This window comes from Eubalaena glacialis, chromosome 13 (assembly GCF_028564815.1).
Source record: "Eubalaena glacialis isolate mEubGla1 chromosome 13, mEubGla1.1.hap2.+ XY, whole genome shotgun sequence".
NCBI lineage: Eukaryota > Metazoa > Chordata > Mammalia > Artiodactyla > Balaenidae > Eubalaena > Eubalaena glacialis.
This window is the reverse complement of record NC_083728.1, coordinates 67,623,882-67,695,970: the sequence shown is the minus strand read 5'-3', so window position 1 is coordinate 67,695,970 and position 72,089 is coordinate 67,623,882. Positions and strand designations below refer to the sequence as shown.

The following is a 72,089-nucleotide window of genomic DNA, read 5'->3' as shown; positions in this document are numbered from 1 at the left end:
CACACAGCTGGTAAACTGGGATTGGAAATCAGGCAGTTTAGCTCCAGAGCCTGGTCTCCTGCGGTAGAAATTGAGTGCTTGGAGTAAAATCTGTTGGTTATACCGCCTGGTGCTGGCCTAAGCCCATAACTCCCCATCAACATGGGACCCAGGACAGGCCAATGACAATGAATCTCAGGACTTCTGCTGGGCATGCGAGGATGAAGAGGTGCTGAATTTGCCTCTGGAGGGGAGGGCAGCCTCTGGCAGTCCCATGGCCGTCCCGCTGCACTGGGGGAGCCTGGATGAGAATGAAAACGGCACGGAGCAAAAGCAGAGCTGAAGAACAGAGCCTGCTGACATCATCTGAACCCTGAATCCAGCTGGACCTGACGCCGGAACCTACTCCTCAACTTTGCACTTTCACGAGCCAATATTTTCCCTTTGCCGGGCAGGCCTGTCAGAGTTGATTTTCTCTCACTTGTTGTTGAGAGATCCCACACTGAGAGACGCCGGCCCAGAAGAAAACATCATTTGGGTAAACTAACCTCCCAGTCCCATCCAGAAGTAAGAGCTAATCCTGCACTCCCTTTTCTCACCCTGTTGGTCTCTTCCAGAAACACATACCATCCTGCGACCACGCACGTGCTCAATGGCGCCTTTCTCCGTTTACTGAAATCCCGAATGCTGCTTCCCTGCTGAGGCTTCCTCGGTCGCATCTCTCAGAATTACCTATGGCCTCACTTGGTTGTCATGATACGGAGCTTAGACACTTATTTAGCACTTACGTTATTCTGCCTTGCAATACAGTTAGCTATTTACAAGTCATTTGTTAACATTTATTGAAAGCTTCCTACGTGCCATATCCTCAGCTAAGTGCTGGGGATTCCGGAGGAATAATATCAGCATGTATCTGAAATCTTTCTCAGTGCCGGGCACTGTGCTTAGCACTTCACATGCATCAATTATGCCATCACATCTCCTAAAAAACCCCCGCAAGGTAAGTACAAATAACATCTCCACTTTACATGTAACAGGATGGTTCATTAGGAAGTTATGGAGAGATACAGAGATCAAATAGGTAGGAAATTGCAAAGGGAGTTACCAGATGAAGATATAGATTTTCACAGCAAATACTTCAGAATTAGGTTCACAACTCTAAACTCTCCAATTTCACAGGTCCCTAATCCACGAAGAGGATAAAAAAGAATCGACAGGTATTCAGACAGGATTTTATGATGTTTTTTTGGGGGGTGAATACCATGTTGTCCTTCGCTTCCCAACAAACACACACGCAGAAGGTGGGCGTGTTTAACCCGTTCTTGCACCTCAAGTCTCGTGAGAGCAGCTTCTTCGAGATACTGTGGAGAGTTTGCCAAGAGGTTCCTGTATCTGGGGAGATGGAGGCTATCCCCTGAGCAATCCAGAGGGTGAGAGATGTGGCTAGAAAGCCAAGAAGAGGATGAGTATTTCCTAAAGACTGTCAATGGACCTCACAGGAGCAAGCTGACTGATGGATCATCTTAGATTTTGTCTCACAGGGTGGCTGAGAAGGGCAATGAGTCCTCATCAGAAGAGGCTGGAGATGAATCACCAGATTCTTGGGGGTGTGAAGGGGCTGGTGGTATGAGTTGCATTAAGCCATGCTGGGGACTCTCTAATACCCATGAACATGACCCTCGGCCATGACCCTGTGTGGTACCTAAGCATACCCAGAGGATGCAACATCTTCTTTTGATTCTAATAGTCAAGTAAGTACAGGCATACCTCGTTTTATTATACCTTGCAGATAATTGCATTTTTTACAAATTGAAGGTTTATGGCACTCTATGTCGAGCAAGTCTATCAGCACCATTTTTCCAACATTTGCTCACTTCGTGTCTCGGTGTCACATCTTGGTAATTCTCGCAATAGTTTAAACCCTTCACCAGCAAAAAGATTATGACTTGCTGAAGGCTCAGATGATGGTTAGCATTTTTTAGCAATGAAGTATTTTAAAATTATGTGTGTATGTAAATTATGTATGTACATTTTTTTAGACATAGTGCTATTGCACACTTAATAGACTACAGTATAGTGTACACATAACTTTTATATGCACTGGGAAACCAAAACAATTCATGTGACTCTCTTTAATGCAATATTGACTTTACTGCTGTGGTCTGGAACCGAACCCACAATCTCTCTGAGGTCTGCCTTTACCTTCCTCCCTAACACTTATTTGTCTTGAATTTTCTCTCTTCTACCCCCTTGTGTGTGTTTGTTGGGGGAAGATGGTGAGTGTCTATTTCCCTCTTCCCTGAAGGTCAGTAGCCCATTATGATGGGTGGATGGAGGAAGAGGAAAAACAGGTTTATCTTTAAATATAGTGCGAGGTATTATTAATAATTGGATGGGACATTCTAATTTTGGAAATGAGACTAATCTGTGACTTAGAAATCATAGGACTTAAAAAAAAAACTACGAGTGAAAGGAAAGTCGTGGTTCCCCCCTGAAGTTTCCCTCCAGTGCCAAGATAAGGACTTAACCCACTGAAACTGCAGAGAGATAAGAGGAGGCAAAACTAAAGTTGGCTTCGTGATCTCATCCTCTAAGTTCTCCTAGACAGAAGGCCAGGCAGGTTAAGTGACCTACTCAGGGTCCCAGAGCCAGTGAAAAAGGAAGAACCATGTTCTTAACCACATTATTAAATTATTTCCACCCTCAAGGAAATTACTCTCTCTTCTGTTCCTAACTGGCCTATTCTTATCCTATTCTGTTATTCATCATCTTCTTTTTGAATTCCCTCCCCTTCCTCAACTTATCATAAATGGCCCTGGACCCGTGTTGACAGAGCAGGGCATGGTCAGAGGTAGGTAAGGTCATCCAAGGATGACTTCAATCAAGAATATGATTCACCGCAACAAAGAGTAGCCCCTGCTCGCCGCAACTAGAGAAAAGCCCAGGCGCAGCAACAAAGACCCAATGCAGCCAAAAATAAAATAAATAAAATAAATAAATTTTAAAAAAAGAATATAACTCAATAAACAACAAGGACCTACTGTATAGCACAGGGAACTATATTCAGTATCTTGTAATAAGCTATAATGGAAAAGAATCTGAAAAAGAATATATATATCTATATATCTGAATCACTTTGCTGTACACCTGAAACTAACACAGTATTGTAAATCAACTATAGTTCAATTAAAATTTTTTCCTAAAAAGAATATGATTCAAACGCCAGCAAATCCCTGAGCACCAAATCTGGAGAGTTTCCTATTTCCATCTACCAAGTGCTTTGATGATGATTATGATGATATTGGTATTATTAGCATGATCACTGAGACTCACTAAGTTCCAGGCACCAGGATGAGTGCTTTTTACATGCTTTCTGATTAAATCCTAGCAACCCCAGGCAATGGGTCCTCCTGTGTGTTAGCCCCACTTACACAGGATGGCACTGATGCTTGGAGGAGCACCTCACACAAGGATGCATAGGCAGCTAACAGAACCAGATTTCAAACCAGGCCTGATACTGGAGCTGCACTTCTAGCCAGGGTCCCTGGAACCTCACAGCCACCCTCCCCTCATGGCTGGGAGTTACCTGCAGGGAGTTTCCTGCTGCTATGCCCTATTCACTAAAATGGACCCTCTCACACTGTTTTTGTTGGTTTCCAATTAAAAAGTTTATTTGATCAGACCCAGTCACACAAGGCTGTCAGATCTTGAATTTTTTGAGAGCAAAAACATGGGGCGTGCTTGGGGGATGGGCAGAGGGATATGATTTGTAGTTATGAAGGTGGTGACAGGACTGAGGGTCTTCTCTACTATTCAGGACATGAGTACATGGAACGTAGTCTAAGGCAGAAGCCAACATCCAGTAGAAGTTGGTGACCACGATCTGGATCTCTCTAGACCTGTGATCTACCCCACTATGGGATCAAGCAAAACCAGTGCCAAAGTTTTTCACCTACTCCCACAGTGGGGATGTCTCCAAAAACTATTTATCAACACTATCTAGATGACAACTTTAGTGCAGTAGTTGAGAACACAGCCTTGGGAGTCAGATTGCCTTGGTTCAATTCACTAGCTATGCACCCTCCATCAAAGCACTTAGGTTCTGAACTTTGGTTTCCTAACCTGTAAAATGGTGATGTAGTATCTTCTTCTTGGTATTTATGAAAGTCATTAGTCTATTCACAAATATTCCAACTCCCCTTCCCCTCTAGGTACATGATAAAGTTATTATTATATTTTTCATCCCCTTTGAAGTTAATCATGACCGTGTAATTTGCTGGCCAGCAAAATAAGAATGAAAGTGATTTCTCACTACCGGAGGAAGCTTTAAGAATTGACGTACAGTTTGATTTTTAACTTCAGGTGTTTCCAGTAGCCCCCACCCTGAGGGTCTTTGATGAGCACTGCCCCTCCTCCCAGTTCTAATCACCACTTGATATGTAGCAGGAGGGAGAAATATATCTTTGTTGTCTTAAGCCAATGAAGTTTAAAGATTGTTTCTTACCACAGAATAACCTAGCCTATACTGACTATTACAGGGTTGGTGGGAGGATTAGACATAAAAAAAATGAAGTTTCACTAAGATACCTCTGTACACCCACAAGAATGGCTATAAACTAAAAGAGAGACAATAGCAAGTGCTAGCAATGATGTGGAGAAACTAGAATCCTCATATGTTGTTGGTAGGAATGTAAAATGGCGCAGCCACTTTGGAAAAGTTTGCCAGTTTCTTAAAAATTTAATCATAAGCTTACTGTACAACTCAGCAACTGAACTCTTAAGTATCTTCCCCAAAGAAATGAAAATATATCTCCACACAAAGACTTGTATTTGAATGTTCAGAGCAGCATTATTTTATACCACAATAACTAAGAAGTTGGAACAATCCAAATGTCCGTTATACACAAATGTGGTATATCCATACGATGGACTACTACTCAGCAATAAAAAAGGAACAAAATACAGATGGTCCCCGACATGATGTTTGACTTGTGATTTTTCGATTTTACAGTGGTGCAAAACTGATATGTATTCTGTAGAAACCATACTTCGAATTTTGAACTTTGACCTTTTCCTGGGCTAGTGATATGCAACATGATTCTCTTTCATGATGCTGGGCAGTGGCAGTGACCACAACTCCTGGTCAACCATGCGATCGTGGGGGTGAACAACAAATACACTTACAACTGTTCTGGACCCAGACAACCATTCTGTTTTTCACTTTCAGTACAGTATTCGCTAAATTACATGAGATATTCAACACTTTACTATAAAATAGGCTTGGTGTTAGATTATTTTGCCCAGCTGTTGGTGAATATGTGTTCTGAGCATGTTTAAGCTAGGCCAGGCATGATGGTTGGCAGGTTAGGTGTATTAAATGAACTTTCCGCTTATGAGATTTTCAATTTATGATGGGTTTATTGGGATGTAACCCCACTGTAAAGTCAAGGAAGATCTGTACTGATATATGCTACCACACAGACAAACGTCAAAAACATTGCACTAAGTGAAAGAAGCGAACCAAAGACTACATATTGCATGATTCAATTTCTATAAAATGTACAGAAAAGAGAAATTTGTAGAGAGGCAGAAAGTTCAGTGGTTGCCTGGGGCTGAGAGTGGGAGTGGGAATTAACTGTACACAGGTTTGAGGGAGTGTTGGGAAGGGATGGGATAGTCTAAAACTGGATTGTGATAATGACTGCACAGCCTATGTATTTTCTGAAAATCATTGAATTGTATGCTTACAATGGGTCAATCTTATGGTATGTAAATTCTATCCCACTAAAGCCATTAAGAAAAAACTGAGCACAATATCTGGCACATGGGGAAAGCTCAGGAAATGTTTCTTATTATTCATCATTTTAGGGATGAAATGCTAGGACTGAGCCTCTACAATGAATTAATTAGGTGTAAAGATTTGCACTTAGTGAAGAAGGGAGGTCTGGCGATTGGGGCTTGTCAGAGACCCCCATTCTTATACCCCCCAATTTTGTATGTCCTCTATGCTGACCACCACCTGTAATAGGCCAGTGGATACTTACACTGTCCTGCACCAAGTTCCACCTGGATACCAGGGGTCAGGGTCAGGTATCCTAGCCCCAGACCATTGCTGTCCTCTGCTGACATTCCAGGATGCCTTGAAACTGAGCCTTTTCAAGATGCTACAAGCAGACTTAACCTGGTCTGGCTGAAAAGTGTTTCACTCCCCATTGCACCCTATCCTCAAACCTGTATTGTCAACAACAATTCCCTGGTGGTGCAGTGGTTAAGACTCTGATCTCCCAATGCAGGGGGCCCAGGTTCAATCCCTGGTCAGGGAACTAGACCCCACATGCATGCTGCAACTAAGAGTTCACATGCCACAACTAAAGAGCCAGCAAGCCACGACTAAAGGAGCTGGCAAGCCACAACTAAGGAGCATGCCTGCCGCAACTAAGACCTGGTACAACCAAAAAAAAAAAAAAAAGTTGGAGTGGGAGAAGGGCAGGAAACCTGCCTGGTACACACAGTTGTCTGTCAAGTGCAGCTGTAGCATTTGCAGACCAGCTGATGAAACTCCAAACAATTACGACTTAGGCCTTAGGGCTCCCCAGATAAGACAAAACTGATTCAGAGAGGCCTTGAATCCTAATGGGTTAAAGTTTGAAGGGTCACAGTTACAGTATCACTGATGGAAAGATGGAGTCCAGCCCTTCACTAGTCTGTTCAGGCTGCTATAACAGAATATCACAGATCGGGTGGCTGATAAGTAACAAAAATGTATTGCTCACAATTCTGGAGGCTGGGAAGTCCAAGATCAAAGTGCTGGCAGATTTTGTGTCTGTGAGGACCCACTTTCTAGTTCATAGATTGTCATCTTCTCACTGTAACCTCACATGGTGGAAAGGGTGAGGGAGCTCTCTGGGGCCTCTTTTATAAGGGCACTAATCCCTTTCATGAGGGCTCCACCCTCATGACTAATCACCTCCCCAAGGCCCTGCCTTCTAATACCCTCACAGTTGGGGTTAGTTTTCAAACTATGACTTTTTTTTAAAACTTATTTATTTAATTTATTTATTTTTGGCTGCATTGGGTCTTCGTTGCTGTGCGCTAGCTTTCTGTAGTTGTGGCGAGCAGGGGCTACACTACACTTCGTTGCAGTGCACAGTTTTCTCATTGCAGTGGCCTCTCTCGTTGCAGAGCACGGGCTCTAGGCATGTGGGCTTCAGTAGTTGTGGCTCACAGGCTCTAGAGTGCAGGCTCAGTAGCTGTGGTGCACAGGCTTAGTTGCTCCGTGGCATGTGGGATCTTCCCGGGCCAGGGATTGAACCCATGTCCCCTGCATTGGCAGGTAGATTCTTAACCACTGTGCCTCCAGGGAAGCCCCCAACTATGACTTAAGGGGATATAAACATTTAGTCTCTAGCAACTAGAGACCACCATGGCCCTTTGGTTAGCATTCGGCAGGAAGCAACAGTAGAAAAGAGATAATGTGTATAGTAGCATCATCTGAACAACTGGCATTTTGGACCCATAGCCAGGTCCCCAACAGAGAAATGTGGTTTTGATCTCTTCTATTTCCAGGCCCTCAGTCCTAGCTACGACATTCTTACAGTGCATCCATCTCTCTGGCTACTCACTGGAGAAAAGATAAGGCTTAAGTGGTTTTGTTATTCAATAAAAATGAAAATAAAAAGAGCAATTAACTAAACAACTGAGATAAAAACTAATAAATCTAAGGACGGTAGAAGGAAATAAGGAAAGATAAAAGCAGACATAAGCAAATTAGAAAACAAAAACGATAGGATTGGTAAGATAAATAAAAAAACTAACTCTTTTAAAAGACCAATAAAACAGACAATCCTCTGGCAAGGTTACATGAGAAGAAAAGAAAAAATGCAAGTAAATAGCCCTAGAAATATGAAAGGGATGAGAAACAAAGACATGAAAGAAGATTACAGTTAAAAGCACGCTCTGTTCAAATTTATACTAATAAAATATTAACCAAAATAAGACAATATAATCCACTCAAGAAGAGGTAGAAAAATTCAAGACAAAAAAAATCACAGAAGAAGCTGATAAAGAGCTTTCTGTAACTTTGCTGAAATGCGAACTCAGATGATTTGGGTGGGGGTGGGGGAGTGGGCAAATTCTGTCAAACCTTAAGGGAAGAGAGAATTTCTATATGACTGAGCTGGTTCCAGAGCATAAAAAATGTTTAAAGGTGTCCCAGATGATTTTACAAGCTAACCCAGCTTTGGTAACCAAATCCTGAGAAGAGAGAAAAAGAGACAGAGACAGAAAACAAGAGCCTTAGACCAAACTTATTTAGGGATAGTATACTGGGTTGACTAGTGTCACCCCAAAATCCATATCCGCCTGGAACCTCAGAATGTGACCTTAACTGGAAATAGGGTCTTTGTAGATGTAATTATTAAGATGATATCATACTGGATTAGGGTGCACCCTAAATCCGGTGACTGCTATCCTTCTAAGAAGAGGAGAGGACACACAGAGATACACTCGGAAGGAGAAGGGCATGTGAGGATGAAGGCAGAGACTGGAAGGATGTAGCTACATACAAGTCAACGAATGCAAATGCCAGTAGCCACCAGGAGCTGGAAAGATTCTCCCCTGGAGCCTCTGGAGGGAGCATGGCCCCAATGACACCTGGATTTCAAACTTCTGGAACTGGGAGAGAATAAAGTTCTGTTGTTTTAAGCCACCCAATTTGTGGTGCTTTGTTATGGCAGCTCTCAGAGACTAAGACAGATAGGGATGCAGGTATTTTTCTATTTCTTTGGTCATTTGAGTCATTTTGAAAGGGAAGAGAATATATGGGCTGAATTTACTATCTGGGAAACAAATGAATACAGAAGTCCCTTCATTGCTTCCTCTTGTGGGTCTACCCTGGTGGTCTCATGATCACCTGGAGGACTTAGACTCAGCAATACTTTTTCCCCAAGCAATTATGGGACCTGGAGCAAGAGTTTGAAGGGAGGCCCGTATACCATATGGCCAGAGTGATTAAGAGATATAAGTAAGCTAAATGTGCTTAAAAATTGTTGCACTTCTACCTTGATGGATATACTTTTATAACCACTTGGGAAGCCAAGTTTCAACTGAGAATTCTCCCAGTCTCCTTGGCATTCTAAGATATTATTGAGTGGCATAAGGACAGTTGAACACCCTTTCCTCATGGTCCCCAGCTCCGTCCTACGTCATAATGGGCCTATGGGAATACTGTGGACATTTCAGCCCACTTGTCCAAGCTTTGTCTACCCTCCACACAATCAGCTGTCCCTGGGACTTCCCTGGTGGCGCAGTGGTTGAGAATCCTCCTGCCAATGCAGGGGACATGGGTTCGAGCCCTGGTCTGGGAAGATCCCACATGCCATGAAGCAGCTAAGCCTGTGTGCCACAACTACAGAGCCTGCGCTCTAGAGCCCGCGAGCCACAACTACTGAGCCTGCATGCCACAACTACTGAAGCCCATGTGCCTAGAGCCTGTGCTCCGCAACAATAGAAGCCACTGCAATGAGAAGCCTGCGCACTGCAACAAAGAGTAGCCCCCGTTCGCCACAGCTAGTGAAAGCCCGCGCACAGCAACGCAGCCAAAAATAAATAAATAAATAAATAAATAAATAAATAAATAAATAAATATTTAAAAATTAAAAACAAATGCAAAAAAAAAAAATCAGTCGTCCTTGGTCATTCTTCCAGGCCTGGGAGTGCAAACACCTGCTGTGCTTTCCACCACTGGAAGAACGGACATAGGAAAGAGGCCTGCACAGGCCCTGGGGGCAGGCTCGGGCCATTTAGGTAGAAGGCAGGGAGCACAGGGCCCAGGCATTCAGTAATCCAGAATTCCCAACCCAAAGAGGCCTGCACCCACTTGTAGGACCTTCACCCTGTGGTCTCCTTACCTTTTGGGGAAGAGTGTGGCCAAAAGAGGGACAGAGCAGGGCCCTGTAAAGCAAAGGCAGGAACTGCCCTTGCCTGGGTCTAAGGGTGGTTTTGCTTAATAGTTTGTCACATTGCAAAAAAAGACCCAATTCTACAGTACACTGAAGACAATGGATACTTTATTAATAGCTTTATGAGACATCAGAGAAAGGAACTAAATTACAAACCGCAGCAGACACTGTTAGACATCTCGGTCCCTTTCCCCCAGAGTTCTTTCCCCCTCTTCCTCAAAGAGCCTCTAAAAAAACAAGATTTCTGTACTGAGAAGAATCGAGCTGGAACATTTCTCCCTCAGCAAAACAAAAGCTGAATAATCATCCATCAATCCTCCAGAATGTCTGGGTGGCCATGGTGAAGTTTTACTACCTCTCCCTTCCCTCTAAGTGTCACACTATTTACCCAAGAAAACAAGGTGGGGATAGTGGTGGTCGTGCGATGGAGGCAATAGGTGAGTTCTGCTGCAAAAACAAAACAAAATAGACCTCTTCCCTCCTAGTTTTGTAACTCTTCAATACGACAGAAAATGGAATACAACTGTATAATAAAAGAATAACATAATGTGACTAATTATAGCTTAGTTCCACAAATCACAAAGGCAAGGATGGTTCAATATTAGAAAATGTATGGATTCATCACATTCATCCATCAAAGAAGAAAACCACATCAGCTAATAGAATTCAAAATTCTCTCTTCGTATAATACTCCTGTTAGATTGGAGAGAGACGGAGGCTTCACGTGAAAAAGAATAAATCAGGAGTCTACAAAATAGCTAACTGGTCAAATAGTGGAGGTATTTTTACTAAACCAGGATGAGGCATTCTTGCCTCATATTCCAACTCAATACATTCTTATATTCTGGAAGTTCCAGCCAAAGTGGGGCATACTCTGAGCCTGGGTTGAACCTGACCGTCAGATATTCTGTATGTGACTTGCCTGTTGTTTAAAACATTTGAATTCATTTTCAACACTTAAAAGACTTATAGATTTCACATTTTAAAAAACACCTGATTTTTGGTATATCTTTAAAAAAAAATCTGACCACCTGTCAACACAGGCCTGTTTCTCAAACGGCACAAAATGGCTGGGGCTGAGTAAGAACTTCTTCCTTTAGGTAAGACTTGTGCTCTCCCGTTTGCCAAAGGCCTCACCGGGCCCAGTTCTCTCATTTATGTTACTTGCCTGGGCCCCATAGGCATCTGAATTCCTGAACCCATACTGAAGCCAAGAACTAGAAAAAGAGGTATAAATGTGGAAAGGGAGACAAAATTATCATTTGGGGGGGAATGAGCTACCTGCAACATCTAAAAGAATCAATGAAAAACCCTTAAAATGAATAAGAGTTCTGTAAGATGGCCAGTTACAAAATCCATAAAAATTAATATAGCAGAATGACTCGGGGTTGGGGGAGGGAAGAGAGTTTAGTCACCATGTGCAATAACAACAAATAACTTTGAATTAACTTGGCAAGAAATGTGCAGGATTTGTGTGACTTAAACTGCAAGATACTGCTGAAGAACAGGAAAATGACTTCAACACCAGTAAAGTAAAACACACCATTTTCCTAATAGTGTTGTAAGGATGTCCATTATTACCAAAATAACATAAATTTAATACAATTCCAATAAAAATCTAAACATAACTTTTTTGGGGAAACTTGACCAAGAGAGTCTTAAATGTTTGTCTGGAAGAATAAATGCTTGAGGATAGCCAGCTAGCCAATAAAAATGTCAAAGAGCATAATAATAGGGAAGCATCTGTCCAACAAATAATTAAAATTTATTATAAAATGATAATTAAACTTATAAGATATGACTATAGGAACAATCAACATAACAGGATGAGACTTGAAAGCACAAAAACAGATCCAAATGTGCACATAAATATAGTACAAGTCCTACTTCAAATCAGCAGGTAAAGAAAACATTTTTCATAGAGTTACCATATGATCCAGCAATCCCACTCCTAGGCATATATTGGAAAAAACTCTAATTTGAGAAGATATATGTACCCTAATGTTCATAGCAGCACTATTTACAATCGCCAAGACATGGAAGCAACCTAAATGTCCATCAGCAGATGAATGGATAAAGAAGATGTGGCATATATATATATACACACACACACACACACACACACACACACACAATGGAATATTACTCAGCCATAAAAAGGAATGAAATAATGCCATTTGCAGCAACATGGATGGACCTAGAAATTATCACACTAAGCAAAGTAAGTCAGAAAGAGAAAGACAAATACCATATGATATCACTTATATGTGGAATCTAAAATATGACACAAATGAACATATCTACGAAACAGCAATGGACTCACAGACATAGAGAACAGACCCGTGGTTACCAAGGGGAGGAGGAGTTGGGGAGGGGAGGATTGGGAGTTTGGGATTAGCAGATGCAAACTAGTACATATAGAAAGGATAAACAATAAGGCCTATTGTATAGCACAGGGAACTATATTCAATATCCTGTGATAAACCATAATGGAAAAGAATATGAAAAAGAATATATATATATATATATATATATATATAACTGAATCACTTTGCTGTACAGCAGAAATTAACACAACATTGTAAATCAACTATACTTTAATGAAATTTTAAAAAATGAAAACATTTTTCAAGAAATGATGTCAGGCAACTAGCTAGCCATTTTGAAAAAGTTAGCTCCAGACTTCCCATCATAAACTGACATCAGTTTTTGATGGAACAGAGATTTAAATGTAAAAAATGAAATAAGAATACCTCCCTAAAATTCAGGTGAATTGTACATATCCTCAAATGAAAAGGGAATTTTTAAAATACCAAAACATATCAGGTTAAAAAAATCTGAAATGCAAAAGCATAGAAAAAAAGATAAAAGACAAATTTAGAAAAATGTTTGCAATGTTCACGAAACTGGTTAAAACCCTCAACAGATGTAGTTCTTACAAAGACATAAGAGAAAGAATATTGGGTCGATAAAAGGGGAGATGATACCAATAGACAATTCACACACACACATACACACACACACACACACACACACACACAAAGGGCTGGGGAGGGGGGTGGGGGTTGGAGAGAGAGAAACAAATGGCCAAGAAACAGATGAAAAAATTAATCTCAATAATAATTGAAGAAATACAAGTTCAAATAGTGAAATGACATTGAACTTAAGAGTACTTTGATAGAAGTCACAATGCTGCTATTCTTAGTGAGTTTGTAGGAGAATGGGTTCTCACATCCTGCTGATGTGAATATAAATTGATAAAACCCTTTTGGAGAGCAAGTCCACTGGATATATCAAAAAGTGAAAACACGTTCTTATTCTTTGATTAGGAATTCCCACGTATCAGAATTTATTCTGAGAACATTATCATGGATGCGCACAAAGGCTTAGTGTAAATGAGAAGCATGTCACCATTTCTTCTAATAGGGAACCATTGGAAACGTAAGGGTCGACAGTACAGAACTGGTCTGATAAAGTCTGGGGTTGATACGAGTGTGGGAGAGCAACTTGGATTGGTTGGTGGCGCTGATGCACATTTGATAAATATTTTAATTTCCACCCACACAAGGATATACTCTGTACCGCTCAAATAATGATGTGGAAGAACATTTATCACGTTGAAAAACTATATACAATAGCATCTATGGGAAGATTCCAAAACAGAAAACAGCTAGGATACATGTCAAAATGCCAGAAACGATATCTCTGGCTAGTAAAATTAGATGTAGTTTTTTGCCTACTCTTATTTTCTAATAATTGTACAAGATTCTTAGTTTCTTTAGTAGAAGTCCTTTTTTTTTTTTTTTTTTAAGTCATTGTCAACCCTGGTGGAGGCTACTCCTGGGTCAAGGATGGTCACATCTAGAAAGTGTCCATGGCTAGGGTCAGGGTACTGGCAGTGACATAAAGGGTTACAGCCTTTCAGGAGAAAGAGATATGTATATATCAGGAGATTAACATATGAATATGTATAGAAAAAACCCTAAGTGATGGAATTATGGTTGTTATTTTCTACATTCTTTTTTCTATAGCCCAAATATGATGAGATTATGTGTTGTTTATAATTGGGGGGGAGGGGATGAACACAATACAACTGGTAAATATTATAAAAGTCTACCAGGGCTGGGCTTCCCTGGTGGCGTGCTGGTTAAGAATCCGCCTGCCAGTGCAGGGGACATGGGTTTGACCCCTGGTCTGGGAGGATCCCACATGCTGCAGAGCAACTAAGCCCATGCGCCACAACTAGTGAGCCCGTGTGCCACAACTACTGAAGCCTGCACGCCTAGAGCCTGTGATCCACAACAAGAGAAGCCACCGCACTGAGAAGCCCGCCCACCACAGCGAAGAGTAGCCCCTGCTCCTTGCAACTAGAGAAAGCCCATGCGCAGCAACGAAGACCCAACACAGCCAAAAATAAATAAATAAAATAAAAATAAACTACAAAATGTCATTAAAAAATAAAACAAACCCTCCCAGGGCTATAAATCCTACCAGGACCTGGCCTTGCCACCCCCCATATCCCACCCCCATCCCTCCCTAGGTTGCTGTGCACCAGTGCCTGGGGCTCTATTGCTTCCCTTTTCCCACCTCTGCTTTCCTAGTTTCTTCTGCCAGGAGAGACTTTTCATTTTTTGTATAAAATACAGATAAATATCTTTTAGATATTGCAATAGGAAAAGATTGATTAGACAATTTAAAAAAAGATTTCTTAAATTAAAAGCATTAGTTACATCTTATGGTTACCAGTGGGGAAGGGGGAGAGGGGTAAGTTGGGAGATTGGGATTGACATATACACGCTACTATATATAAAATAGATAATAAGGGCCTACTGTATAGCACAGGAACTCTACTCAATACTCTGTAATGACCTGTATGGCAAAAGAATCTAAAAAAAGAGTGGATATATGTATACGTATAACTGATTCACTTTGCTGTACCGCAGAAACTAACACAACATTGTAAATCAACTATACGCCAATAAAAATTGGAAAAAAAAGAAAATTAAAAAATGCGTTAGCTCAAAAAGAGTCATGTACCACAATGTTCATTGCAGCACTATTTACAGTAGCCAGGACATGGAAGCAACCTAAGTATCTATTGACAAATGAATGGATAAAGAAGATGTGGCACATATATACACTGGAATATTACTTGCCATAAAAAGAAACGAAATTGAGTTATTTGTAGTGAGGTGGATGGACCTAGAGTCTGTCATACAGAGTGAAGTAAGTCAGAAAGAGAAAAACAAATAACGTATGTAACACATATATATGGGATCTAAAAAAAGAAAAAAATGTTCTGAAGAACCTAGGGGCAGGACAGGAATAAAGACACAGACTCAGAGAATGGACTTGAGGACACGGGGAGTGGGGGAAGGGTAAGCTGGGACGAAGTGAGAGAGTGGCATGGACATATATACACTACCAAATGTAAAATAGATAGCTAGTGGGAAGCAGCCGCATAGCACAGGGAGATTAGCTCCGTGCTTTGTGTCCACCTAGAGGGGTGGGATAAGGAGGGTGGGAGGGAGACGCAGGAGGGAGGGGATATGGGGATATATGTATACGTATAGCTGATTCACTTTGTTATACAGCAGCAACTAACACAACTATGTAAAGCAGTTATACTCCAATAAAGATTAAAGAAATGCATTAGCTACAAAAGAAAAGATTGATCTATTTTATTATCTTAAGAACTTTTATCCATCAAAAGGTACCTTAAAGAAAGTGAAAAGAAGTACAGCAAACAAAGGATTAGTATTGAGAACATATTAAGGACCGCTTTTATAAGAAAAGCACCAGCAATTGTAGAAAGATGGGCAAAAAACACGCACAGACACTTTTCAGAAGAAAGGAGATATGTTTGGCCAATCATATTCAAAGGGATGCTCACCATCAAAGGTAAAAATGCGAATCAGAGCCACAGTGAGGTACTGTTTCACACACAATCAGTCGGCAAAAATGAAAAAGCCTGAAAACATCAAGTGTCGGAGAGGGTGTGGATCCATCACTTCTCATACACATTGCTGATGGGGGTGTAAACTGGGGCAACCATTTTGGGAAACAGTTTGGTTTTGTACTCTGAAATCAAGCACATGTGCACGATCCAACTCAACAATTTCACTTCTAGGTACGTGCCCAAGAGAAATGTTTGCATATGTGTAAGACCACGTACGAGAATGTTCATAAAAGTACCGTTTACAATATCAAGAATCTGTGAATGACCCAAATGACCAGTAATGAGAGGGTTGCTGGATAAACTGTGGGACGCTTATATAATAAAATATTATAGAGGAGCCAAAACAAGCGAAAGACAGCAACATGCAACAGTAGATGAATCTTAACAGTGTAAGTCCTAAAAAATTACATATAACATGACGTCTTTTCTATAAAATTAAGAACAACATACATACACACATATAGACACATACACTTTTCTGAATACATATAATATTTATATAAATCCGTGAGACTAGATAAAAAAGAAAGCAAGGGCATACTGAACACATAAATCAGGGTGAGGGTTCGCTTTGGCTTGGGAGAAGCAGGGAAATAGGCTGGGGGTAGATCTGTGTGGTTAGATGTAAGTTATAATCTTATTGTCAAGGTTCTAGCTTTTTTTGGGGGGGCGGGGCGGTAGCTTCATGAGTACTTTCTCATTATTAAAAATAACAAACTAAATAAAGCAGGTCATACATGAATCAATGGCGACATGTTTCATGAACCAAGGATTATTAATTAGTTATGCACTTCTGTGCACCGGAGTCCAATAAGAAATAAAAAACCTATGTTAAATGAAAATTAGAATATGATAAAGAAAACACAATTATTAACCAGAGGAAACATAGGAAGCTTGAATCTGGACGACAGATTAAAGATTCAGTTTGAAGGCATAGATGGAAGGTTTGAAGCACCTACTACAAACCACATGCAAAGGTATCTCCTAAACTGCTCTAAGGAGTAAGTTATACAGACCTACCTGGGGCTTGTCTTTCATTTTATAAAAATTCTCTTCCATTTCAAAACCACCCTCTGACACCATTCAGCGAAACCAGGGAATAGCCCAAAGACCTTCAGCAGCTGAGGACATTGGTTCCTTGACTTTTCAAGACAACTCAGCTCTCTCATCGGCTGGAAAGACTCGTCTCATGCTATCTTATTCCTACAAGGCATTAAATGTGAAAGAAGGCCTTGCTGGGCAGTTTGCCACGAAGTCTACTTTTACAGCCTCTGTAACCTATGCTCATGGCATCCCAGAACTCTGTAATGCATATCACAGTGCTTGGAAGGTTTGGACATTTCCAGGCAATGAGTGTGTGTGTGTTTAATCCAAGTAATATTTACTGTAATTCCATTATTACAAATTCAAAAGCTGGCTCTGCTTTTCAGATTCTCTTAAGATCTGGAAAAAACAACAACCTGTAACTCCAGTCCCTGGGCTGTGTTCTGCTTACCATCTGGCACACAGTAGGTGCTTCATGAGTGTTTGTTAACTGGCATTGTTTTCCAAATAATGATTTTGAAGACCCTGGATTTTGAGAGTAAACACTTGCTGAGTGAGTCGTCCTTTCTACAGATCGTGTTTACACAGGCACACCTCGTTTTACTGTGCTTTGCAGTTACTGCGTTTTTTACAAACCAGTATCAATCATGTCTATTGGCATTTTTCCAACAGCATTTGCTCACATTATGCCTCTGTGTCACATTTTGGTAATTCTGGCAATATTTTGAGATTTTTCATTATTATATTTGTTGTGGTGATCTGTGATCTTTGATGTTACTGCCATGACTCACAGAAGGCTCTGATGATGGTAAGCATATTTTAGCAATAAAGTATTCTTTAACTAAAGTATGTACATTGTGTTTTAGACATAATGATATTGCACACTTAATAGATGACATTACAGTGTAAACATTACTTTTATATGCACTGGGAGCTGCCAAAATCTGTGTGACTTGCTTTACTGTGATATTTGCTTTCTTGAGGTGGTCTGGAACCAAACCTGCGGTATCTCCAAGGTGTGCCTGTATAGCAAAAAACAGTCTAAAAAGAATGAATGCATTTATGGGGGTATGTCAGGTAAATAGATGAAATTTGGGACTGTCTTTGGAAATTAAGGACACAGCTAGTATACGTGAGATCAGCCTCTGTGGCAAGGACATACCTTCAAAGTATATGTAGAATCCAGGGAGTCAGAAAATACACACACACACACACACATACACACAAGCACCTCCCCCCGCCACAGATTTAGTAACAGAGAGATGAGATTAAAACAAAGCCCTCCTATATTAATGACCTTCTTGTAAAGATGACAAATTTTCCAAATCACTTTGTTGTGTCCCTTGAATTTGTTCACCAAAAGACAGCAGCCGACATATGGAACAATGAAAGAAATAATTAAAACCTTACCCACAAGGTTATCAGCCAGAAGCAGGTATTATCGAGAGAATCTCTCTAGGAGGAGGAAGGAAAAGTCACTTTTCCTGTCCACCACGGGCATGTCACCTGAAAGCAGAAAAATATCACATACTTTTCAGAAGAAGATCGTGAGCCAGCCCCTGCCTAAACTCATATTCATATTTTCCCAATTGAGGTCGATCACATCTAAAAACATCTGGGCCGCCCCTCCCTTCATTGTGGCTCTTTCTTGATTAGCCCCACCTGCCAAACCACTTGGTTTTTTTTTGTTTGTTTTTTTTTTGCCATCTAAGCACATATGTGTTCCTTTCCCCCTAAATTAACTTGCTTTCGGGTTTGCTGGCGTCCAAGTGTTAAGTCATTTCACATGTGTGGGATCTGTCGGCACCGCCCATCGGCGAAACTCCTGGGCGCAGTTATGCTGTTGGCTTGCTCTGACTTGTATTTGCTGAAATGGGAAGGCACCCAGGGCATAAACAGACGTCTCCAGTCTCGAGGCTGCCGGGGAGCAGGTGGAGGCAGGTGCATGGCAGGTCCTTCTTTTTGCCTTTGCTACCCAGCATCTACCCCCCTCTCCAAATTTGTTGCCAGTCTATGCTTTACCTATCCCTGCTGTCTTGGATCAGTAAAAATAAATAACTCACCTACCAGCACTACTCTGGGCGTGTGGGATCAGCACACCAGTGTTAGGTGGTATGACATCATCATCCTTTCATGCGTATACATTTCCTCTGTGTTTGCATCCAAATACAAAGCAACAGATGGGTATGGATGGGGTAGTGAGGGCGTATACCGAGAGCTTAAGGATAAATCACCATAAAAATGGGTTGGCCAGGTCTTTTTTTTTTCCCACCAAACTGTTAACTGCGTTTATTTCTTAAAAAACTCTTTGCGGTGTAATTTACATACAATAAACCGCACATAAAGTGTATACTTTGAATGATAACTGGTATATGTATATGTTGTGACACCATCACTGCAATATTCCAGACATTTCCATCAACTCCAGATGAGTTTCCTTGTGGATATGGCCAGTTTTTATCTTCAATTTGGAAGCTTTTTTGGTTTTGAGGGAATCAGATCTCACCTAGGAGCCCTGGGCTTAGCATGGGGTCACTGATATTATTGAAGAAATTAATAGCAAAACACAGCACCCCCCCCCGCCCCTCCACCTCCCCAAATCCACCACTTCCGCAGGGAAAACAATCCCTCTGACCAACAAAAGACTTGGGACTTCCAGTATGACTCACCCTCAGTCCTGGGGCGCATACTCAGGCTCTGATAAGAGGCAGTCAGTCTGTCCTCCGTTTGTTTATGAGTCATGCTGGAAATCAGGCAGCTCCTTTTTTTCTCTCTCCCATGTCACGGTTCTCTCCCATGTCATGGACAAGAATCAGAGGCAGAGATACACCCCATTCAAAGCGCCGTCCTCCTTAAAGTGTCCGGTGACTCAATGGGGACCCCTACCGGTGGAGACAGAGAGGGCCACGTCGTGGAGTGGAGGTCTGCCTTTCTCCCCACACTTCAAGGCCGGATCTTAGCAACTTGCAGATTTGCAAGAGACTTGGGGAAAAAGCAGCTGAGTTTTCTGTGCATCCTGTTCACCGATTATTAGTGACAGAGTGGGGCGTGAGTCACAGCTTGCAGCCGGTGCCCACACTGGAGCGATTAACCACATAATTGCTTCAGTGATGACCCTTCCCCCAGCTGCAACCCGCCTCCCCTGGTAGAGCTTTAGGCTGTGAGCCAACAAGTCTCAGTGGCAGTAGTAGTGAAGGCCGGGGTTTAAAAAGCCCAAGTTGTGATTCCTTTAGCCAGTGCCTTCTTGGCCCCGATTTAAAATTCCTGCACACAGTCCTGATGGGAGCAGTGGGGATGTTTCAACTAGGATTAATGTCATGATCAAGTCAACGTAAAGTAGATTGATCTGCTGTTTCAAGGTATTGCGGCAAAGTGCTCTGTTTGGAGAACAAATCACCATAGCAACTCAGCTGCCCCAGTTACAGTAGGCTCAGGACGACCAAAATAAAAATCCTTACCAAGTCACAGGATTGGCTAGTGAGAGCTGCTGAACAGAATATCAGTTTCCAGACGGCATGAGCCAGCACGTATTTTGGCTTCCTAAATCACTGAAAGGGACACTTTAAATAATAATAAAACTATCCAGCCAGGTTACAAACAGAGGGGTTCTGGGCCATCCCCCCCTCCAGCTTAAACACAAGCAGACTTCACTGCCAAACAGCAGCATTTGTCCTTAAAACAGACTTCGGGAAAGGGCTCATTGCTACTTATTGTGGCTTGCCAGTTCCGTTCCAAGTTGGGAGTAGATGGTACTCTAAATGCTGGTTTTTAAGAAGAGCCAAATCAGTATGAAAACAGGTTTTATGTAGGTGTGAAAAGAAGAAAAGCAAAACCACTCTTTCTTCCCTCCACCCCCTGGACCGCCAGCAGCACCGAGTTCTGGTTCCATTAATTATCTGTTCTCTCTCTAGCATCTTCCTTCTCTCACTTGGCTCTGTTCCTTCCTTCTGATCACCTACAAAATCACCTTGGCCGTGGGGCTTGTCCATTCTTCTCGTCATCCGCACCGTCCAGGGCTTCCTTTGGCCCCTCAGTCTGGTGTGTGTCCCGGGATGCCCAGAGCTCTCTGCCTTGCAGCAAACTGAGGCCACCAGTGTTCGTACTGCTCCACCCCTGACCCTATGGGTCACTCCCTTGACATTCTCTCCTGCTTTTGATTTTGGTTGCTGCATGATTCAGAATCTTCTTTTTATAGTCTGTCTCCTCTATTGTCTCACTTCCTAAATTTAGGCATTTTCTAAAGTCCTGTCTGTTTCATACTTGCTTTAACCATTTATCTGATGTCTTCAATTCTCACTTCTAAGCAGATGTCTACTACAACTTCAGCTGAGACTGTCCACCTGACTATCGGTTATCTCAAAACCAACTTGGTCAAAACTGAGCTTAATCTCCCCAACACAATAGGATCCTTCTCCAGACTCTTTGTTTCTGTTAATGGCTTCATCATTTCCTGAGGCTTAAAGGCTAAGTGTTATTTAGACTCTTCCTAGGCAGATATTTTCTTTGCTACGTTCCATATACTGTCCTTTGATGCTTCTTCCATTTATGTCCTTCTTTCCATTTCCAAAGCTATCATCTGAGTTCTGGCCATCGGCACCTGTTGCTGAGGTTGTTACAACAGCTTCTGAGATGGTGTTTCCACCTCCAGCCCTTCCTTTGAGGCAGCAAGGTATGGTAGAAGGAAAGCAGGCTTTGAGTTGGAGTCCCATCTCTGCCATTTACTTCCACTGTGACTTTAATTTCTTAATCCCTGAGTCTCAGTCTTCTCACCTGTAAAGCAGGTATAATCCATATACTTCGGGGTGTGAGGAATTAAGGGGGTAACATACATAAAATACTTGGTGCACTTTAAGTGCTCAACTGATGTTAGTTCCTTTCCATTTCAAACTCACTACTGCCAGACCGAAATCTTAAAACAAACTTCTTGGTCACGTCCTTCCCTTACTCAAGCATTAGTTTTTCTACTGAAATGAGGACAAACTCCTTGAGCCTAGCACTTGAGAGGCTCCTACGGTATGGCCCCCGTGTCTTGTTCCAACTCTGCTGTTCACGACTCTTTCTTTAAACACCATTCTATTTCCCATCTGCTTCTTTGCTAGTGCTCTGGACTGGGACTTAAGTGCGCTGTCTGCATCTCCGTCTGATGAAATTCTAGCTGTTCTTTAAGACTCATCTTGAATTCTATCTTCTCTCTGAGGCCATCCCTGCTCCCTACCGTTGGATATGACATCTTCCTCTGGCCCCTGGAGCACCCTCTCTTGTGGCATTTTTATTATTCTACTTGCTCATGTTCTTTGTTTGACTTCTCTTTACTGCATGACTGAATGTCCTTGATGGCACGGACTGTTACAGCACTGAACCCAGAGAGAGCCCTCTGCCTTATGCAATAAACGCCTTATGCCAAAAACAAACCTGCCTGGTCACGCTTCCCTTGGTCTACTGAGCTTTCTTCTTCCCTAAGCTTCTGCCGGGTGTCACTTTTCCCAGAAACAAAGTTGCACAGGGAAGCAAATCTCTTACTCAGTGAAAGGCATTCTCTCATTGACACCAAAATTCTGGAGCTTATCATTACAGGAAAAGTGTCCCCAAATATCATCTCAAATATACCGTGTCACCATTTCATCAGACCCAGTTTATTTACTATTTTCATGAACCCCAGGAAATTCCCTTGTTTGAAATCACAAGTTGATTTTGTTTACCTGTCTCCCAGGCCCTCAGGGAGCACTGTTCTTTCCGTGTAGAAATACCTGCTTCATGCAAATGGATCCTTGGGAATATCTGAAACTTCTCTTTTTTCTCATTCATGAATCAAGTCTCTTTAACACGGATAATACGACACAGAGAAGGAATTCAGATTAAAGATTCCATTAAGCTTTTGTAAACAGAATGAGAAAGACAGGGCCACTGAACCAGCATCTTAAAATGTGTCTATAGTTCTTAAATATTTAATCAATTTATAGTTTTTAATATTAATGTCTTAGTTCCAAAGTACAGTTCTTAAATATATATATGTATATATATATGTAATAAAATCCACCTTCTAGTTTACAAGGTTTCATTTTAGGATGAATGAGGCTGGAAATATGGATTCATCATTACATGGGAGCTCATGTTGGCAACACCATTTGCAAAGCACAATTTTCAAAAGGTTAAAAACATGACTCTCATACAAATAGAAAAATAACAGAAGTCAAAGATTTTTTTCAATTCAATTAATGAGGAAACCAGTAAGATGTCAAGGCTGATTCAAGAGAAAATTCAAGGACCTGGAGATTTGTAGTTGGTCAAAGGAATGCTGAATAAATTTGCTAACAAATGCAAAACTGGTTAATGTCCCACTAGGCAATGTTCTTTGTGGTGTTACTGTACAAGCATCATTTGTAATGCTATCAGTTTTCTGCAAATTAACCCCTATTCTTATAAGCTTGCAAAACAGCCTTCCTAATCAGTCAGCAAAAGGTTCCCAGCCCTAGAAAATCAGATAATCCCTGGGCAGCAGAGGCCACTAGGCAACATCCAGGTCTACAGAGAACGGGCACTCAGTACTCTCTTGGACCTCCTTCCAAGTTCTGCATACCTGCTCTTGACGCTTCTCTGACAGGCATGGAAACAAACCAATCTGCTTTTTCTGTATGTGTCATTAGATTTATGAAAGGGGACACAAAGCACAGTCTCCCACTCTCCACCGGCCCTCCTTTGCCCCCCGTTTTTCATCATGGGCTGTGGAGTCAAACTGCTTGAGTTCCAATCATGGTTCCACCATTTACTACTGGGTGACCTTGGAAAAATTACTTAACCTCTCTGTGCCTCAGTTTCATCATTGTAAGAGAGGATTTTAAGTAATAGTACCTTTATGGCTTTACCATGAGGATTAAATGAGATAAAGCACAAATGCTAATAAATGTGAGTTACATTACTACTGAGTAAGGGTTCATCATTCTACCAGAGTATTCGGACATTAAAACATTTTGAGAAATAAACTGTCTGACACCTTATGTTAAAGAGGGTTTCGGTTCTACATTTCAAAGCAGAAGCAAAATACTTAAATCATTGAAATGAGTCAATTAGTAAACTAATGATTAACTTGTTTAAGAGGCTACAGTAAATTCGCAATGTGTTAAAAGAGTAATTTACTTCTTTTAACTTTAAAAGGAACATTTAATGTATGAGTCAGGGGTGGCAGGAAATTAATCTTTGTTGAGCTAAGGTGTCCCAGGCATTCTACTTACCCCATATTCATTACATTGTCAACAAATGAGCATTTTCAGAAGGAGAATGGTTTTCCCCCCTCCTTAAGGACACATGCTACAAAATGAAAAACAGTAAAGGAAAATAACCAAAAGAAAAATACTCTGATGCCTTAGAAACTGGGTTTACCAAGCAAGTCAAATGCCAAAGCAGTGGTTCAAAGCACCTTTCAGCTTTAATCGTTTACTCTGCATTAAAAAAACCAATTAAATATTCTCTGAATTTTAAATTATATTTACCAACACACTGGTAACTATAATGTACTGGGAATATATTCCCTTTCACTATACATGGTTATTTTTATTTTGCGCACAGAATGCTGAGAATACCGAATAAATACACGTTATTAAAACACACACAAACAACTCTGTTACAAATTGATGTAAATGGTTAGGTCTCCCTCCCATACAAATTTTGGCTTATATACCCTTACATCAAAAAAACAACAGTGGTGTAGGCCACCAAATACCCATGGATAAAGATGGTAACTTAAGCACTGAAGTCCAGAATCAGACAGGAAATAGCTATAAACCAAAATAGAAAGCAAAATAATGTAGAAAAGTGACAACTCATGTCAAAGTCTGGGTAAATTTTAATATGCCCAAGCCTGAGAAAAGAATTTTCCTAAAATGTTGGTTCTTAAGGGGACATTCGTAGGTTAAACTGAACACAAAAGAAAAGGGAATTTCCCTAAAGAAGTTTTCTGAGCCAAAAGAAAATCAAATTATGCTTGAAAAACTAAAGCAAAGACTAATAACTCCTGTCTTTCTCTCCTCACCCACTTCTCCAGATTCGCTTCAGTGTAGGTTTTCCTGCTGGAGGCCATTTATTAACTCTGTATTCTGTTATCTCAACACAACTGAATCTAGACTTAACCCTCTGTGTCTCAGTGGGTTGATAAATGAGACAATTATTTTCAGTCCCTCATGAGCTGGGAAACTGCATTCTGGACGTGCCCAAACATATGTAGACATATAGACATACTAAGCCTCAGATTAAAGGAACAGTAACTTACTGCCAAAAGGATATTATTTATGGCCACTATTAAAAATGATTTCTTCTTATATAACTTTAAGAAAGTATCAAGAGAGACACTGTGAGTTAAACAAAACTGAAAATGACTTCTCACAATATTTCATATGCTCAAAGTTTTATGCAAAAAACTTGTAAAATAGAATGTTAGTCTCAAGTTTTTAAAAAAGGTTTTTAAAAAGCTAAGCATGAGTTCATAAGTAAACTGGATGTTCGTGATTTGAAAGAAAAAGGCAAAGTTAATAAAATGCTAGAAAATAAAGTGATATAGTTTTTTGCAACTGCATGCATTTCTAGTCCTTTGCCAAAGATTCTTAGATTGTAAAAATTGTAAAAAAATTTGACAAAAGTAAATACATGATGGTTGTATTGAAGGCTTTCCACAACTGGAGACACTAAAATATATTTATTTAGTTGGGAGAGGAAGTGGCAGTGAGAGCCTTTCAACTATAATGACCATTTTAGAGTTCATTAGACACTATCGTTCATAATTCAAACACACATGAGCTGGTGCACTGTCTTACGATGTCTAGTAGGTACAACAGCAAATAACAGAATTTGGGAGCCAGAAGACACTGGCTCTCTAAATACAACTAAGACTGTTTTCTATGTTGTAGCAGATAACAAGGACTGTTTAAAATGGTAGCTTTGAGAGCTTATTTTTGAAAACTTAACTTGGAGTGAAACCCTTATCAAAGAATGTGCTCTGTTAGGATTTTCCTTTTACGTAATGAAAGAACAATAAAAGGCAGGTGGAATTATACCAAGAGAAAAAACCAGAAATTACATCTCTCAAGCAGAAGTGCTAGGATAGAGTGAAGCAAAACTGTAATAACCATTACTATTTGAGGTGGTATCTATTTTAATGTACTTTCAACTATGACTGAATGCTTAAATAAAGAAATGCATACAAAAGTGAAAGTTAACATATGTGCCTGACATTTTTGTTTTCCTATTCTCAAGGGTATATTTTTAACCCTGGGACAAAATTAGTAGCCCAAATCTTTATACTGCCTTAAACTAATTTTTGTTTCTTGTCTTCTTCTCTCCTCTCCAAGTCACTCTACAGAGTTAGATGATAAGAAATATGGTTCCTGGATACCCCTTAATTCATTCTTGTGGTATCCTTGTATAGAGTTCAAAATCCATACACTTCAACATATGTCGACATACCAAGAAATCAAGATGAAGGGTTCGGTTTGGAGATGACAGTTGAAAGACTTCTGTTAAAGTTGAAGACCATTTTGCGTTACATGGTCCACTGTCGACTCCGAGTCCCAACAGTGTAACAAATAAAAACACGGCCGACAAAACGTGACCCTATGTGATGCAGCCAGCGGAACTGACGTCTACAGCAGCTCTTGAGGTAGAAAACTTACTACTCATCACTAAACATGTGAATAATACCTAAGTTAATGTTTCAATATGAAAGTTTAAAAACTGCACAAAGATGCTGTGAATGTCCTGTACATATACTTCAGTAAGGACCAGAAGGAAGTTTGGAATGAGACTGTTTTCCTTATGGATTTTAAAATATATATGTATTTCTTTAGGATTTTTATATATTCTATGCATTGACCGTCCATCTCCTTAGAAACCTTCTGACTCAAGGAAGGAAAATCAAATCTTAAACGCTGTGGGTCCCTCCTTTGCTTGCATGGCAGTCCCCACACAGAGGCACAGGAGGCTGCTCTGGCACAGGGACGTGGTGGGCGGAGACCCGGGAGAGGACCCGAGCTGGGGGTCCCAGGACAGGTGAGGAGAGGCTGGGAAGGAGGAAGTCTAAGAGACTCTGCTGGGACTTGGGAGGATAAATAGCTATAAAAACTGAGCATTTTCAGGGCTCCTTCACCCACGTCATCCAATTCTGTAAATAGGTAATTCATTTTATGTTTTGAACAATCCAGTTATAGTACGTGCTACACATCTCCAGGTGATCAGAAGACCGACTGGCCGGTTTTAGGGGTGGCTGCCTTTCTTCAATTAGCAGTAGGAAGTCCCCATGAATGTATCCCAGAGGCAGACACGTGGGAGAAGCACGCAGCTGAGGAAAACCTGGAGGGGAGAACAGGTCGGGAATCCAGAGATGTTCCCTTCTCAGTGTCCTGGGAGCCCCTCTGTAGACAGAGTGTAAGAGCACGATGGTACGTTTTCAGTCTGTGGAGGAAATCTAAGTTTTTGCATGTTTCAGAAATGGCCTTCTATAAACACCTGCAGACACTTTCCCTGATCCTGACAACACCTCATGTAAAAATGGAACGTACTAGACCTGGCATGGATGGTGCAGGGAAGGAGGAGAGCAGGCGTGGGAAGTAAAAATGATTCCTGAACGCAAAGTTCAGAGCCCAGCCTTGGCCTCTGGCCCCCTGACCCAGGAAACAGCCTAATCATTCAAAGACTGGCAGAGAATGAGCTACTGGGCTAATAATTAATAAAGACCTGTGAGGGCAGGCAAGGAGCAGCTGAGAAGCACAGTCACGGAATAAGAAAACAGGCACCACCGTTCATTTTTCCATTTTCCCTTTGGAGATGACCTCTGCGTAGGAGGTGTGAATGAAGTCATAGAGCTGCCTGGCATTTGCCACGTTCCCCAGCAGGAGCACCAGCTTGTCGAGGGACAGGCTTGCTAATTCGGCGATGTTCTTAATGTTGGTCATCAGGGAGCGACAGTTTTTGGCATTTACCCCTGGCATTTTTAACAAGAAGTCCTGGGGACCGGGATTATACTTCTCTGCCTCGGGGAGGGTCTCGGAATCGGCTGTCACGGCCATGGCCGTCGCCGCGTCCGGCTGTGGCTTGTTCTGCTTCAGCGCCTCAAACAGCTCCGCGGTGGCGTGCGGGGAGGGGCACCAGAGGACGCGGAGCCTGGGGAAGTGCAGCGTGAGGAGCGTGAGCTTGGAGCTGATGTCGCCGCCGGAGATCTCCTGATGGAAGGCGCCTCGGGACACGAGAGAGAAGGGCTTAGTGGGGTCGAACTCGATCAGAAGCACCGGCCGCTTGTAGTAGCGGGACATGGAGACGCACTGGCTGTAGAGGCGGCCGTTGTTCAAAGAGCCGATCAAATCACTGATGCTCTTGCGCTCCACGCACATTTCTGGAGTCAGCACGTAGTCTCCGACCTCTAAGGTCACTGGCTCAATGTCAATGCCCCGACGGTGGATCAGAGATGGGAGTTCGCTTCGAAACTCGCGCACGTCCACAACGATACTTTGCTGGGTACCATTCTGTTCCTGGCCGCCTATGAAGAAAAAGAAGCACTTTAAGTAACGTCACTGAGGAATAACTCTCAAAGATGGAAGAGCACAAAGTTAAAAATCTATGTTTCTGCTGTTAATCTCTGATGCCTGGTTACACAGTATGACATGTTATTCCACACTTTTCCATATTATAAAAAGGTTTATTTACAGTTTAAGGCAATTTCCCTTAAACTAAATAGAGCTGGTAGGAAATTGGGGTCTCTTGGTACTTCCTTACTTAGAATTCACAAATACCAGCACTTGCCATCATCTTCCCTCTGTGGTTCCTCTATGGCAGCAGTCCTCAACCTTTCTGGCACCAGGGACTGGTTTCGTGGAAGACAGTTTTTCCACGGACGGGGGTGGGGTGTGTGGGTGTGCGGGGGGATGGCTCAGGCGGTGATGTGAGCCACGGGGAGCCATGGGGAGCGGCAGATGAAGCTCCACTCACCTGCTGCTCACCTCCTGCTGGACGGCCCGGTTCCTAACAGGCTGCAGACCAGTATCGGTCCGTGGCCCAGGGGTTGGGGACCCCTGCTTTACGGTCCCTCACTGTTGCACTGACCACATTTTACTGATCATCGTCGTCCCAATTCCTAGGACATAGTAGATGCTTAGAAATGTTCTCTGAATAAACTGCCTTGTGGACTGCTGTGAAAAAATTTGGAGCTTTTAGTGCTTGTATCAATGAGTCCAGAGATGGGAAAATGGGAGAAGCTGGGAAAAACAAGAGCACAGAGCTTCTCCCACTAACGTGCATATGAATCACCTGGGATGGAGTTAAAGTACCTACTGTTTCTGTAGGTCTGGAATAGGGTCAAAGACTCTGCATTTCTAACAGGCTCCCAGGTGATGCCAACGCTGCTGGTTGAAGGACTCAAAAGTGCTGTTGTAGGCAGAATAGTGGCCCCCTGATGATGTCCATGTCCTAATCCCTGAAACCTGTCAATATGTTACTTTACACGGCAAAGGTGACTTTGGAAATGTGATTAAATTAAGGATCTCAAGATTGGGAGATTATTCTGGATTGTCCAGGTAGGCCCAAGGGTCCTTATAATGAAAGAGGGAAGCAGGAAGCTCAGAGCTGGAGCTGCTGACCTTGAAGTGGGAGGAAGGAGCCATGGGCCAAGGGATGCAGGCAGCCTGGATAACCTGGAAGAGGAAGGGATTCTCCCCTGCAGCCTCCAGGGGGATCGCAGCCCTGCACACACCTTCATTTGAGCTCAGTGAAACCCATTTGGACTTTGGATTGTAAAATAATAATTGTTAGATAATAAATGTGTGTTGTTTCCAGACACTAAGTTTGTGGCAATTTGTTACAGCAGCAAAGGAAAGCTAACACAAGCGCTTAGAGGACTGAACTCGAAAGGGCAGATTTCTGTGAACAGCTTTCTGTGTGGTACCTACTTGCTCCAAACTACCTTATTCATATTACCTGACATCCTGTTGTTCTGCATGACATGTCCCCAACCTATTTGAGTTAATAAGAATCTTCTTCAAAAGATACCCTGAGGCAGTGTTTCCCAAAGTATGGTCCAAGGACCACGTCCATCAGACGCTGACCCCATTTCAGATCTATTGATTTGGAATTTCTATGGACTGGGGTCCGTGAATCCACAGTTTTAACAAGCATCAGAGGTTATTCTTAAGTACGCTAAATTCTGAGACCCACTGCTTTAACTGCGCTGGACCCCACCAAAGGAGAAAAGGGCTCAACTGCATTGTTTTTCCCACACCTCTTGGCTGAAAGCAGCTGCTGACATGGGGAAACGGGGCCTGGGGCGTGGGACATGGCTAACCCTGGACCATGGTGCACGTGGCATCCAGCAGGTCTTGGTGGAAGCCACTGCTGGGATGCTGCATGGCAGTGAGAGTACCACACACCTGGGATCTGGAAAAGCGCCAAGAAGCAACCAACAAACACAGATAGGGAAGTGGGAACGCACCCCAAACAATCCTGACTCTTTATCTATGGGCAAACTGGCCTCTTCAGGTAAAGGTAAGAACCTAATCACCATTTACAAAAGTTTCTTGGCAAAAGTACACTCTGAATCTCAACCAGTGCGCGAGTGTAACTGATTTCCAATGCCGATGCATAGATCACAACCCCACTTATCTTACAGGAGAGGAGCCCGAGATCCAGGAAGGACACGTGGCTAGTAAACGGCCAGCTGAGACCAGGGTATGGGAGAAGACACGCACGTTTAAGAGCTTACTGAGAAAAACCAAGCTTCTGCAGAGAAACTCTGGAACCTCACAGCCTCCTGCACAGGCAGCAGGAGTGTTCGGCAAAGGGCAGGACTCACCGGCTTTGCGTGTGTCGGTGGGAGCACCTGCAGATACACAGCCTCTTACGAGGTCGAGGTTCGTTTCGTCTCTTCCTTCTCTTTCTTCAGGGACAACCATGCTAGCCTTTTCCCTGGGGGTGGGAGAAAAACATCTTCAACATTTCTGAGCTAATTTCAAAATTCCAGGTTTTAATCTTTTGTAAATTATACAAAATGATCTACATAACTGTAGCAGTAAAAGAGAATACAGGAAACATCAGAAGTAAATATGCACAGTCAAGTGATGTGTAAAGGAAGCAGAAAGAGTTTCTTGGTTGCGTACTCCTGCTCATCTTCCAGAGTTAAAAAATACTGTTAGTTATTTTCTATTCTGTATGTCCTCTAAACACTTTGTGGCATGAAAGAAGCATGTGAAAAATGCCACAGAGAGATTATTGAGACTTTCTATAAAAACGTGCTAAATGTGTTACTGAACATTGAAAAGGATTCAGATAGTTTATATCCCAATATTTTCAGAGTAATCATAAATAGGATCGTTAAAAATCAATGATTAGGGACTTCCCTGGTGGCGCAGTGGTTAAGAATCTGCCTGCCAATGCAGGGGACAAGGGTTTGAGCCCTGGTGCAGGAAGATCCCACGTGCCGCGGAGCAACTAAGCCTGTGCACCACAACGACTGAGCCTGTGCTCTAGAGCCTGTGAGCCACAACTACTGAGCCCATGTGCCACAACTACTGAAGCCCATGCGCCTAGAGCCCGTGCTCCACAAGAGAAGCCACCTCAATGAGAAGCCCGCGCACCGCAACAAAGAGTAGCTCCCGCTCGCCACAACTAGAGAAAGCCCATGCACAGCAACGAAGACCCAACGCAGCCAAAATAAATAAATAATTTTAAAAATCAATGATTAAAGAAATGAAAACAATACATGGTTAAGCTTTGATTTAAAAAACTCCAGGTGGGAGGCCCCATTAAACACCCTTGGTTTTAAAGGAAAATCAAGATTAATATTAGAAAGCAAATTTCCAACAAAAGATTTAAACAAAAAAATCAACATCTCAGGTTATGCAGTAGAGCAGCATCAATTCACTCACTTGTGCGTTTACTTAAAACATTTACAGAGGGCTCCCACATGCTGTGCGAGCTATTTTGGATACAAATATGGTTACCCGATAATTCCTGTCTTCAAGGAAGCTCAGTATCTTAAACCCGGTAGATTGACAAGCCTGTACAATCCTAACTCAGATTTGTAATCAGGAACCAGAATCATGGCAAGATCCTCAATAACCACGGGAAGAGTAAGCCAGGTTTGCCATAGTCTTATTTTTCAAAACCAGTAAAGGATGTTATAATCAGTTCAGGAAAGAGCAAGCCCTGTGTGTTCCTCTGTGCCAGGCTGACAGAAAAGATGTATAAGGTTGGGTCTCTGCCCTCGCTGGGCTTGCAACTGAGTTTCACGGCAACGTGAAAACCGTGGAACTGACTGACTGCAATAAAAGAGGCCGGGGAAGGTGAAACAAGAGGAATCTTCATCAGCAACTAACGATTTCAACAAGGGCTCAAACAAAAAGGATTTTCCAATGAAAGGAAATAAAATCAGATGGAGCAATTCCCCAACCACTCTGGATATGTGATGTTTTAGGGCAGGGCACCACGAAGAGATTCCACCAGAGAACAGAAACTCCAAGTTTAAATTCTTTACTATTTGAAACAATATACAAATGCAAAGTTATTATCAGTATAACATTTTATGAATAGATCACAAGGAGGCAGGCAATAGTTCCAGTTCCGTGCTCCCTCGTCATTCTCAGTACCGGTGTCAAGTGTTGCTGATGAAGGATTCTTTGCAGTGACAATGGCTCTGGCAGCCACTCATTACTGCCCCGTTACACCTACTAGACTCCAGCTGGGGGCAAGGGGCAAACCGTTCAAAAAACTTACTGCTCTTAAATTTCTTTTTCTTTAATATTTGGGATCAACATGGGGGATTTTTTTTTCCTCTTTATCTCCATTTACCTTACTGGCTAAGCTATCACACGTGAGGGCATCCTCATTTCCTGATTAATTTGTAATTGTGGCTGTAGAGCACAGTGAGTTAGAAGGCAGACCCTGGACCCATGTTTCGTGAATTTGAAACCACTTACTGGCTGTGTGACTTCAGGCAAGTTGTTTAATGGCTCTGTCCCTCAATTTCGTCTGTAAAATGGGGATGATACTAAAATCTAACCTCAAAGAGACTGTTACAAGGACCACATAATATACGTAAGGCACTCAGAAGAGTGCGTGGCACACAGGAAGCACTATATAAATGTCAGCTGTTATTATAACCGTACTTTTCTTACAATGTAGTAACCTCATCCCCTAATTATCCACAATTATGCTAAAAAACAGAAGATTTTCTTTCAAATGATTCCACAACTGTTTCAGTTAATACTGTTAAAAAACAGCTAGTTTACTATGAAATGTTATAACTGCAAATTGAATCTGAGAAAAAAATATACTCCTGAAATGAAACCAGGGTTGTAAAGAAAATAGTAAGTCTTCCTAATCAGTAACTCAAATTAGTTTAACAGAAATTTGCCATACTTATATTCAGTCTCTTGCTTTCAACATTTGCATAATTTTTCAAGTTACTCTATGTGATAGACACAAAATAATAAACAATTCAGGTCCCTATTTCCACTTAAAGTACTGTGGTTTCTTAATTTTGCCTTAACGTCTTCAGTGATATTTGAATAGCTTGTACAACGTGACAACACAGGGAGGAGACACTGGACTAAAGTCTCTTCAAATGGGCGTTTATTCAAGCCCTCACGCTAACCCATTCTGTGATCATATTTTCTAACTGTAAAATTTCAAATAAGCTAATAATCCTTTTCTTTGAAAAGTGGTGACCTCTCCAAAACTATGTATACTCAGAATGTTGTTACGAATTTTTTGACGCAGGGAGCATTTTATTAGCAATACTTACAAGTGTAACCTTCTTTCTCTTTACTTGACATCTGTAACCTACTGATCTCCGGTCCAGTCACACAGTCCTTTCACTGCCAGTTCGCCTGATTCATTCCTCTCTGGTTATTTTAAATAGTAGCATTGCTTTTGTCCTTACAACATCACTCATGGAGGTCCTGGCAAAAGCACATTCCCTCGGTCTCACATTAAATTTTTCTCTAAGTCCAGGCTTAGTGCAAATGCTCTTTCAGCCATGCACCTCACATATATTTTGCTTTTCAAAACAAACACTTCTCAAATTCCCCAAGTTTTCTGGGAAAGTAAATATCTTAAGATTCTGAACGGCATAACTATCTGTGTAATATGGGAAGATCTAACATAATAAGTAGACAATCACCACTGAGAGTTTATAAAATTATGCCAGACCATAGATAAAATGACATCAAAACCTGGTATGGAAATTACTGTAGAGACTGAAACATAGGAGAAAGTCCGTACCCCCGGTTCTGCTGAGTGAAGTTTCCAGTACGCGTCAGGCTTACCCGAGCCTTGACACTGAGCCCTTCGAGTGTAAAATCACTTGTATAAGCCGGGAATGGCATGTGGTCCCCGATACCTGGCTACAATCCACTCCTTTTCTAGGCCAGGTTCTGATGCACTGGAGAAGAGGCAGTCACGGGAAGGAGGCCTGGAGCATAAAAACTCACCTACTCAGAGCCTACCAGGCCCCCCTTGGCTACAACACTGTGCAGGAAGGGGTTAAGGGAGCAGGCCTGGGCTGCTCAAACCCTGCACATTCCCAAGAAAGGCCTGTCTCCTCAGCTTGTCTTCCCAGAAGCCCTTGGCCAGCTTCTGGGAGTTGAGGTCTGAGCTCTTGGAACACAACGTCTGATAAGAGGGTTTTTATATGCCTGGGGCCACACGGCACCAGTGTGATCAGATGGTTTATGCCAACAGTGTGATTTCTAGTGAATACCTGTTTTTGCTCCAGGGAGCTGGAGTCTGTCACTTGAGTACTATGTCTATATGACTGACTCCCAATAAAAACGCTGGACCCCAAGTCTTGGGTAAGCTTTCCTGTGGACGACACTGAGCGTGTGCTGTCACACGCTGCCACTGGGAGAATTAAGCACGTTCCTGCGACTTCATGGGCAGAGGACACTCGGCAGCTTATGCTGGATTTTCCTGGACTTGGCCCCGTGTGTTCTTTCCCTTTACTGATTTTACTCTGTGTCCTTTTCCCTGTAATAAACCATAACTGTGAGAATACCAGTTTTTCTGACTCCTGTGGGTCCTTCTGGTGAATCACTGAGCCTGAGGGTGGTCTTGGGGACCCTCAACATGAATACCAACAACCTACTCTGAATATTTTAGCTCCATGGGCTCATTTGTGATTTAGAGACAGTTACTTTAATCAGAGAAGCCTTAGGCAAAGGATATTTTAAAAAGAGTGAAGGAGCAATTAGGAGGTACCGGCCCACATCCAGCCGCACCAATTCTTTGATGCCATTTCCTCGATATCTCTTAAATCTGTCCCCTTCCCTCCATCAACCTAATCTTGGCTGCCACCGGTTCTTATCAGACAATTGCAACAGCTTTCCTGACTCCTTCCCTGCTCCATCCATTCCTCAGTTTGATGCCAGCGAGAGCCTTTAAAAAATACTCTATGTCACTTTCCTAATTAGAACTCTTCAGTGCTGTCTTACTGGCTACAGAGTCAAGTTCTAAATCCTTAACAGGCCTTGTGCACCTCTGAGCTTTCACACACACCCTCGTTCAACAGAAACCCCGGCCCACTTCGTCCACTTAGCAACCAGCACACATGCTCCACGGGTCAGCTTAAAGGTCATTCCTTCAGTGACGCCGTCCCTGACATCCCACACTGGGTCAGATCTCTTTGACAGACTCTCGTAGGATACCCTTTTCTTTTACCTTTGCAGCCCGCCGCCCTCTGCCCATGTCTGTTTATGATATTATTCATAATCATTCAATGTTTGTCTTTTCCACTAGGGGATAAGCTCTAGGAGGCAGGACAGAGCCTTTTTCTGCACCACTGTGACTCCAGCACTTTAACATTAGCACAGGGGTTGGCTCATAATAGATGCTCAAGAAATATCTGTTGACTGTTTGAGTCTTGGGAGATGAAGGTCTAGGAGACACAGAGAGGCGCTAAAAGCTCTAGACAAGAAGAGGTAGTCTGCATTAATACCTGGTTTGTTATAACACTTTCTGGAATACTTTTTCAAAAAGCATATGTACACATATATAAACTATCCCACAGAGCACATTAATAGAAAATACATATCTATGAAATGCAAACAGATTCGCAGACATAGAGAACAGACTTCACAAAGGGGAGGGGGCTAGGGGAGGGAAGGATGGGGAATTTGGGATTAGCAGATGCAAACTAGTATATATATAGGATGGATAAACAACAAAGTCCTACTGTATAGCACAGGGAACTATATTCAATATCCTGTGATAAACCATAATAGAAAAGAATATGAAAAAGAATGTACATATATGTATAACTGAATCACTTTGTGTACAGCAGAAATTAACACATTGTAAATCAACTATGCTTCAATCAAAATTGAAAATAAAAATATACGTATTTTCATAAGCTGAAAGGACTGACCAATAATTGTAGGACTAATAGCTGTAAGAATCCATGGCTAAGGCATGCCACAATCACAGAAGATAGGAAGGGAAGAAACTGCCCACGAACCGTGCTGAGTTTCTTCAAAGGGACTCAATGACACTGATTCAGTAAGCACTCCTGTTTCTGGGAACGCATGCCCTGGATGAACTGGGGTATCTGCATATTTTAAGCATATACTGAGAGCCCACAGCCAGTGTTGAAGGATGGCTGTCCATTTTGAAATCCTGTCTAGGTCCTGGCTGGCTAACTGCCACTAAAAATGATTTCTGCCCTCTCGCTGTCACTGATATGTTGCCAACGTCTGAGGCTTGAAAGACTGGTCTGGCCCAGTCACTGCCAGGCCAGGCCATGGTCTCCTCCGGTCTAGCCTTTTCTCTGGCTCAGATCAAGGATGCCCTGTCCAGCCCCTGCCCTGGCTTCTGGGGCTCCTTAGAGAGCATCTGATCCATCTTCTCTCACCAAGCTGCCATTTCCTTGATGACACCCCTTGGGGGAGGCTATTAGATTTCTCAAATGCTTGCAGGAATAAGAGGTAGCCATGTAGTTTGTGAATATCTCAATTAGAAACATTTTCCTTATGTTAAACCAAAAGCTTTTTCTATTTGGATTTGGAACATTAAAGGCTACTCATTCTCAAAAAACACACATCTGTTCAGACCAATGTCACACCTTTAAAATAACATTTTCCCAGAGTGATTCTATTGATTTGAACTGACCAGGTCATAAAAATATTTCCCAGTAAACAGTAAAGCAGTCACCCACCCATGGACAATGGAAATTTTACAAGGGAAAAAAAAAAATCATGATTCCAAGGGAAGGGAGAAATCTTGTACATGGGGGAGGGGGAGAGAGTGTTTCAGTTCTATTGCTGGTGTTTTATGTTATATTTCTTTATAAACATAAAAGCAGTTTTCTTCACATTTCTAATATTCTATTAAACCCCTGAAAAGCAACTGGAGATGGTGGAGAAGCAGGGGAAGAGAAAAGGAAATGTGTGTTGATGTATATAAACCCTGGAGTGAATCAGACTACAGGTGTATCTTGATGTGACCCTCCCCAGCAGCTTCCTCTCTCCATCTTTCCTGAGGGCTAGTAGATATTCCCCCACTCAGAGAAGCCTCTGGATCTTCAAAGGCCTTTGATTCCTTCATACTGATCTTCTACGTATTTACCTTATGAGTTTTTCAAAAGCTTCCTTTTCTTTCCGCAAAGCAGTGAGATAGCGTTGTTCCTCGGTTGAACCTCCGTATATAAGAAAGTAAACCCTGCAAGTTAAGACAGAACTCTTTTAGGCTGCAAACACATAATTTTTAATCCCTGGAAGGAAGAGCATGGCATTTGAAATCAGTAACCTAGAGTGTTCAACTAATAAATATTTGACTGAGAAGAAAAGGTTCCATTAATCACACACTTACTAAAATTAAGCAGCCTAAACCCCACCTGTTAAAGGTCTCATTACCACATGGGTTATTTTTTTCTTCTTCTTTCATCAAAAGGAGGAACAGAGTTTAGGTAAACACTGAAATATAATAAAGAGGGATAGAATAATTCTTTCCTCATAACTATAAACAAATCAGAAAACACAACCTTAGCGGCTTCTCTTTTTTCAATTTTTTTCTTTGCATCTCTGCCAAACAATCGTTTAAAAAGTTGGATGGTGGTTATAAAGGCCAGCTTATGAAAGTTCATGTTAGTGAAAAATAAACAAATGAAATCTATATGACCTTTATCTTCACAAGTAATTTCTCAGTTCCTTTTTATTCATGTCTTAACAAAACTGAGTCATCACACATTTTATATAAACACACAGACAGAGAAGACATGGATTATATCAAGCTCCTCAAGAAATAATATGACATATTCTTTTCTCTTAGAAAAGGCCAGCTTTCCTATCTTGTTGGTTGCTAAGAAGCTGAATGAAGCACCTCCTCTGCCCCTTTTCTTCACCTTCTATCAGAGACATTTTCCCTTTTTAGCCCTCGATTTTTCTTTTGGTCTTCATTTTCCTAGTTTATATTTCTTTGAAGGGCGGGCAGGGAAAAAACCATTGGCCAATGAGTCCAGAGACCTGAGCTCTTCCACGAATGTATCATGTGGCCAAGGGCAAGTCATTCACCATTTCTGGGCCTCAGTTTCCCATTGATGGATCAAGTGGTTGAACTCTGAGGTCCCTTCTGGTTCTGACCTTTTGTTTCTAAATATCACACTATTCCACATTCAGGCAACAGAGAACTTTTGTGCACACAAGCTATCTCCAATGTTGATCAACAGCAAAGTATGAAAAATTTATCAGCCTATAATTATTTCTCCAGCTTTGTCTCATCTCTTTATCCTGCGTTATTTCTGGTCCACCTCCTCCATTCACCTCTACTCTGAAAGGTTGCATTCGTTAAACTGGCTAGAAAGGTTTTTTTGGCTCTGCTTTTGGTTCAGGCTGAGTTCAGGACATTAACTTTGCCGTTTATTTCCCTCAGATAATTGGAGAGCCAGAACACTATATTCTTTGGGAGGCATCATTTTCTCATCTGATATTTCTTGAAACTCAAGAAAACGTGGTACAATAATTCCCCAAATACTTTAGTTTTATGTGGCTGTAACTTAGAGTCACTTTTTCAGATTTACAAGAAAGATGTTTTAGAATTATGAAATTTAGCTGAGTCATAATTATATTAACATTTGGTAGAAGTTAGGATATTGTAAATTTCCTAGGCTTGTTCAGAGACGGTGCCCCATAGGCTACAACCGATGCATAAAGAATATGGCACAGAACAGCAGAAGAGCAAGTAACAAGAAGGGGGGCATTCCCTCAGATTCCTGGATCCACTACAACATTCGACCTCCTTCCCATGCGTACTTTCCAGACTGGTACTTCCCAGACTGATCAGAATGCCAAGTAAGGTTTCACAAACTCAACCAACATCGTAACAATGTAACATTAAAGATAAGAAAGCCCATGGGCAACTGGTCTATCTGTGCTAAATCCTAAAGAACTGTGAAATTGAAGCCCATGAGATCGCAGTTCATATTCCTTACAACTTGCCTCAGGGGTTTCCCGGGCCGACTTGCCCTGTAAATTTCAAGCTGACGCACGAAGGTCAGCTCTGCGTCGTACAGGACCACGTATCTTGGCTCCACCTCGTGGAGCACCCGTGTCAGAGCGTAGGGGTCACTGCAGCCCAGGAGTGGGTGGATAATGGTGAGGGGGTCTTTCATGATTCCGTACGCGGCATCAGAGGACACGTTTAAATCAAACTCCTCGTGCTTAATTTCTTCTAAGCAGCTTTCGGGGCTACTGCTTAGGTCTCTCGGACAGCCCTCCTCGACAGCCCCCTCCTCCTCCAGTTCTTCAGATTGTTCCATCATCTGAGTTAAAGTCAGCCTTGGTTTCTTCTTTTTGAGAGCCCTCTCTTTGGCAGAAGCCCTGTCTTTGTTTCGGACGCCTTTGGGCCTTTTGATGGATTTCATAATTCTCTTTGAGCCATCCTCCTTCCTAAACCTCATCCACACGTCTTCGGCTTTGCTGTCCTTCTCAAAGGTTTTCCTGTAGAGCCTCAACAAGAAGGCCTCTGCTCCGACAGCGATGTACTCTCGCAGCTGGGAACAGGTCCTGTCATCACTTGCGCAAATGAGAACGTGTCCTAAAATTAGAAACAGCGTTATGTCCTGATTACCTCACTTGTCGCCCTACCCCACGCGCCCCCTCGTCCCTTCCCCCACAGAGACACAGCTCACCCCTTGGCGCTAAAGATACTTTACAAGTTGTTTAAAAAGGGTCTCGGATGCTTATCAAAGGCTTTCGCCTCTCTGGCAGGATTACTTAAATCTTCTGGGTAAAGGTGAAGCCAGAAATATTTAGTGTCTTACGGAAGTATAGCTGTGGTATAATGGAGGCTTTAAAGAAGCTCTTTTTAATTAATAATTTTCCAGAGGATCTGGATATAGATCTGGAAATACCAAAATAAATTCCAAATGGATTACACAGTCAAATGTTAAATGATACATCATGAAAAAAAAGATGACTATTCTCCATCTCTCCATGAGGATGATTTTCCAGGCTTACAAGCAATGGAAGAAATCTCAGAAAAGATTGATATCTGTGAGAAGATATCAATTGATCAATCAATTGACTGACTCTATGAGAATAAAAAACTGCATTAAAAAAGCTAAAGACAGGCTGCTCCCAAGCCTTTTGAGACGGACCACATTTTGTCTATGGAATGTGCATCTCTAAATAAAACCACTTCTTGCCTAAAAAAAAAAAAAAGCTAAAGACAAAAAATCAACTTTATGCAACTATGATAAATGTTAATATCTTTAATATATAAAAATCTGATACAAACTGAGGACACACTCTAAACCAGCAAAGGAAACTAAGACAATTCACAAAAGAAGAAATGCATCTGAGAAAAAACTGAGCTCCCCAAGCATCAAAATTTGAAACAAGATAACATTTTTCTCTGATCAAATGAATAAAATTGTTATACATATGTAATATATGTAGATATACACACAAATATATACAGAATTGCCAGTCATTGCTAGCTGGGTGAAAAAAGATAAGCTCTTATACTTCCAAAAGAAATGAAAATTGATAAAAGCTTTCTATAAATCAATGGGGTAATATGTCTTGAGAACTTTAAAAATGTCAGTATCATTTGGCTCATTAATTCTATATCCAGAAATTATATCTACACTATAACTTTAACAATGTGAAACAGAAAATACACAAAAGAAAACCAGGAAGGAAATATGCCAATGTTAACAGTGGCTGCTAGATGTAATTTTTTCCCCTTCTTTATTCTTTATGCTTTTTTTCTAAGTGCGCATGTATGACTTTGGGTCTTAAATCACAGCACCATAAGTTCTGGGATAATATCACAGCATAATTACTCATATAAGGATTATGTGCTTGCCTTTATTGCTTTAAAGGAGTTCAAAGTCTCAATATTTATTTATTTATTTATTTATGGCTGTATTGGGTCCTCGTTTCTGTGCGAGGGCTTTCTCTAGTTGCGGCAAGTGGGGGCCACTCTTCATCGCGGTCCACGGGCCTCTCACTATCGCGCCCTCTCTTATTGCGGAGCACAGGCTCCAGACGCGCACGCTCAGCAACTGTGGCTCACGGGTCTAGTCGCTCTGCGGCATGTGGGATCTTCCCAGACCAGGGCTCAAACCCGTGTCCCCTGCATTGGCAGGCAGATTCTCAACCACTGCGCCACCAGGGAAGCCCGATTGATTTTTTTTTTTTTTTTTTTTTTTTTAACATCTTCACTGGAGCACAATTGCCCCACAATGGTGTGTCAGTTTCTGCTCCACAGTAAAGTGAATCAGCCACACACACACACACACATCCCCACATCCCCTCCCTCCTGCGCCTCCCCCCCACCCTCCCCATCCCACCCCTCCCTCCAGGTGGTCACAAAGCACTGAGCCGATTCCCCGCACTGTGCGGCCACCTCCCACCAGCTATCCATCCTATACTTGGTAGTGTGTATACATGTCAGTGCCACTCTCTCACCTCGTCCCAGCCCACCCCTCCCCCTCCCCGTGTCCCCAAGTCCACTCTCCACGCCTGCGTCTCCACTCCTGTCCTGCCCCTAGCTTCCTCAGAGCCGCCCCTTTTTCTTTCTTTTTTCTATGTTCCACACACGTGCACCAGCACACGGCACCTGCTCCTCTCCCTCCGACCCACTTCACCCACACGACAGACCCCAGGGCCGTCCACCCACCACAAACAGCTCAACTGCGTCTCCTCCCGTGGCTGAGCGACACTCCACTGTGTATATGTGCCACATACTCCCCTCAATAGATACTTTTTAAAATTTAGTTTTATTTTCTATCTGGTTTTATTTTTAAAACTTAATTCAGGTTCAGTCTACAGTTCAGGTTCAGTCTACTAGTATACTTGTTTGAAGAGAGTAGCCCTAAAACTTGAAATTTTTTTAGCACTAGGTCAATGTCATTCCAAAATACAGTTGAGGCTTCTTTGAAAAGACACTTGCTAAGAACCTAAAACTTAAGCCCATTAGCTTTCTCCTGGAGGATTCCAGATTTAAAGCCTGGTAAATATATATGTAGAGATTTTGCTGCATCTTTTTTTTTTTTAATTGAAGTATAGTTGATTTACAATGTTGTGTGAATTTCTGCTGTACAGCAAAGTGATTCAGTTATACACACACACACATTCTTTTTTATATTCTTTTCCATTACGGTTTATCACAGGATATTGAACATAGTTCCCTGTGCTATACAGTAGGACCTTGTTGTTTTTATCCATTCTATATATAATAGTTGATTAGTTGCATCTTTAAATAGAAGTCCTGAGAACCCAACCAGTGAAACAACCTGCTTTCATGAATATACAATGATTCAACCTGGAGAAAATCACATCAAATGAACAGACAGGCACTTGTCACTAAGACTTCAGTGTTCATGTGGCACTTACTCTTCTACATTTGATAAAGAAGATAATAGTATAAATTATTTGCAAAGAGCTAATCAAAAAGACTCATTTGCTAGATTCTGAACGCAAATATCATCATCTCCTTTTTTCCTACCTGGACCACCAAGGGCTTCACTCTCCTTATTCTCTGCCTCAATTTCTTTCAATACTTCCGAGAGTGCTTCCCATTTTGGGTTGCTTTCTAGGACCAGTTCCTTTCTTGTTTCTGTATAGAAATAAAAGACAACCTCACTCTATGTGATAATATTTATCCATAAAGTATTCCAAAGGCTTTTAAAACAACAGATAACACAGGCATCATTCCATAAACCCACTCCTTTGCGCTTCCTTCATAATACTCTATAGATAGAATCTGCTTCTTTGAGAAAGGTCTCCTTATGGTCTAAATGAAGACACTTCAAACCAACATTAACACAGGTTCCATAATGCCTTGAGAGAAAGTGATATGCGTTGTCACTAATAAGAGATGATTATGTGTTAGTTGTCAACTGTGACATTATATATAAACTGCTACACAAAATAAAGGACTTGGTATTTCTTATCTCTAAAATAACAGTATTTATTATTTCTAAAATCCCCAAGATTTTCACAATCCTGAACATGGGATATAAGCAGACAACAATAAAACTTTTATTTCTGTAAGTACTCAAACATATTACTAATGTATTTAATTAAGTTTTGAAATAGACCTTTGAACTAGGCAGAAAGTAAACATTAACCCTATCCCATGCTTTAAAAAACCAACGATATTTATTATACCTCCTAGATGAGTGTGAAATAAAATCCATTATTCGCCTCATTCTAGTATTTATGTCCCCTAAAAGCTAAAAGGGATGTTAAAACGTCCCACTAAGACTTCAAGTCCCCAAATAGTAATTATTCCGAAGTTAAAAAAAAAAAAAACTATAATTCCTACGTAGTAGTAAGAATACTCTTTTTTGCATTACATCTTAGTTGCGGTGTGCGGGATCTTTCGTTGCAGCACGCGGGCTCTTCATCGTGGTGCGCGGGCTTCTCTCTAGTTGTGGCGTGGCGGTTTTCTCTTCTCTAGTTGTGGCGCAAGGGCTCCAGAGCGCATGGGCTCTGTAGTTGGCAGCACACAGGCTCACTAGTTGAGGCGTGTGAGCTCAGTTGTGGCACGCAGGCTTAGTTGCCCCGCGCCATGTGGGAATCTTAGTTCCCTGACCAGGGATTGAACCCGCATCCCCTGCATTGGAAGGCGTATTCTTTACCACTGGACCACCAGGGAAGTCCTAGCAAGAATACTCTTGATTGATATTTGGCATTTGTTATTTGGAATCCCCTGGCAATGAATCCATACCAAATACTTTTACCATACATTATATATGTTACATATAACATATAATTAACATGCAGTCACACATTTTTCACACAGCCGAAGGAGATTTAAAGTTATACTGTAGTAACTTGATAAGCATTTCCACACCAAATACTTAAATAAAAGACACGGTTGAAGACTTAAGCATACAAGATACCTTGCTCTTCTTTAATCTCTAGTTTTTCAGGCAGTTTGCCTTTTTTACTCATTTTGGCATCTGGAACATGATAAACCCTTGCTCGAGCATTTACAAACATTGAGGTGCTGGAGTCAAGAAACAGCCAACCTAATAAGGAAAGTTTAAAAAAAAAAGCCTTCAATTTATAGTTTACTTCAGAGAATCTCTGAAGGTCACATGATCTGTTTATCAACCGGTCACCAGCTTATTCATCTCCCAACCACACCTTCTCCCTTGTTATGGCCTCTGTCACTGTTTGGCTAGACCGTCGTTTTCAAAGTGCAGCCTATAGACCCCTGGGGGCCCCCAAGATGTTTTTGGGGGGGAAGGGGTCTGTGACCTCAAAACTACTCTCATAATAATACTAACTCATTATTTGACTTTTTTCCACTGTGTTGACATTTCCAATGATGGTGCAAAAGCATCGGCGGGTATCGCTGCTGGTGCCCAAGCACAGATGAAGGCAGTGGAACCAAAGCGTACTAGCAGTCAGTATGTTCCTCAATGCTATGCATTTGTAGTTTATTACTCAAGAATATTCCTGGTGAAGCAGTTAAGAAATATTATTTGTATTAAATCTTGGCCCCAGGCCCCTGGACCACACTTTAGAAAACACTGGTTTACCCAGACAGTGAGAAAGATCACAGTAGTGGGGAAGGATGTGACTGGTAGAAAAACAAGACGGTGGACAGCTGCGTATGTATGCTTCCCTACAAACGTCTTCTTCTCATTCTTCAGCACTTCAGCTGATGAAACTCCATATTCCCTTCCTGTTTCTTCGGGGAATATTAATTTTAAGTTCATAATAACTAAAATTCCAGAACACAACCTATTTCTAAGTTGGGGACTGCCTGTGATATACACAGTCTTTTCTAGAAATAAAATTGCTTGGAATGGATATGAATATTTATTATTATACAGAACAGAAATAAGTGGAAACATTAGCTATCAATAAAACCTACATCCTTGTGCTATGAATATAAAACGTAATTTGAAATCTTAGTATACCATGTAGTTGAATATAGCACTCTCCACACCTGATTCCCCCCCAAAACCCAGTACTTTATTCAAATGAGCTCTTAGGATAATATTAGTATTTTTATCTCCCACCTGAATTCTGACCAAATGCCTTCTCTGTTGCTCTGAGAGATTCCAGAAGATTAAGAAATGTGATGCAATCATACTGAGAGAGATATTGCAGCAAAGTTCGTAATATCTTCAAATCCTGAACCAAGGATTTAGTCTTGGCTCCAAGCTGGTGCCACAAAGGATCCAGATAATGGCGGATTGTCTAAAACAAGAAAAAAATTAGGACTGCTAAAAGATGTTCAATATAGCTATAATTAATACAAATTATACTTTCAATAAACATTATCCCTTGTATACATAAAAATGGTTAAAATGGTAAACTTTGTTATGTATATTTTGCCACAATAATAAAACATTATCTCCCGAGGAAGTGGATAGAAAATTTAAGTTCATAAGGTTCTAATAATAATGTTTAATTTTTCAAATATAAAGCAGAGTGTCATCACTAGAATCTTTATGATCAGATAGAGTCAATTCATAGTTACCCATATTTACATTATTAGGAGAAAAAAGGCCTGATAAACATCAGATGATCAATTATTTGCTTTTATGAAGAATGAAAGCATGTAGCTCAGATACATTCAGTTTCTGCCAAGTTTGGTCGAGACCCCATCCTGGGTGGATAGAGATGTGAGATCCAGCTGCACGAGGAAGCAGAGCACATAAACTAGGGAAACTACATGGGATCAAATTAAATAACAGTGGACCTTAGTCTGTTGGTATAATAAAATATTTAGTTTTTTTCTTTAAGTGTGATTCATGTATAGGAAAATATTTGTTAAATTAACAACTAACTAAATTTGAATACTTTTTAAGATCCTGAAGTTGCCTAAAACACAGAACAGCTTTATGTATATACTATGTAGGTATCTACATATCCACAGCTATATATATGCACGTTTCCTTCACAAGCTGATTCTGTAACTAAAAGGGATAATGTAGCATGATTCGGAAGCAGTTTTACTACATGGCATCTTATCTAACATATTTAATACTGAGCAGGAGTAATATATATTTGGATGACCAAATACTCTATTGTCCAAACTGGAACTCTTGTGAAAATGAAATGATACTATTAATAATCACTCCAGGATAACAGGCAGATACTGGGACTGTCCTAGATAAACTGGGATATACAACTCTTTTGTAAAAATCATCTACATGCTTCTTTTGTAAAATCATCTACAAATTTTCTAACAAGTGCAAATTATGTCTATATTTTGTTTTGGTTACTAAAAGAACACCTAAAACAATACTTTGACTTTCACTGGGCAGGTGATGATAAACAGAAATTTAGTGCAAAACCTATCTGGTTATATTTTGGTTTTCTAGGGACATATACATTCTACTAAAAGAATGTCAGAGTTTTGTTTTTTTTTGGTATACCATGCACTAAATTATAATAAACTTTACTTTAAAAACAGAGGCACACAACACATGGAATTACTTTTATGTATCATTATTTCATAGTAAAATGACTTTGGCAGAATCAGAAAAATGAGGACTTAAATTTTCTTTTTTTAAAAATCAATATGCATTACTTCCAGTGACAAAGAGGTTGATTCAGAGTTTGAAAGAAAAGAACTTGTTCTATCAAAATATGAAAAAAAAGCTGCCTGGAATTTTTTAAAAGTCAGCATTTTCTGTATGTACAATTCAATCTTAGACATTTACATATCGGAATTAATATTGATCTATGATGAAAAAATTAGTTAGATAAAAATTCCTTGCACTAAAGTCTTACCATTTTCTCAATTCAGAATGTAATTTTAAGACAGAGCAAGTTTCACATTCCTCAGTAATCAAAACTCATCCAAATTATTTTTATTCCAAATAAGAGATCATAAATTTTGAAGGATTCTTATGTAAACTTTTCTACCTGCAGCTATCCAAATGTTGCCATTTCAGAGCAAAATGTTATTCAGCGTTCTCTTACATATACTTAAAATAAGAGATAATCACCGTATAACTGCAAAAATTTGTGCCTATATGCCAATCAACGTATTCTACTACAAATTACTTTCCAGTAAACCAAAGAAACTACTTTAAATCACCTCCAATTTAATTTTAAAATAACAGCAAATTCCTATTAAGAACATTGTAAATATTAAAATAACTTGCATTCTTAAAAATTACAACATAACAAACGGTGCTTAAAAAGGAAAAGAAATAGAGTACCTTGTCAAAAGGTTTTCCAATAGCATTTTCTAAAGATAAATCTTCAACTTCAAGCGACGGGTTATGGCATTTTAGTTCCTTTAGACATGCATTCAGAATGTCCAGAATAGCAGTCTGTATAGCAAGCATGGCAGGTGTCATAGAAACATGAATTTCTACGACTTCGGGTTTATGCTGTTCTAAAAATGAGTTTACTGCTACATGGAACCTAAAGAGACAAACATTTTTCAAATTTTTTCTAGAGTTGCAAGAGCTATGTGTTTCTGGTCTCAGTTTAATACTCTAATAGCTTTTTGTAACTTCAATTAAGAAACAAAACGGAAAGCCAAATGACAGTGTTTTCAGGAATACTTTCAACCTCTATGAATGGAAGTATTACTCAAATAAGGCAGGGATCAGCAAATTATGGTCTGCGCTAAACCCAGTGCCTGTTTTTACAAATAGTCTTATTGGCACGCAGCCACGCCCACTGTTTATGTATTGTCTATGCCTGCTTTCACACTGTCACAGCAGAGTTGAATAATTGTGACAGGTGCATGGCCTGCAAAGCCTAAAATATTTACTCTCTGGCCCTTTACAGGAAAAGTATGTCAATCTCTGAAGTAAGGTATAATCAGAAAAGGAAAAAGACTGCAATAAAAAACTACTCTCAAATACCATACAGTATAACCAAAATACATATTAGCATAGGTTGCAAAATGTTTTGAAAATTGATACCTTATGTTTTTCCTAGAAATTTACATAAATTTTTCAAAATCTTGGTGCCTTATTTCCCTCAAAGTGGAAGTTGGAATCCTAGCCAGTAAATCTGCAGTTCACCTAAAGCTGTTGTGTATGTGAGCCTCTAGATCCCTGGGCGGTTTCACTAAATGTACAAGAAAGTGATAGCCCTGGGCTACCAGAAAAATAACTATCAAATCTCTCTCTCCTGTTAAAAGAATCACAAATGTGGTGACCATTTATTTATATTTGGATGCACTTGTTATGAACCTGGCTAGCGTGTATCAAGTGCAATGACAGTAAATTTTACATTACAGGGCAAAATTAAATTCCGACAGGTTCTCTCGCAGAAACTGGTCACATAATGCTATTTACCTTGGCCACAGATACAGCTTCCTTATGAAAAGATTTCTCATCACTCTCTCCACATGACAAAAGCCGGTGTCAAAGGCAATAGCGTTGTCTGTGAAAGCTTTAATAAAACCATGTTTGTTTTTCTGTCGGAAGAGGCGCAAGATGAATGCTTCTTGACAAGACTCGATTATTCTGTGAGCTCTATACACCAAGATGCCTGGGCAGGGTGGAGGGGGGAATCATAATTTAAAGTACAGAAAAGACATGTCATTTTCATGCTCGCTTTCATTGATTCATCACAGTTTTCTTGAATGCCTACTTGAGCATGGGCAAGCTCTGTTCGAGGTTGGGGATACAGCCATGAACAAAACACGTAAAGCTGTCCTGTGGCATTTACAATAAACAATACAAATAAGTAAAATATTTAGTAGGTTAGAAGGGATAAGTGCTGAGGAGAAAAAACGGATCAGAGGAAGAAGAGAGGGAGTATGTGCGAGGGGTGGCAGTTTGCAATTTTCTTATTTAATCTTTTTAAAAATTGAAGTACAGTTGACGTACAATATAAGTTACAGATGTACAATATAGTGATTCACAATTTTTAAAGGTTATACTTCATTTATAGTTATTATAAAATATTGGCTATACTCCCCGTGTTGTACAATATAGTCTTGTGGCTTATAATAGTTTGTACCTCTTACTCCCCTACCCCTATCTGGCCCCTCCCCTTCCCACTCCCCACTGGTAACCACTCATTTGTTCTCTGTATCTGTGGGTCTGCTTCTTTTTTGTTATATTCACTAGTTTGTTGTATTTTTTAGGGTTTGCAATTTTAGATAGGGTGACCTCACTGAGGTCTTAAGTGAGTAAAGCCTGGATGGAGACGAGGAGGTGAGCCTTGTGACCATGTGGGCCAAGGGAGTTCCGGGCAAGGGAATGATAAGAGCAAAGGCCCTGGGGTGGGGCATGTCTGGCCTCCTGGAGGAAGAATTTCTGAAAGCAAAGCAGGTCACTCATTCTTTTATGTATGAATCAGATGTGAACTATGCAAAATAGCTGCCTTTCAGAAGTTTGGGCAACATCTCCATCACTTATTAGAAGAATTCAACTTTCAGAATCAGAGTATACTCAATTGAAAGGTAAATTAGTCCATCTGAAATAAAAATCTTTAACGAATATGCTTAAACATCTGTTTTGTGGGGTGGATGTGATAATGACACCCCTGAATCGCAAAAACAAGGACAATGATATGTGTTTCCTTAATTATAAAATTAGAGTACTGGACCAGATGATCTCTCATACATATGTATGATATACACATGCCATTGTGGTGCAGTGGGATTCGTGGAAAATTAGGGAGAGACATGAGATGACATAAGAGTGCATAGATGTCATTTCTGGATCAAAAACTCAATTATTCTATGACAATTCTCAGTCTTTTAGACCTAAACCAAGCCAGTTACCATATATATTTGCTATAAATGCACTCGCATGTTTTTGCTCCCACTCTCATCGCTCCTAGGATCTGGAAAATGATGCCAACAGTAACCCAAGACTCCTAGTAGTTCAATAGACTCAATTCAGATTCTACTATTTTGGTGTTTAAATTTTAGATTGAGGTGGATGGAGCTAAAATTTATTCTAGCTAAGCAAATTGTTTTTCAAATATGGTAAAAATTAACAGTGCTATTTAGGACTTTGTAGACAAAAGATTTTCAGTAACACCAGTATGTGTACATAACTAATTTACTGCTCATAAAATATTCCGTACCTAGCAGGTAGGTTTTTCCAAGTACTCTATTGGGCCAGAGTTGTTGTCCTGGACTGAAATATGACATAAAGTTAGAAATAATAAAAATGGACTTCAAAAGAAAAGGTGAATCTCAAGTTAAGAAAATGGTGTGCTCCAAAAGGTTGTCATTTCTTTTGGAATCTAGAAGAAGGAGGAGAAGAGAACTAATATTCTATCCCGGGCACTGGAGTTAGGTACTTTTATAGATTTTTATTTCATTGAATCCTCACAATAACTCTATGGGGTAGGTATTACTATGAGACCAGGAAAGGGAGGCAACTTGACCAAGGCCACTTCGCAAGTAAATGGCAGACCAAAGGTTCCAAATCATGAGTGCCTGAGAACAAAGCCATGTCCTTCCTGTTAAGTGACATCATCCGAGGACCACACCGCCCCCTTTAAAAAAATACAAGCAGGTTAGGTTTCTGGGGCAATTCTAGTCCCACATTTTTATGCTCCCACAACACTTTGTATCTCATGCTGCACTGTAATTACTTCTTTACACCTGTCTCCTCCACTAAATTGCTTGAGGACCAGAACATCATAAGTAGTAATCAGAGAATGCTTACTATGTGCCATGCGTGATGCTAAGAATTTTACATACATTATCTCAGTTCATCCTCACAATAATCCTAGGAGGAAGGTACTATTACTGTCTCCAATTTACAGATGCGAAAACCGAGTCATACAGAAATGAAGAAACTTGCCCAAGGTCACACAGCTGGCAGCTGGTGAAGGTGAGCTCAGACCCAGAAGCCGCCTAACTCCGGAGAGCACCCTACCGTCCTGTCGTCTTTCTGTCTTCAGCACCGACCTCATTCCTGCCAAATAAGGGATGGTTACTCAACGAAACGTTTACTAACATTTAATGTTAATAATGTTGAATGAATATAAAGCTGAATTACAGCACTGGGTACACAAATCTAACATGTAACCTTTTTTTTTAAAGTTTCCCACGGAAAATGTGTTCTGAGTTCTATTTAGAGATGTCAGGATCTGTTTTAACAATGAAAGCATCCTCCTGCACCATTCTTTTGAAAGTACAATCTGGGGAGATATTTTCACAGTTCTCCCACTATTGAGGAGTTGTGTTGGCAGGGACGCCTAGGGTGGGGTATGGTGGTGACATTGGGTAGTGACAGGGGAACAAGTTAGGGCTGGTACATTCAAGATTTCCTAGGGGGTTCCATGCTTCTGGGACACTCTGGTCCGTAAGCGCTATGGTGAAAGTTCCTCCAGGGGCTGGGGGGTTGAGGGAGTAGGGATGATCCCAGGGGGTGTAGCATTTGAAGGAATTCATTTCTGCCACTCATCTGCATTCCATTCAGCCAAGCAGCAGTAACAGCTCCAGCTTCATTACTGGCTGGGACTTGATGAGAAACAGGAATGGCATTTTGCACTTTTTAATTAGGAACTACCTATAAATTATACTTTGGATATTTCTTTGATTCAGATTGCTCTCTGCCTAATTAGGTTGAAGTGTTACTGGGAGACACAGAGTAATACTGACATCTAGTGGTCATTTCAATACATTTTTTTCATTTTATCAACTGAAAAAATAAGGAAACATAAAGCTAAATTTATAAGAAAGCAGCAAACAGTAAAAGACTTTACAATGTATCAAGATTTCTAGTTATAAAGAGCCAATTTTTTGCTATTATTTATGATTTACTATGTACCAGGAGTATACTAAGCAATTATTTATTTTACCTCATTTAATCCTTGATAACTTTACAAGGCACTATTTCCTCAATTTAAGCAATGAGAAAACTGAGGCTTGTGAAAATTAAGTACAGTAACTTGCTTGTACGCAGTGGCATTACCCTTCAAAGTCAAGTGAGTCTGACCTCAGCTGTACAGCCCTGCCAGGGCTTATAACAATGATAAATACAAAAGTATAACAAAACTTTCCAATAATCAGTTCACCATGAACCATATAAAACATTCATTCATACATTTATGCATTAAATATTTCTTGAGGGTCTTCTAGGTTCAGGGCAACGTGAAAGATAGGGTAGGAAGGACAATTATGAATTCCAGAACCTCTCTGCCCTTCGAAAGTTCATTAAAAATTGTCGTAAATACATGCATCACTCACCCAAAATGTATGTGTTTGGTACCTACTATGTACCAGTTACTTGTCCTGGGATGAACAAGTTGTTCCTTACTCTTAGGAAGCTTGTCATCTCATGAGCGAGACAGACAAATAAACAGACAGGCAAATACAGTGTGGTGTTCTGAAGTGCTCTGACTGGGGAGAAGCATGGGGAAATCAGAAAAGGTTTCCAAAGGACAAATAATAATGAAAAATAACTCCTTTTCTATATTAATTCTGGCTAAAATTAAATCATTCTTCTTAAAATAATTAAGCAACTAATTGTTTTAATTTCAATCATGGGAGAGAGGTGGGATCAAGATGGTGGAGTAGGAAGACCCTGAGCTCACCACCCCCCATGAATAGATCAAAACTACAACCACACGCAGAGCAACTCTCTGAGAACGACCTGAAGACTAGTAGAACGGCTCTTTTACAACCAAGGCTGTGAAGAAAGAACCCCATGGAGTCTGGTAGGAGGGGAGGAAAAGAGATCTAGTTGGGACCCATGCCCCTGGTGGGTGACCCAGCAAAGGACCGGGATGTCACAAGCTCAGGGATCCTCCCTAAAGAGTGAGGGGTTTGAGCCCCACATCGATACCCCAGCCTGGGGTCCAGCACTGGGAAGACAGGCCCCCTTGGCTGGTTTGGAAACCAGTGGGGCTAACCAGTGGGCTGTAGGAAACCAAGACTCCACTCTTGAAGACAGTGAGTAAGCACAGACTTGTTTGCTCCCAGTCTCAGCAGACGCAGCAGACTGAAAACTGCCTGGTGCTCTGGCGGCCCTGCCTGACCACCCCAGCCTGCACCAAGCTCTTGCTCCAGCCCCTCCTGCTCCAGCCCTATCCCCCACCAAGGTAGCTCTGCCAGTGGACCCTGGGAGAAGACGCGGCCTGTGCCCTCTTCATATTCAGCTCTCCCACCAAAACCACTGGGCACACGCAGACTGCACAGGGACACTCCCACACAGGGACATGGATTCAAGACTGGGATAGGTAACTGTTTTGCCTAACTTCATAGGGACAAACAGAGAAAGTCAAATAAAATGAGAAGACAGAAGAATATGTTCCAAACAAAAGAACAAGATAAAATCCTGAGAAAAAACCCTAATGAACATAGATAAGTAATTTACATGATAAAGAGTTTAAAGCAAGGGTCATAAAAATGCTCACTGAACTTGGGAAAAGAATAGAGGAATATAGTGAGAGCTTCAACAAAGAACTAGAAAAATATTAAAAAAAAACCAATCAGAACTGAAGAATACAATAACTAAAATGAAAAATACCCTAGAAAGACTTAAGTCCTTACTTAAGTAAATTTAAGAAGACTGCAATTATATCAAGGATATTTTCCAACCACAACAGTATGAAATTACAAATCAATTTTGGGAAGAAAAATGGAAAAATACAAACACATGAAGACAAAATAAGATGCTACTAAAAAGCCAATGGGTCAACAAAGAAATCAAATAGGAAATTAAAAAATACCTTGAGAGGAATGAAAACAGAAACATAACTTTCCAGAATCTATCTGATGCAGTAAAAGCAGTTCTAAGAGGGAAGTTTATAGTGATACAGGCCTACCTCAAGGAACAAGAAAAAACTCAAACAACCTAATTTTCTATTTAAAAGAATTGATCCTTTAGCCAGACTCATCAAGAAAAAAAGAGGAAGGGCCCAAATAAATAAATCAGAATTGAAAGAAACAAACTTACAACTGATATCACAGAAATACAAACAATCATAACAGAATATACTAAGAGTTATATGCCAACAAATTGGACAACCTATAAGAAATGGATAAACCCCTATAACCACAAAATCTTCTAATACTGAATCAGGAAGAAATAAAATATCTAAAGAGACCAATTACTAGTAATAAATTGAATCACTAACAAAAAATCCCAACAAAGAAAAGTCTAGGACCAGATGACTTCACAGGAGAATTCCACCAAACATTTTAGGAGAGTTAATACCTATCCTTCTCAAACTATCCAAATAATTGAAGAGGATAGAACACTTCCCAACTCATTCTATGAGCCCAGCATTATCCTGATACCAAAACCAGACAAAGATACTACAAAAAAAAGAAAATTAAGGGCCAATATCCCTGATGAACATAGATGTAAAATCCTCAATAAAATATTAGCAAACTGAATTCAACAACATATAAAAAGGATCATACATTATGACCAAGTGGGATTTATTTCAGGGATGCAAGGATAGTTCAATATTGAACCTTGATTTGTGGATATTGAACCATTAACAAAATGAAGGATATGAATCACATAATCATTTCAACAGATACAGAAAAAGCATTTGACAAAATTCAAAATCCATTCATGATAAAAACTCTCAACAAAGTTGGTATAGAGGGAACATATCTCAACATAATAAAAGCCATTTATGACAAACCCACAGCTAATGTTATACTCAATGATGAAAGCTAAAATCTTTTCCTCTAAGATCAGGGACACGACAAGGATGTCCACTCTCACCACTTCTATTTAACATAATATTGAAAGGCCTAGCCTCAGCAATCAGACAAGAAAAAGAAATAAAAGGTATCCAAATTGGAAGTGAAGAAGTAAAACTCACTATCTGCAGATGACACACTATATATAGAAAACCCTTAAGACTCCACCAAAAAACGATTAGAATATATAAATTCAGTAAATTCAGTGAAGTTGTAGAATATAAGATTAATATAGAAATCTGTTGTATTTCTAGACACTAAGAATGAGGTATCAGAAACAGAAATCAAGAAACAATCCCATTTACAACTGAATGAAAAAGAATATAATACCTAAGAATAAATTTAGGTATTAAATTAAATAAATTAAATTATTTATAAATTTAATACGGAGGTGAAAGATCTGTACTCTGAAAACTATAAGACATTGATCAAAGAAATCGAAGACAATACAAATAAATGGAAATATATCCTTTGTTCATGAATTGGAAGAATATTGTTAAAATGTCCATATTACCCAAAGAAATCTACAGATTTAATGCAATCCTCATCAAAATACCTATGACATTTTTCATAGAACTAGAACAAATAATCCTAAATTTTGATTGGAATCACAAAAGACTCTAACTGGCCAAAGCAATCTTGAGAAAAAAGGACAACACTGAAGGTATCATGTTCCCTGACTTGAGACTATACTACAAAGTTACAGTAATCAAAACAGCATGTACTGTCCCAAAACCAGACACAGAGATCAATGGAATAGAATAGAAAGCTCCCAAATAAACTCATGCACATGATCAATTAATCTATGGCAGAGTAGTGTAGTCAGGAATATACAGTGGGGAAAAGACAGTCTCCTCAATAACTGGTGTTGGGAAATCTGGACAACTACATGTAAAAGAAAGAAATTAGAAGATTTTTCTCACACCATATACAAAAATAAAGTCAAAATGGATTAGAGACCTAACTGTAAGACCTGAAACCACAAAACTCCTAGGAGAAAACATAGGGTATATGCTCTCTGACATCTGTCTTAGCAATAATTTTTGGATCTGTCTCCTTAGGCAAGGGAAACAAAAACAAAAATAAACTAAAAAGCTTTTGCACAGCGAAGGAAACCAACCAACAAAACGAAAAAGCAACCTACTGAATGGGAGAAGATATTTGCAAACAATAAGTTCAGTACGAGATTAATATCTAAAATATACCAAAAACTCATACGACTCAACATCAAAAAACCAAAGAACCTGATTAAAACATGGGCAGAGGATCTGAATAGGCATTTTTCCAAAGAAGACATACAGATGGCCAACAGACACGGACAACGAGATATCACCTCGCACCTAACAGAATGTCTGTCGTGAAAAAGACAAGAAATAACAAGTGTTTTTTGAGGGTGTGGAGAAAAAGGAACCCTTGTGTACTCTTGGTGGGAATGTAAATTGGTGCAGCCACTATGGAAAACAGTATGGAGGTTCCTCAGAAAACTAAAAAGAGAAGTACCATATGATTCAGCAATTCCACTCCTGGGTATTTATTTGAAGAAAACAAAAACATTAACTTAAAAAGATATATGCACCCCAATGTTCACAGAAGCATTATTTACAACAGCCAAGATACGGAAGCAACTAAAGTGTCCATGGATAGATTAATGGATAAAGAAGATGTGGAATATATATACAATGGAACATCACTCAGCCATAAAAAAGAATGAAATTTTGCCATGTGCCACAACATGGATGGACCTGGAGGGTATTTTGCTAAGTGAAGTAGTCAGACAGAGAAAGACAAATACTGTGTTTTCACTTTCATGTGGAATCTAAAAAAATAAAACAAAGGAACAAATATAACAAAACAGAAACAGACAACAAACTAGTGGTTACCAGTGAGGAGAGGGATGGGGGAGAGGCAAAAGAGGTGAAGGGGATTAAGAGGTACAAACTATTAGGTATAAAAGAAACAAGTTAAGGATGTAATGTACAGCACAGGGAATATAGTCAATATTTATAATAAATTTGTATGGAGCATAATCTATAAAAATACTGAATTACTATACACCTGAAACCAATATAATATTGTATGCTCACTATACTGAAAAAAATTGTTTTGAAAATTTCAAATCATGGGAAAAAAATATTCTTTAAAGAGGAAAACCAAACTATTTTAGGAAACACATCAAGAATATTTATAAACATTTCAAATCTGAGTAGTTTCTAAAAGCAAATGCCTGTCAATTACTAAGTATTTACTGAATATGAGCTTAGAAAACAAGGAAACGTCAATCTTACATTTAGTTTCTTATTCAGGCCATAAATATTTACTAAGCATCCAAAATGTGTCAGGTATTGTGTTAACACCTGGAGGCACAATGTTGAACAAAAACATCCAATGCTGTTCACAAGAAGGTTCTAGTTTAGAGTTTAGCAGAGGGAACAGACACATACAGAAAAAAAGAAAGTGCAAACGTACATACAAATAACAATAAGGCTTCAAATTCTTACCGGTAATTAAATCTGAAGGTATTCTATCAGTCAAGAAATCAACCACAAGTATTCGACTTGTTGCAAATATCACACCGCCTTGTGTGTACACCTCATAGCGACTGCTACTTGTGATTTCATTTGTTACACGGCGAGGGAGATGTTCAACTCCTTCTATCTTCAGCTGATTGATAAAATACTCCTAAATTAAATCAAACTTGATTAGTAGACCGTTTAATAGAGGGAAGTTTTTATTAGGTTACCAGTATTTGTATTTAAAATGATATGCTACCTTTTTCAGAGATCATGAACTTAATAATGAACATACAAACTAAATTACTACTTTACGCTGATCAACCAAATAATCGACATTTATCTAGGGTTTTGTTTTTGTTTTAGGGTTTGCACTAAGGACTCATTGCACTTGAGATGTTATTAGCAGTTTAACGACAACAAAAAAGACTTTTAAAATCCTGAGTTAAAAGACTTCTCCTACCTAGAAAATACTGCCCACCAGAGGCAACTTTGCAAGCAAGTGTAAATACCATGTGAGAAGATAACAAGGGAATCCTTTCCCCAGGTGGTGTTTTAGACTATTAGTTCTGTCCTGCTCCACCCTAGAGGGGATTTCATCATGTCAATGGGACCCTTGGTCCTCTAAGTTTGATACCACCTTTCCTGGGGGGCCCCGTGTTGTGCTAAGCCCTAGTCAAGCACTAGGGATACCTAGATGGATCAGTCAAGGAGTGTGTGGTCACTCTTCTCAGCTGGCATTTTCCTTCTGGCCATCTGCTCTAGGTATCTAAGGGCTCATCAGAGTTGTCAGATCAAGCTGTGTCACCTGTCACTACCCCTCAGCAGAGGTGTAGTCCCCTTTAGGACTGCCTCGTCATTCCCTTCCACATCCTCCACCAGACAACTCCCCGCCCTCTTCGGAGACCTCCAATCCCTCCCACCTCCATGCTTCTCAAATGACTCCCCTACTCCTCTCAGAGACCCTCCAACCCTTTCAGGTCTTCGAACCCGTGTCAGGGTCCTGCCTCCTCCGTGGGACCCCGCCCACCGTCTCAGCGTCCCCGCACCCGCGTCAGGGGCCTGCATCTGTCTCAGGGACCCCTATTCAACGCCTTCCCGCCCGCGTCAGGGACCCGCATCGCCCTCAGAAGCCTGGCCTCCGCGCCGAGGCCTGCGTCTGCTCCGGAGGCCCCCGGCGCTCCCGGGGTCCCCTCCCCCCGCGCGGGCGGCCGCACCTCCTCGGCCGGCTGCGTGTTGAGCACCAGCACCAGGCACGCCGGGTGGCAGTGCAGCCGGAGGAAGTGGTAGAGGAGCCGGTCCGCGCCGAGCCCGCGGGCGCACACTACCAGCCCGTCCGCCTCCAGTAGTTCCAGCACCAGCTGCCGCTCATACTCCAGCAGCGGCGCCATAGCTGTCTCTCGAGCCGGCAAGCCCGGCTCCATGGGCGCCCTTCAGGGCCGCGGCCGAACGTAGCCGAAGAGAGCCGAGTCCGAGACGAGAGCCGGCCGAACGCAGCCGAAGAGAGCCGAGTCCGAGACGAGAGCCGGCCGAACGCAGCCGAAGAGAGCCGAGCCCTGGAAGACGAGCGAGGCCGAACTCAGCCGAAGAGGAGCTGAGAGGAGCCGAGAGGAACCGAAGATTCGTAGAGTCGCGGGGAGGTGCTAGCGCTCCCAACAGGTGTCTCTTCCAGGCTTCAGGCTGCGCCTCAGGAGTCTTCAGTTATTTCACCTTGTCTGTACCTTCGATTTGAGAGTCAGGCGGCCTAGACCTAGACCTAGACCTGGACCTAGAACACAAGCTACCACAGAGCGAGAGAGGAGAATTAAACCCAAGAAGCTTAGTTCCCCGACCTTGACAATTGAAAAAGTTATTTGTCAATCTAAGGATTGCGCCTAGAATTGGTAGCACCTGCTTCCCAGGGTGAGGTTTGCTCCTTTCTTTTGCAATGGGGCCCTCTTTTAAAAAAATTTTGAATAAGCAGCATAGCTTACTAATTTTAGGCTCTTGTTTCTCTCGGAAGGTCTTGAATACAATTAGCTATGTGAAAAGTCGCAATCAGGTGTTCCAGCGGCCGCCGCGTCCCGTCTTCCACTAGGGGGACACCTTCGGTAGTATTGGTATACCTAGAAACGCCTGTTATCTAACTAGAGGAATTGTTCTGTGTCGACGTCCCTTTCCCCCAATCTTCATTGTTAGAAAATTAAAAATACAGTGTAAGTAAGCAAAAATAAAAACCACTTCGTATTCCATTACCCAGAAATAACCACTGTAACATCATGATATCTACACTTTTAGTCTTTTTTTTTTTTTGGTATATAAAAGTTCTCTCACCACACATAATTCTTTTGCTGATGTAATAAGCAACCCTGACTTAAATCCCGGGTTTGTCACTATTATTTGACAAGCCTCTGAACATGGTATTTAATATTCTTTTACAAAATCCTTTTACATGGCTGATGAGATTTCTGCCATGAGGATGTACCATACTTATTTACCCAGCTCCTTATTAGTGGACATTTAGTCTGTTTCCGTTCCCCCTGTCATATTATAAATAATATTTCACTGAGTATCTTTGGACATAAATTCAACCATGCCCCTAAGATGCACTTTAGAAGTGGATACTTACTAGGATAAAGAGAACAAACATATATAAGGCTTTTCATTATATTCATAGTGCCACATTGCCCTCTAGAAAGCCTGTACCAATTTACATTCACATCAGAAGTTTACAAGAAGATCTGTTTCTCTACCTCTTACTGCTTAATCCAGTGTTTTACATTTACATTTTGTCAAGATTAAAACAGTATATAGTAATTCCTAAATGCTGGTCAAATGGAAAAGACTCTGGAGACATTCTCCATACAGCAGTTCCTATGAGACAGATATGAATCCCTCCACTTTTGCAACTGAGAAATGGAGGCTCAGGGAGGTTATGTGACTTGGGCAAGACCACCGAGCTAGTTAGTGTATTTCTTAGATTTAGTTCAGGACATGGTAAGTAGGGACTCAACACATATGTAGGGTAGGCATGTTGAAGTGACAACGCTGAAATTCAAACATGATTCCGCAGCTGTGATATGCAAAGTAATGGCTCTCCAACGATGTCCATGTCCTAATCCCTGGAACCTGTGAATATATTACCTTATGTGGCAAATGGGACTTTGCAGATGTGATTAAGTTAGAGATTTCAAGATGGGGAGATTATCTTGGATTATCAAGGTGGGCCCAATGTAATTACAACAGTCCACATAAGGGAAGGAGAGAGACAAGAGGGTCAGAGTCAGAGAAGGAGATGTGACAAGAAGCAGAGGTTGGAATGATGTGGAAGGGGCCACAAGCCAAAGAATGCAGCCTTTAGTAGCTGAAAAAGGCAAGGAAATGAATTCTCCTGTAAAGCCTCCAGAAGGAACACATCCCTGCCAACCCATTTTGGACTTCTGACCCCCAGAACTGGAAGATAATGAACTGTTTTAAGCCACGACATTTGTGGTAATTTGTTACAGCAGCAACAGGAAACTAATACACAAACATTCACTATTTCTACTACACTGAGCTCTAAAGATGAAGTCCCCAGCTGGTGAAAACAAAACAAAACAAAGCAAAATAAAACAAAGCATATGGGAGTATATAATGAAACAATAATTTTGGAGGGTGCTTGGTCAATATATATAGAAATTAAAATATCTATATAGATCCATGTACACATGATATTTACCCCACAAATGTTTATTTGGCACCCAGTATGTGTCAGTAAACAAAACAGGTAAAATCTGTGCCACGATAGAACCTATATTCTAATGGGGAACTTGTGTATGAAGGTGTTTATTCATCATATAATTTTGTGAACTGTCATTATTTCTCAGGCATTTCTCCTGAATTTCCAATACTAGGAGACTAGTCAAAACTTCTTCCTGCATCCCATAAGTGGGATATCATACAACAATTATAAGCCGTAGGTGACAAGATACCCAATCCATGCTATTACGTACTAAAAAAGCAATTTCAAAACAATGATGTATAGGATGGTCCCATTTGTTTAAAAAATCAGCCAACAGACATTATTTCCTTATGACTGCATAGAAAAGCTCTTAACAAAAGGAATTGCTTTTGGGGAGTTGAAATGGGTGGTTTGTGTAGGGTGAGACCTTTACATTTCAGTTTACTCCCTTCTGTTCTGTTTGACTTTCTTACCATGAACTTATATTGCTTTCATAATGAAAACAAAAGAAAAAACTTCCCAGGTACTAAATAAATACTTCATCAGCACTGCATAGTATTACCTCGTGAATTCTAGATTTAATATGTGTGTGCTGGCCCACAATGTCAAAAGTTGGTATCTGGGGAAACAGACTTTTGTAAATTCTAACAGGTATCTAGACATTGTAGTTTTGTCCGTGGGCAAAAGTTTTCCACTTAAGGTAAAGGATTCTTTTTTTTTTTTTTTTTCCTATGTCACGGTCAGAACAATTCTTCAAACATTTCCTTATTTTTAGATTGTTCTGATCTTCAGAGCCATCTCCCCTCCAGATTACTTCATAAGTTTCAGTTTTTGCCCACGAGGACACAGCTCAGGCAGCGGTCCTTTGGTCTTTGGCATTGGGCTGGGAGTGAGATTAAGCATCATTTTCCTCCTGACCGGAGGTAGAAACCAACACACCTCAGTTAACCCTAGCTTGACTGCTGTAGGTAGGCCGCTGTAATTTCTCTTAGCAACCTCAATCTTTCACATACATATGGGGAATGCCTGCTAAATCTAGAGGCTGGGGAAAAGATAAAGAGAACTTTTCCTAGATTTATCTCCTCTGCTAGGGCCAGATAACCACTGGGCCTCTTAGAGCTTACTTGTGTGGTCTAAGCATTCAGGCTGTAAGTCAGAAATGAGACAGGTCTGGGACCTGGTCCCAGGTCCCTTTGCTGCAGCGTTGCAATGCTTGCACCTGGACATACCTCTCCTCCAGCAACAAAATACAAAGAAACTATATGGGACTAAAAATAACTGCATGTATGCACAGTTAGGGCAAATTCTGAACAAAGGATACAAAGAGACCAAAAAACCCAACTGCCACTTCTGAAGAGCCTGGAGCAAAAACAGGGTGCTGGGAGCAAAAGTAGGGTACTGCACATGCCCCCTGCACTCAGCATCACCAGAGGGGTGGGCAAAACACCTAAGCCACGCCTCCGGCCCGACCCCTGGACACACCCCTACCCTCACCCCATATAAGGAACGAGCTCGCCCCCACCCCCTTGGGGAGCAGCCAGCAAGGGAACCCGTAGCTTGTTCTTGTTCCTCCCTGCTGCAGCAGGGGCCCCAATAAAGCCTTGCCTGAATTTCTTGTCTGGCCTCTGGTCAATTTCTACTGATGGGGGAAGGCCAAGAACCCTGGTCTGTATCAGAAAGACCTGGGCTTGAAAACCAGCTCAGCTACCTACCAGCTGTGTGAACTACGTAAGTTATTTAAGCTCTCTGTGCCTGAGTTGCCTGATCTTTAAAATGGGGCTGATGTAAAGAAGAATGAAATAATGCTATTTGCAGCAACATGATGGACCTAGAGATTATTATACTAAGTGAAGTAACTCAGACAGAGAAAGACAAATACCATATGATATCACTTATATGTGGAATCTAAAATATGACACAAATGAACTTATTTACCAGACAGAAACAGACTCACGGACATAGAAAACAAACATGGTTACCAAAGGGGAAAGGGGGTAAGGGATAAATTAGGAGTTTGGGATTAGCAGATACAAACCACTATATATAAAATAGATAAGCAACAAGGTCCTACTGTATAGCATGGGGAACTATTGGGTTGGCCAAAAAGTTCGTTTGGGATTTTCTGTAAGATGTTACGAAAACGAACTTTTTGGTCAACCCAATATATTCAATATCCTGTAATAAACCATAATGGAAAATAATCTGAAAAAAAAACTATATCTATATCTATATCTATATTTATATCTGAATCACTTTGCTGTATACCAGCAACTAACATAACATTGTAAACATTGTAAATCAACTATACAAAAAATAAATAAATAAAATAAAATAAAATGGGGCTGATAATACAACCTACCTCATGGGGTTGTTGTAGAGATTAATTGAGCCAAAGAATATAGCAGGATATGAATATTCAACCAATTTAAAATCAGAAGCTTAATGTCAACCGCTTTAAGTGATCCAACCCATTCTAGGCTCTGAGGCACATGTACTCTAAGGATGGAAACCAAACATTCTGAGGCTCCTCCCTGCCCTTCAATAAGGGGAAAGTAGCTTGTGGTTGCTAATCTTTTGGGTTCTGGCTTTAAAACACCTTAAGGATGATTGTGAGAGGAAAAGAAGATATTTACATGGAGGAAGGAAGAGGGTGTAGGCTCAGAACTTGAGGGAAGACTGACTGGGGGTGTGGGGAATGAGGGGCAATCAAGGAGGTTTCTAGGTGGGGCCTGAAATCCTGGGACCGGCTCTCAGAAAAGATGTCCAGCCCACTGCCTGGAAGGTCAGGACTAAAGGAAAAGGCCCACGAGGCCATGAGTCACAGGAACCTCCCACCCAGAGCCTACAGCCTTCCCCTCACCACTCAGTCTATATGTCAGGGGTGGGGTTTGCAATCGCAGCATCCTGTCCATGGCTCAGCCAAGCTGGCTCATGAAATTAATCCTCATAAATAGAATTACAATATATCTGTGGTATTAAAATATCATGGGGAAGGCAATTAGGAAAAGTAATGTCTTAAAAGGTAATGAACAAAAAGATTGAGAAGCACTGTTCTAGAAGGTGCTTTCAATCATCACACAGGTTAGGAAGGTCAATCAGCTAGAGAAGGCGGGCAAGTGACTTAACCATTGTAAAAATAACTAAGTGATACTTATTGTAGGTTTGCTATGTGCAGACACTATGGTCAGACTATTACATGCCTGTGCAGGGCATATCACTAAGCACTGTTCCAGCCCCAGCTTGCTCTGTTCTGCTCCTTCCTCCCCTTAGATGGGAGTGGGGGCTCCCTCCACCACCACGATCCCCCTCCTTTGAGATCAAGGTGTCCTGGGGTGGTGTCCACTGAGATAACAAGGTAGGTACTGCTATGTTCACCTTATTTTACAGGTGAGGAGAAGAAGACATAGAAGTTAACTAGCTTGTCCAAGGCTACCCAGCTAATCGTGGAGCATGGAATACAGTCCGCCTGACTTCTAAACCTGTGTTCTTCACACCTACTGCCTCCTTAGATGCTTGACACTGGAAGGCCTTGAATGCCATCCTGAGTTGTTTAGATTTGAACACGTGGCTTAGATGGTCCCCATCCTTTCCACGCTTAAGCATCCCTTTAACATAAACTCAAAATACTCTTGGATCGATCCTTCAGGAAGGCAGTCAGATTTTTTATGTCTGTTGGTTGGGACAATGCATTTAAAAAGTTACTATGAATTCAGCAATGCTTTCATATGACATTATTTCATATAGATTTTTGACTTATTAATTCCAACAGCATCTACAAACATTTGAAAAACTTTAGTATATGACCTCTATTACTGATCCTGTCTGTGCGCAATGGTTGGTACACACAGGACTGGGGAAGCAGTTGCAATACCTGTAGAGTTCTGCTCACGACCTAAGGTCCGTGGGAGATCCATTGGTGTGTATCACACATATCAATTGTCTGAAAATGAACTCACCTGCGTACTAATGCTATATTGTTAAGTCCACTAAAAGAAGACAGTATTTGGTTGACTAATTTTTACTCATAGAAGCAGAGGGAGTTTAGTCATTAAACTAATCTTTTCTCTTGGAAACAAGGACTTTCGATGGCTTGTAATAAAAATTAAAATATTATTGCTGTTTTGACAAGCCATTCATCATTAACAGAAAAGGAAAAAAAAAAGTAAGAATGATGTGGAACACAAGAAGCAATTACCTGCCCCTCTTCGCAGCAAGTAGCCTTTTGTGAAAATGATAGTGGTTCCTATGGATTAGCAATTAACCTTTTGTAGGGATTTAGGAGGAACCCCTTGGAGGCTTTCCCACGGGGAAAATAATACTTAAATCTGGCAAGTTTTGTGGAGTGTGTTTTTCCTTATTTTTGGAGACATTCTTTTTCCCTTACTGCACCCTCTGTCTTAGAATGCATTCTGAGAAGAGGCAGAGGGCAGTGCAAAATAAAAATTCAGGGCATCTTGTTTAAAAATTGAGAATTTCAAGGCGGTGACAGCAGAGCATTATACCAAGCATGGGGCTTTCCTGAGCCTGTGTGACTGTACATGCCTTGGAACTGGCTCTGGCAAAGAGGTTTGACCTTGCAAATGACAATGTTCTAAGAGTTATCTGTCTTTGTTAGTAGGCACTGATGAGTCTGCTGTTGTAATCCATTTGCCTGATGTGGAGTTAGTCTTGTGGGGCAAAGTTGGGCTAGTGATGGGAGGGGCCATTTCCCTGGGGACCTATTCACAAGGGTCTTAAATGTAGACTTTTGATGTTTTCTCCAAATGTGGTTCTACCTGCAGTCTTGTAGAAGAGGGCAGGGATGATAGAAGAAGACATTAAATTTGGGTCTGATTATTGGACCACATTGCTTGTAGCGACCTTTGACTTAATATTAAAAGGAAATAAATCATGTAATTTTATTGTAGGACCTTGTCATTGGGGTGGGGCATGTATACAGACTTAATTTTGTAATTTATAAGTAGTACATAGCTATCATTTTAAGCATACTTGCAATAATACTATGATTATCCAAAAATCCCAAATAATAATATTTTACTGTAAAAAATCCTCCCCAAACCCTGTGGTTTTTTATTCATCAAAAACAATTAATTTTGTTGAGTGAAAAAAGCAAGGTGCAGAACAATGTATAAAATATGCTACCTTTTGTGTAAGATAATTTTTGTGAATATAGATTTATGCTTGAATATACATTAAAAAATCTGGCAGGATATAAGAAACTAAGATAGTTGGTTTTCTGTTGAAGGAAATTGGGCAGATTGGATTCAGGATGAGAGGGAGATTTTTGTTTTTCATTGTTTATCTTTTAATTCTTTTTGCTATTTTGAATCATATAGTTTAAAAATGTATTAAAAAGTAAATAAAATTAACAAATAAAAATGTAATTCAATAAAAGATAAGAAATCAGTTATTATACATTGAACTAAATTTTGGGGTTAAAAGCATTAATTTATTAAATAAATGAATCTAAATTATAGCCTTTGAAAAAAAATCCCATTTTGTCATTTCTTCATGGCCTGGTCCTTTCCTGACCTCTGAGATGCTTGATTTGGAGTTTGCTTCTTATATTTTTCTAAGAAATGCCATTAGGTGAAGGTACTTCCCCAATAAAAAATAGGTTTAGGGAATTCAAAGCTGGCTCATTTCAAAAGTAGAATTGATTGTTATTTAACATAAATCTAATCAGGCCCAGTTTTGCCTCCACAGGGAGATATGATATACAGCATTGACATCTAGAGTGAGAATGATGTTTAGAAGTCAAGACAAGTGCTTGGAATAAGAGAAAGGAGGAAATAGTATGATAGTTTGTGTATCATTTTGGTGGGAGAAATGAGATTGTGAATAGCTTATTCATGGAGATTATTCTTTAGGACTAATAAATCAAAAGGTTGGTTCTTTACCCAATCTTGAAAAAAGAATAAATGGCATTCTTTCTCTTTTCTCTCCTATGCCACTTCCAGATAAATCCTTGAATTTTTTAAGCATATCAAATTTTATCATACACTATAGTCAGTGTAGTGGATGCTGTGGTGTGCTTCCTCATACTCCATTCAAAGCAGAAATATTTATTTCCTCATCTGCTGGAAATGTTGGAGGCCAACAGTTCTCACCTGAGTCTCTAAGTCTTGCTCTCAGCTGAAGAGAGCTGCCTCATCCCTTCTCCTTCCTGGGGCTAGCCAGGTATGATTGGAATGGATATATTAGGTGTTTGGGAGAGCCCACATTGGTTCCCTGACCTGTGGAGTAAAAACTACCATAGTGGGAGCAGGCCAGCAGCAAGTGTCTAAAATGACCCTTCTCTCTCACTTCAGCCAGAATAGTATATAAAAAACAATATTGCAGGGGTAGCAATCCCCATCATATCTTCATTTAATTCACTGGTCTGTCCCCTACAAAAGTCAGATGAATCCTGGTAGGTGAGAGTGGATACTGCAAACTCAACAAAGTAGTAGCCCCAGTTGCAGCGTGGAGTGCTTTTGAAACCTACCTGCAAATTCTTTGACACTCTTCCATCAAGAGGTGCTGTTCAGATCCCCTGTCCTTGAATCTAGAGGGGGCTTTGTGACTATCTTGATGATTAAAATGTGGCAGAAGTGATTCTGCTGCGTGACTTCCAAGGTTAGTTTAGTAAAGGTCATGTTGGTTTCTTTTGGGATACTCACTCTGGGAGCCTTCAGTTGCCATGTAACCAGTCTGGCTACCCTGAGTCCACCATGTCAAAACACTACTTCGAGAGATGGGTGAGAGAGAGGTAGGAGAGGGGAAAAGATAGAGAGAGAGAGAGAAGAGAGAAGAGAGAGAGAGAGATTGAGACTTGTCTGAGCAACCTTGGATGTTTCAACCTGTAGCTATTTGAGTCATCCCAGCCCAGGGACCAGACATAAGAGTGAAAAAGGCTTTGTGATGACCCTGACCCCAGGCACTGACTAACTGTAACCACATGAGAGACCCTGATTGAGAATTGCCCAGCTGAGCTGAGTTGATCTCCAGAATTAGAGCAAAATAAATGCTTGTTATTGTTTTAAGGCATTGAATGGTTTGTTACAAGTAGGTAACTGGAACATAGCTGCTGTGCCAGATATGGTATCTTTTGCTGGAGGAGATCAATATGTCCTCAGGTACATGGCATGTGACTATTGATGGAAGAAATGTGCTGATTTTCACCCCTATCAGAAAGGAGGACCAGAAACAGTTTGCATTTACTTAGGATGGACAACAGTATACATTTATTTTCTTGCCCCAGTCTTAACTTTCCTTCCCTTTGTCAAAATATAGTCCCAAAGGTCCTTGGTCATCTGGACATCCCATAGAACATCCTATTGGCCCACTCTACTGATGACATCATTGACATACCAAATGGGCAAGAAGTGGCAAGTACTTTGGAGGCATTGGTATGATATCTATGCGTTGTAGCCTGTTTGGGCTGCTATAACAAGATACCACAGATTGGGTAGCTTATAAACAACAGAAATGTATTTCTCACTGAAGAAATCCTTGGGTGTCTTTTGATACTCATTGGCCCAATTTTGATGGCAATTTCGGTTGGCCTGAGAAACACATGTGACCAGGTGCTCAGACTCCTCAGAGAAGAGGGTCTAGATTGCTCCACCAGATAAGCCACCTTGACCTGCAGAGGTGCTAGCCATGGGTGAGGGGAATCTAGAATGGCTGGTTGGAGGAGGGGGCATAAAGAGAAGCAGTTTTGGCAATGGGACCTGCTTTAGTGATGGGGGCCTATTTAGTAACAGTTCTATTAGAATAGTTCTATTTTAGTTCTAATAGTTAGAACTATTTAGTTCTAATAGTTCTATTTTAGAACTATTTAGTAATAGTTCATCACATTAATTATCCTGTGGAAATTTGCCCCAGGAAAAGAGACCGGACAGAATCCTGGAGGAGCTGCTCACAGACTTAATTATGTGAAACACATGGATCTGACAAGGCGTAGACTGTAGTGGATACTGTAATGTGCTGACCAGATCACTCCCTTCCAGGACTGAAACATTCATTCTCTCAGCTGCTGGGAATATTGGCAGTTGCAAGCTCTTGGCTGAGTTCGTTTCTAAGAATTGCCTTCAGCTAAAAAGAGGTGCTTTGCTCAAGATTACCCCATGGCTCTTTACAGGGATGGCCACAACTAAGGACTGGTTGATGCAGGGGTTTGAAGTTCTCTTGCCCCAATTCAGGCTAACCCAGCTCCAGAACACCTTATAGGAACAGCTGAGGCCTTTGTTGTGACCGCATCACAATTCAACTTCTCCTTTTGATCAGTCTTGCTTTCTTTACTTCCTTATAGGTGTTGAGAACGCCCCAATGAATTTCCTGTATGGAAATCTTTTTCTCAAAGTCTGCTTCCTGGAGAATCTGACTTGTGACAGACAGGAAATACATTTATCAATTATTAAGCACATTTTAACATTATTATACGTATGTTTAGTGTACAAAAATGGGAAAATACAGAACAGTAAAAGGAAGAAGAGAAAAATTAACCATAACTATTTTTTTGTAGATAGCTTTTGCTTTTATTTGAATGATATACTTATCATATTGCTTTTCACCTAACAATATAATTTGGAGATCAGTGTAAGATAGGTGCTTGAGGGTGAGCAACTGAAATTGATTCTGGTTTATTAAAAAGTAGAAAGCTTTTTGTTGAAAGCTATTCCGTGGTTCACAGAATTGCCAGGAAGGCTAGAGAATCAGGTTACTAAGAACAGAAACCAGCGAAATTAGGGACCAAGACCATAGGTAGAGCTACTCCCCAGGAGGAGTATGAGCCACTGTGGCCACCACTGGATGGTGGACACATTCTCCTCTGTCTCTGTTTCTTTGTATCACTTGTTTCAAATCCAAAGCCCAAAATGGAGATGTCTGTCCATATCCCCAGCTGCTAGGATGTGGCAAAAGTGTGTAAATGGCCTTTTCATGGTCTGTAAAGAGATGTGACAGCCAGTCTCTGTCTCCTAGGAGTTCCTTTTCCTGCTTCCATCCTGTCTGTTAGAGGCTGTCCTCACATGCTTGGTTATCACTGGCTCGCTGTTAATATTAAAGAGTGGGGCACCAAAGGGATGACTGAAAGCTCTGTGTGTGTGAGTGGGGCTGGTGGACTAATAGGTTTCATTGAGCGATCTCCGTACTTCACCTTCTCTAGGTCTTTCCTCTTGGGAAGTGTTGTTTTTTGGGAGAAGAATCCACCAGGTTTCTACCTGGGGACACATGAGTCTGGTTTCCAGAGCTCTGGGACTTGGCTGGGAGGTTTCTGCAGAACAAAGTTTAATAATGGTCATGCCTTGCCTTTGGCTTTAGTGGAACTGTTTGTTTCCATTTTAAGATGTTTCTTCTGGTCTGGGGTAGTTTTCATATATGTTATTTCTCCTTTTTAGTAGTTTATTTAAATTCTGGAATGGATGTTGGATTTTATCAAATATTCTTAAGTGTCTATTGATATGATCATATAATTTTTTTCCTTGATTTATTGAAAAAAGTTGAAATTTAGATTTCCTAGTAACAATCCGTTCTTGATTTCCATAGGCATTTTAGCTAATTGGATAACAGCACTTTTGGAAAGTCTATAACAATGTATCTGTGTAACCATGGTAGCCAAAAAGAAGCCTCATTCCAGGAGGTTCAGCCCAATGTACTGGCAAAAGCACAGGCCCTGGAACCAGAGAGCCGTATCTTTGAGTCCTGCTTCTGCATCTTACTGATTATACGGCTGTGGCAAATTTCTTGATCCTCAGACTTTTCACCTGTGAAATAGGTATACAGAAATGAAAGTTAACTCATGGAAATGTTTTGAGGATTAACTGAGTTAATCTGCTGCATAGACAGAGCTCAGTAAATATTAGGGAAAAGATATTTTTGAATGAAGTGTATACCTGTAAGAACAGAGCAACTTGGTAACCATAGATGTCAAAAGACAGTATGGAGGTAGTTTTGTTAGTGTGAGCTGAAGCTTCAAAGAGCTATATTTCATATCAAATTGTTAGCACTCTGAGAAAATACACATTTCTCCCTCAATCATTTTATTCACCACACATTTTATTCCTAACACCAGTTGCATATTAAAATATATTATTAAAATTAAATAAAAAATTATATTTAGATGAAACTTTTCCTTGTTTCTTCCTCCAGAAAAATTACTATGGTTCCAAGAAAGAAGATTGCAAATAAATGGAAATTGAATATTAACTTTTTGGGTGAATTTATTTTGAGTAAGCATTAAATACAAGGGAAGGAACTGAAAAATAGACTTATGGATTCAATTCAGTTTAAATATAGATGCATTTTAGATTATATGTGTATGTATGTATATATATTGTATTGATCTATATGTAATATAGATTATGTATAATATATATATTACAGATCTATATAGATCAATATATAATATCTATATAATATATACTGTAGATCAATGAGTTTGAGCTTTGTCAATATGTAGCACATACAGCATGTGTGAATATAGCTGCAAAAACTTATTCTTGATCTGTGCGCATGTAACAATTAGTCTGCTTTATTATTTTTGTTCTAATTGACTTGAGTAAATACAGATTTCCACCTTGATGAAATCAACAATAAGTTATGCAGGCTTTCTCATCTTTTCATATCCTATTCCCAAATATAACTCCACAAATATAGGTAGTGTTTACCATCTTTTGGGATGTGAGCAATTGCTTGTTTATTCTGATGAAGGAAATAAATTACCTTCCCATAATATTAGTGTGAGTCCCTAATCTCATTAGGTAAAGAATTTAAAAGACTCCAAAATGATTCAAGACTAGTTAATAGCATCTTAATTATCTCACATCCTTTTAGGAAATACAAAATGTCCCTCTGGGATG

General features: G+C 40.6%; 1 protein-coding gene across 1 annotated transcript; it reads right to left on the bottom strand.

Moving 5' to 3' along the window:
- Positions 1-26,706: 26,706 nt before the first annotated feature.
- On the bottom strand, positions 26,707-58,977 carry ERCC4 (ERCC excision repair 4, endonuclease catalytic subunit). The gene is made up of 11 exons (XM_061208618.1): positions 58,763-58,977; positions 57,534-57,714; positions 48,698-48,893; positions 47,603-47,810; positions 45,446-45,626; positions 44,315-44,443; positions 42,913-43,023; positions 39,396-39,993; positions 37,528-37,620; positions 30,764-30,876; positions 26,707-28,459 (listed from the first exon to the last, which is right to left on the bottom strand). Exons 1-11 carry the CDS (start codon positions 58,967-58,969, stop codon positions 27,726-27,728), a joined length of 2,751 nt encoding a protein of 916 aa, XP_061064601.1. The 5' UTR covers positions 58,970-58,977; the 3' UTR covers positions 26,707-27,725.
- Positions 58,978-72,089: the final 13,112 nt, after the last annotated feature.

Bases quoted from the DNA above. Each gene is read 5' to 3' on its own strand.
- ERCC4 (XM_061208618.1), bottom strand. From the start codon at position 58,969: ATGGAGCCGGGCTTGCCGGCTCGAGAGACAGCTATGGCGCCGCTGCTG. The intron at 47,811-48,697 runs GTAAATAGCATT...TTGTCTCTTTAG, and splicing joins AAGCTGTATCTGTGGCCAAG to GTTCCATGTAGCAGTAAACT. The intron at 37,621-39,395 runs GCAAGTTGTAAG...CTTAACTTGCAG, and splicing joins CGGCCCGGGAAACCCCTGAG to GGTTTACTTTCTTATATACG.